Source organism: Mchenga conophoros, linkage group LG23 (assembly GCF_057382185.1).
Source record: "Mchenga conophoros isolate Kocher_MC1m ecotype Shallow Benthic linkage group LG23, M_conophoros_male_GT1.1, whole genome shotgun sequence".
Lineage (NCBI taxonomy): Eukaryota > Metazoa > Chordata > Actinopteri > Cichliformes > Cichlidae > Mchenga > Mchenga conophoros.
In genome coordinates this window covers 21,248,566-21,320,654 of record NC_140547.1, presented here as the reverse complement: position 1 = coordinate 21,320,654, position 72,089 = coordinate 21,248,566, and the positions used below count along the sequence as shown (strand labels likewise).

The 72,089-nt window shown below is 40.9% G+C and overlaps 3 protein-coding genes across 3 annotated transcripts in view; all 3 read right to left on the bottom strand.

The window, feature by feature from the left end:
• The window catches only part of LOC146547167 (NACHT, LRR and PYD domains-containing protein 3-like), a 21,297-nt gene extending 13,206 nt beyond the window's left edge, over positions 1-8,091 (bottom strand). The window contains exons 1-4 of the mRNA XM_085265850.1: positions 7,966-8,091; positions 1,812-1,949; positions 1,629-1,727; positions 602-700 (exon numbers count right to left, since the gene is read on the bottom strand). Of these exons, the coding sequence (XP_085121976.1) occupies positions 602-700; positions 1,629-1,727; positions 1,812-1,900 (287 nt within the window). The 5' untranslated portion in view covers positions 1,901-1,949; positions 7,966-8,091. The remainder of the gene's footprint in view (positions 1-601; positions 701-1,628; positions 1,728-1,811; positions 1,950-7,965) is intronic.
• Positions 8,092-13,102: 5,011 nt separating this feature from the next.
• Positions 13,103-40,841, bottom strand: LOC146547166 (NACHT, LRR and PYD domains-containing protein 3-like). The gene is made up of 12 exons (XM_085265866.1): positions 40,655-40,841; positions 25,670-25,807; positions 25,487-25,585; positions 25,291-25,401; positions 22,821-22,899; positions 21,739-21,967; positions 19,134-20,934; positions 18,864-19,037; positions 18,484-18,657; positions 18,048-18,203; positions 13,975-14,021; positions 13,103-13,799 (listed from the first exon to the last, which is right to left on the bottom strand). Exons 2-12 carry the CDS (start codon positions 25,756-25,758, stop codon positions 13,249-13,251), a joined length of 3,510 nt encoding a protein of 1,169 aa, XP_085121992.1. The 5' UTR covers positions 25,759-25,807; positions 40,655-40,841; the 3' UTR covers positions 13,103-13,248.
• Positions 40,842-41,539: 698 nt separating this feature from the next.
• LOC146547165 (uncharacterized) lies at positions 41,540-64,954 on the bottom strand. The gene is made up of 19 exons (XM_085264986.1): positions 64,906-64,954; positions 61,402-61,496; positions 61,209-61,276; positions 59,018-60,806; positions 57,578-57,751; positions 56,766-56,939; positions 55,894-55,940; positions 55,212-55,735; positions 52,802-52,870; positions 51,538-51,647; positions 51,357-51,455; positions 48,548-48,629; positions 48,162-48,381; positions 46,060-47,890; positions 44,968-45,141; positions 44,574-44,747; positions 43,067-43,222; positions 42,616-42,662; positions 41,540-42,453 (listed from the first exon to the last, which is right to left on the bottom strand). Exons 3-19 carry the CDS (start codon positions 61,267-61,269, stop codon positions 41,909-41,911), a joined length of 6,276 nt encoding a protein of 2,091 aa, XP_085121112.1. The 5' UTR covers positions 61,270-61,276; positions 61,402-61,496; positions 64,906-64,954; the 3' UTR covers positions 41,540-41,908.
• Positions 64,955-72,089: the final 7,135 nt, after the last annotated feature.

Sequence of the window (72,089 nt, the reverse complement as noted above, 5' to 3'; positions counted from 1 at the left end):
GACTAGGGGAGACAGAGCAACTAAGAAACACAGACAACACCAACAACAAAGAGACACAGAGGGCAGCTACTAAATACTCAGAGAACTAAACAGAATACAAGAAAACGAAACTAAGACACTACATTAAAGAATAAGCTGGGACAACAAAGAGAACTAAGAACATAATACAAAAAACTCAGAGGCGCAAGAAACTCAAAACACTGGGTCACTGACCCAGGACCGTGACAAAAATGCCGTCTCAATGTGGACAGGAGGCCAAAACGGAGAGAAAATGATGGACATAGCCTGAGAGGGAGAGAAAGAATGTGAATGTTTAGGTTTTATGACTCGGGTGGGGGTCGAGGCTATAAGAGTGTGTGTAACTGTCAGACACTTCAAGATCTGCAGGACCTCCTCCTCTGCACATCTCCCGTCCAGATGATTGTATTGCTCAAAGAGTTTGTATGGAATAAAGAGAATTGTATTGATTAAAGAGATTGTTGAGTGGGCATTAAAACACCGAGTGTTGTTCTTCCTTCAGCCCGAAGATCAAAGAATTGTTTTTTTTAACAGTGTTTGAAAGTTTACTGAAAAAATAAAAATATATACAGATATAGATTACCTTTCCACAGCAGAGTTTTGTCCTTTAAAATTAGCACCAATACTCTTTGACCAGTCACTCTTTAAGGAAACACAGCTGGGTTCAGGTCCAGGTTGGTTCCTGTGAATAATGATGGAGCAGTGATGTGAGTGCTGAGCTGTGACATGGAGAAGAGTCATGGACAGTTAGAGATTGTCATCTCACCTCTGAGCTTTGGTCTGGCTCTGTTCTCATAGCAAAGTGTAAAATGGACACAGTGCACACACAGCGTATCTATTACACACTTTGTCGTGATATTGGGTTGTATCATAAGTGAAGAAAAGTAATGCGAGGCCTCACTTATAAAGTGCTTTACAAACCAAACAACAAAGAACCACTTACTGCCAAAGAGACAGATATGAAAGTGGACAGTATATCCTTGATTTCTAAACATAAAACTGTTGTTGCAGCCAGGTCCAACTGATAATTTCTGATAGGTTTCTATTTGGCAGTATAAAAGGGATTTGTTTTAAAGCACTCATTAGATTCACTAATACTTTGCACAATAGGAAAGTTCAAAGAACTCAGTGAAGATCTAAGGAGAACTACAGATTTACACAAATAAATCCCAACAGTCATATGACCCCGTATAGGGAGGCCGTATATGGGGTGGCTGTAGCTCAGGTGGCAGAGCAGGTCGGCCACTAATCAGAAGGTTGGTGGTTCGATCCCAGGCTGCATCCTGGCTGCATGCCAAATATCCTTGGGCAAGATACTAACCCCTACTGGTGGTGGTCAGAGGGCCCGGTGGCGCCTGTGTCCGGCAGCCTCGCCTCTGTCAGTGCGCCCCAGGGCAGCTGTGGCTACAATGTAGCTTGCTATCGTGTGTGTGAATGGGTGAATGACTGAATGTAGTGTAAAGCGCTTTGGGGTCCTATGGACTAGAAAAGCGCTATACAAATGCAGGCCATTTACCATTACTTTGGCGACAATGAAACATCATCAAGTAGTTCATTTAAATCAGACACCAAATTGTTTGCTATCAGAGTTCACGTTACTATCAGCTTACCTCTCTGCAGCAAAGGGTTGTTCTTTAAAATTGCCACCAATACTCTTTGACCCGTCACTCTTTAAGGACACACAGCTGGGTTCAGCTCCAGATTGGTTCCTGTGAATAATGATGGAGCAGTGATGTGAGTGCTGAGCTTTGACATGGATTAGAGTCATGGACAGTTAGAGATGGTCATCTCACCTCTGAGCTTTGGTCTGGCTCTCATGTTCCCCACACAGAGTGGTTTTAGAGGGAGGGACTCCCTCCTCTCTGTCCTCACACTGATCCATGCTGCTGAATTCACATCCACAACAGCTCACACACACTTTCTACCTTCACCTGCAGAGGAAACACAAATCATTCGTGTGCACATCAACTGAAATCCTCCTGTCATGAAGCACAGCACACATGATACATTCAGCTTAACTGGAACCTCCAGTCCATTTTCAAACATTTCAGTTGATAACTGAAAGTATGTATCACTCTTTTTTTTTTCTTTTAAAGGACATGCTGCAAACCATGCTGAGTGAAAACCTTATATTATGTCATTTTATTTAATAGACTAAATTACAGAAATGAGAACAAATTGTCTCTTTATCTTAACAAAATACCCAAAAATACAATTTAAATTTAATTTAATTTAAACTGGTTCTTTGCCAAGTTGATCTAACCCAAGGGTTAGATGCCTTTTTATGCTTGAATGATTCGTACGTCAGTCTACAGTGGCTTAGCAAAAAAACGATAAAAAGAAATTCTTCTGAAGGCTCAGGTATAAGAACTGGACTGAAAATGAGTAAAAAGTAGCTAACGTGTAAAGAAGAGCTTTCAAAAGACCTTTGGAAAGCCTGGAGAGCTATTTCTCAAGAACACTTTAAAAAAGTTGATTCTGTTCATCTGGACGCAGCATTTTCAGTGGGAGAAACATTTAGTCACTCATCCAAGTGACTTCTTCAGACTCAGCTGACTGCAGGTTTCCCCAATCTCATAAACAATACATTTGCATAAGGACTGAAACCAGCCCACTGAATGAACAATCGGCTGTGAGGTCAAACCAACAAACACGAAAACACCAGACATTATAATACAGGCTTATAATTCGATGTTTTTTCGAAATTCTGTACATGAAAAGTGAGCGCGAGAGCCCTCGGTGCACCTGCTCGCTGCTGAAGTCAAAGTAAAACTTTATTGTCATCTCCGCTATATAAGTACAGTATATAGAGAGACGAGAGGACGAGGCTCCAGTTACAGCAGTGGAAGTAAACAAACAATATATCCTCCTGAGACCCAGGAAAAAAAAATATTTTGATTTTGATTTTTTTAATATAAATCAAGTATTGGCTTGGTAAAAAACACATTGCAAAAACAATTTTGTTTTTAACAGATTTTATTTAAATTTTACAACATGTGCACTCCAGTGCACAAGGGGAGTTCATTGATCCCGAATGTGAAACTAACAAAATTCAAGAGCTGATTAAAAAAATTAAATGCTGCACTGAAATCTTTGTAAGCAGGATTTTAAAACATATTTACATAAAAACATCACAAAACAGTAGATCATGGGTCAACTTAGAAGTCACTGACATTTCACTGGCTGTAGGCCATTCGTCTAGGAACAACTGATTGCACTGGGTTTTTTTTATTTATTTCACAAAAGTCCATTCATTTATGATATCTAAGAAAGCACTGTGATTTTTTGGGTACACAGAGGAACATTTGGCACTTCACACATCTCACATATGTTTTACTGTTGCACCCAAGCATTCTGCACCTGAAAGGCCTTGGGCTGTTAACCATTTCAGGCAAGTGGAGTGCACCATATTTTCTTACACTCTCATCTGGTTGGGGCTTCCTTTTCTTGATTTCTGGAGAGAACTCTTCATCACTGGTATTATTTAGGTCTTGTTCCCATGTTTGTCCCTTGTTTATCAGTTCTTCAGCCAAGAGGAGCTTGAACTCCAGGTACTGTGTATTCTTTTCAGCTTGTTGCATGGCCTCGCTGTCTTGTCGATATTGAAGCCATGAGTTGGTGATGGCCAGATCAATGAAATGAAGTATGGTGCGAACAGTCCACTTCTTGGTCCGGCTAGATATTCTGTAGAAGCTGAGCATGCGATCACATAGGTCAACCCCTCCCATGTTGATATTATATTCTGCAACCACTGCAGGTCTTGGGACTTGGATTTGTCTCTGTTCTTTCTTTGACCATCTGGAACAGGTATCCTGGGGCTCAATTCCATGAGCAGTTGATGCCATGACAACAGGCTTGTTGTCCATCCACTTGGTGACTGCCATTTCATGAGGTCTCCGTACAATCATTTCTGACGAACCTCTTGGTTTTGAGCTCAGGATGTTGTCAGCAGTGAAGTGGCACTCTTTTGGGATTCGATTCTTTTGAATTGTTCCTGTACCTAGAAGGCCCCTTTCTTTAAGAGCATCCAGAAGACTGATGGTGGTAAAATACCGGTCAAAGTAGACTAGTGATCCTCTAGGAAGTGTCTCTGTTAAACGCAAGACTGCATTTCCACTTATTCCCATCTGTTGGACTTGAGTGAAGGTGTTCTTTCCCATGTAGGTTTCAAAATCAAGCACTAAACCACCTTGTGACAAAGTGGGTGAGAAGACCATTTGTCTACATTCTTAGTTAACATTCTTGTTTTGATTTAACCATATTTCACATGTAATCTGCAATAGGCAAACATCTACTATCCCGGGTTTGTTTATGTTCTGCACTTTTACAGATTATATAATATAACATCTTGGTTTAAATCAATTCATGCAAGTTTGTTAAGTTAACATGTTATTTATTTCAACTGTTAATTTGTATTGTTTGAACTTACCTTTACCTACCTGTCTTCCAGAAGCAAAAGGAGGAAATGTAGTTCTACTTCCTGCTTTATACCTTCTGGGTTCATCTGAGGTCACAGGAAGAGACCAAGGGCAGGAGGGGAAGAATTCTTATAATTTAATAAAGTTGATTTTAAAGGGTTTATAAAGAAATAGATTTAATGTTGTGATATGTATTGATTACACCAGAGTTTATGTTGCCAGTCAAGAGGAGTAGTAGAGGATGAATATAATCATGTTCATCTCACCTACCTACTGAATGGAATAGTCCAGAGGAGAAAGTGTTTGATTAAGGGGACTATTTAAGCAGACGAACTCAGGTGTTTCAGAAGAAGGGTTCAGGTCAGTGTAGCTGTGTGCAGTTTGACCTTAATTTCCGTTGATTTAAGTTCAGTTATGTTTATTTGAATTGAGTTTATTATAGAGTTGAGTTTCTTATTTGTTTCTTTGTAAATATTCTTGGGCCACAGAATGGTGAATAAATCACTTGCTACACTGGACAGCATCAGTCTCCTGCACTTCTTTGACCGCTTAAGTCGAGTCCTACCACACACCTGGACTTGCAAGAACAAACACTTTTAATCCTGTTGGATTTGGCTTTCCAGGTACAAACTGACGAACTGGACATTGGCCAGTGAATGGAACGATCTGTTCATCAATACAGACCTTTGTTGGCCTGGGCAGATTGAGGCAACCTTGGAGGACCCTCTTTAGAACTGGTCTGACTTTCCACAGGGGATCCTTTTTCTTTTCGCTTTCTGGCACACTGAGATCGTCAACCATTTTCAGCGAGGACCTGATCTTGTAGAAACTATCACGTGTCATGGAATCAGCTATAATTGCGACTCTTGTTTTGGCAGCCCAGTACATTCTAATTCTCGGATATCCAAGGCATGCCATGTACACAGATTCCTAAAAAGGTATTGATCTCCTCTGGTGTTGTGTTTAAACTACACCCTGAATCCCGTACCATACGCTGGTTGGTGAAGAAGGACAAGTCCTGAATTAGTTTTTTATCAATGTACTGCTGGAAATACTGCTGTGGGCTCCAATCATTACGTGTCATTAGTGTGCCATCATCTCGAATTCTGCATTCTTCCAACACAGGCATGAACCTAAGATAAAGAAAAATTACTTAGCAAAACAAAAGTCAGAAAAATTATTTATACTCAAATATCCGATATAGTTCACTTAAAACACTTTTACACTATCTTTACAAGTTAAATTAATTTACTGTAAAACATTTCTGTATGTTACTGGTACTTTTGTACTCAAAATCAAAAATTCCAGATTCTCCTACATGTTGGTTTTGGACCAGATAGGACGACGGCAGATTTCAGCTGGCCCTGTGTCTTTCTCCATTACATCTGGCCCTGCATCTTGGTCATCTTCGTCTGGTCCCTCATCTGGGTTCTCACCCTCTCCTGTCTGGCTCACATGACTCTCATCTTCTGAAAGATCTATGTCTGAATCTCCCTCAATGATTCTGTTAAGAATTCTCTCTGCCTCTGTCAAAGAGCTGTCTACTAGAAAAATGTGAAATAAAAATAAGTACAAAGTCCTGACGTGCACTGGAGTACACATTAATAAATTAGTCATTTGCTCTGTGAAATTAAATAAGCTTAGTTCTGAAAACTTCCTCAAATTACTTACTAGATGTTTATTTTTGAAAATTTATCAAAATATGAGTTGCAAAAACACTTTAAATGTAAATATCATGCTTACCTTTCCTTCTTCCATAAAATGTGCTTGTAGGGATGCCAGCCATTTTGAAAAGGAGGGAAAAGGATAGTTGGCAAGGCCACACCCCACACATGTGACATCATTTTAAAGGTACACTTGTCCTCTCTAAGAAACAACAGGACTTAGCAGAGTAGCATGTAGAGTATGAGAGATACAAGCAAAAACTAAATGTGTACTACAGTGCACAAAAATGAACTGCTGGGTCTCAGGAGGATATATAAGAAGAGTAAGAAAATAAATATACACTTTAGGACTAGGGGTAAAGGGATCAATCACAATGTAAAATTTACAGTTTGATGATTTAAAGTCTCACACACAAGCCGTCGAAAGGACTGGAGGGGGCCCTGCTGCTTCCAAATAGAGTCCATTTCATTTATAATGTTGTAAATCCAAGTCCATTATGTATTCATGATTTGAATGAGGGATGGGTGTTCATACTGGAGTGCAAAATTAAAACCAATGGAAGATGGACAAGAAAAGTTCAAAGCCACCAGGTCCTCAGTTTAGAAAAAAAGAGAAAAGAAAAGGAGGAGAAACGAGCAAAAGATTACCCATATGGAAAAGATATATATAAATCTTATAAAGTTTGTATCTGTCTTGTGTGAAACTTGTATGAAAAGCATATAAGTGTGAAAACAGATATAAGATCCCTTGAAAAATTATATAATGAAACTTGTATGTTTTGGATACTTACTAAAACAATGTATGAAAGTAATGCGAAAGTGGCCACTTTCATGAGTAAATCATGTAAGCCTTATATGATTTACTCATGAAAGTGGCTACTTTCATGAGTAATCACATATAAGTTTTTACTATTTCTTTTCTGTATGGGTAGGGCTGCTTGATTATGGCAAAAATGATAATCACGATTATTTTCACTGAAATTGAGATCTCGATTATTTGACGATATTTATTTAACCCTTTAAGACCTACCATAGAACCAAGTCTGCCAGAGCTTATATTATTTTTTTACATGTTGTAGTGCCATTTGTGGGAGCATTTCAAGTTGCTATACATCAATACAACTGTTATAGCCCATATTTTAATAATATGTATGCATTAAGTCCATAGTAACTACATTAATGTTATGTTTTTATGTTAATGTACAATCCTTAATATGTTTTGTGTGTGTGTGTGTGTGTGGGGGGGGGGGGGGGGGGGGGGGGGCAGAGGGAGTGTTCGCCCAGGGCGCCAAACAGGCTAGGACCGCCACCACCTACTACATTTGTCAGTGACTGCAGGGAGGAGGGACTTGCCACTCTTCAGTTTCTACAGGACTTGAACGCATGATAAGGCAGGCTGGGACTTGCTGGGAGTCCCCTCCCTCCTTTTCAAATAAACTTTACTGAGACCCACAAAATGCGAAACATGCCCCATACAGATAAAAAACTACAGACACAGCACAGACATTTCTCCTGTTTGCTCACAGACAGACGCGGATACGTCGTTATGTTAAGGAGCGGCTGCAGGGATTTATTAATCAAATCTGTCTGCGTCAGCCTTGGCTTGTCCTTGTACTTCCTGTTCAGATCATAAGGATAAAATAAATAAAGAGACGTTAAGTCTTGTAAATCGTTATCATAACTACCGCGAGTTACAAACGCAGAAAAGGTTTTAAGCTTCCGAAGTTTTAATAAAAGCAGTCCGAGGTTCTCCAGCGGCCAGCCAGCTTCTTCCCGTCTTCCCAGTTGCAGCTTTCAGTCCGTTAACGCCAACTGCGCAAACTGACGTGAGCTATCGAGGAAATCACGAAAGACTGATCCCTTACCTCCTACAGGAGACACATTTCTGTTCAATGAGCTCCATCGAAATGAAAAGAACCAATCAAAGAGGCGTTTGGGGGCAAACCCCGAACCATTCACTCGATCAAAGCCGCGCGCCCTGTCCAGTACGGTAGCGCGCGCGTTGTCCGATGCAACCAACCGAGTGGGTGTGCTACGACGTCTCCCTTTAGATTTCACAATTAATTTTACAGACTGTAGCCTTTAAACTTTCACCTGTAGCATTCATATTTTTTTAAATCATCCAAACGTTTAAAGAAATACAGAGAAGATTGATATGTGTGCAATAGCTAGATAAAAATATATATTAACAAGATAATATGCAATGCAGAATTTGTTTTCTTCCAATCGGTACCAAAAAAAGAAAAAAAAACCCCCAGTACAGAATATGTTTATTTTAATATTTAACAGCATTCTCAATACCATTAATCATAAACAGAGTTCTTATCACTTTTCATAAAATTTACAATGAGCTGCCATGGTATAATGAATTAATAATGTTAATAACCAACCATAAACAGCTGGTATAACAGAGCTCACGTCCACAGTTTAGCTAACAGGTTTTGTAGAATTCTTATTGTATTAGCTTGTTATTTACTTTTGAACTTAGAATATCACCTGCTTTCATTTAAAGTAACCCAGCATTACAGATATATTAGGGCATTTTTTAACCACTAGATGAAAGCAGAGACAGGGAGCAGGTCGTTTAATCCTAAAACAACTACAACACTACACCTGTTTTAACATAACAGTCGAGTCAGTCATTGCTTCTCAAGCTATGTGAGGTGCACACATCATGCACACATTCATATCAGGTGGATCTGACTCACTTTGACAACAGAAGCTTCACATTAGATTAAACCTATATAGATTTCTTCTTACAGAGGTGGATGGTGGCTATTGACAGACAATAGTGACATACTTAAGTGCAATCTGATTTCTTTTGCTTGTAAACAATTTTAAATGGTAAATGGCCTGTATTTATATAGCGCTTTACTAGTTCCTAAGGACCCCAAAACGCTTTACACATCCAGTCATTCACACACACGTGATGGCAAGCTACATTGTAGCCACAGCCACCCTGGGGCGCACTGACAGAGGCGAGGCTGCCGGACACTGGCCCCACCGGGCCCTCTGACCACCACCAGCAGGCAACGGGTGAAGTGTCTTGCCCAAGGACACGACCGAGACTGCCCGAGCCGGGGCTTGAACCGGCAACCTTCCGGTTCACAAGGCGAACTCCCAACTCTTGAGCCACGATCGCCCCTTTTTATACTATTTTTACAGTGTTAGTAAAATAGCAGACAACTTTTTACATAAGTGACCAATGTTCCCTCTAATTTTTCATGTGTCTGAGCGAACACACAAACTCCCTGAGCGATCCCTTGGACCACTGTGAGCGACATCAGACGTGTGCACTGTGGTCACACCAGCATCAAATCCATCCAAGTTACATGGTTTATTAAAATAATCAAATTACATTAATTTTATATACTGTTTTGTTTGTTTGTTAATTAGTCTGTTTGTTTGCTTGTTTTAATCAATTTTAAATCATGCTTTTTTATTTGTTTTTGTTTCTAATGTCTCTGTAAAGCACTTTGAATCACCTTGTTGTTGAATTGTGCTATACAAATAAACTTGCCTTGCCTTGCCTTGCCTACAGCATTTACATTTATGTTAGACTATTTTTAATTAACTGTTTTAGCCCACTTACAATGAAAATTTAAAAAATCTTGTTCATGACCTGTGTAGTATGTTAACACTATTGGAAGTAAGAATAACTTGAACTCCAATTTTGAAAACACAACTTTTTTATTTATTTATTTTTATAAAGCTCTGACTTGTATTATGAGTATGAGTCTGTGGTCTGGGAGAGAGTCCTGTAACTCTGTCTGCAAAATACAGTATATAATGACCAATGTTGGGCAAATAATTATATAGTTACTTCTTCAAAAAAGTTTTGCAAACAAAGTTTTTGCAGCTGTTTACCTAAAAATGCAGCCAAGGCGTTTTTTTAAAATAAACATTTCAAACTATTTACAGAACAATCAGCTGTTCTGCATCACATTTGATGCCACACAAATTATTTGTGCCACTCCAAAAATAATTTCTGTCCACTATGAGATAAAGGAGAAAAACAGCCTGATACCTGCAGGCCTATGTTCTGTCTGATATTAGGCTGCTGTTGTGTTGCTTTGAACGTGTATTTTTTGGGGTTAAAAAAACGTGTTATATTTGTTTAATAAATAGTTTTGACCAGTAAACCCTCCTTGTTATGCTCCATGGTGTGGTCTTTCTTTGCTTGTGACTTCTTGATGTTGGTAAATACAATAATTGAAAAATACCACGTCACATATAACAAACATATAATAATGCACATTATAGAGTATGCTTCTGCTGTGAGGTCCTGCCTCCATGTACTTGTGCAATTAATCGCTAGACGGGTATATTTATAAATAATATTATATATGGGAAATTTTCCTATACATATTTTTGACCTGGGGGCAGAATTGATTGTGAAATGGAAAGGGAAAATGCTTATGAACTTGCAGATGCATTTAAGGTAACCCTTTTTCATTTTTATTTAAGAAGAGAATTTGTTCCACTGTACGAAGAGGATTGAGTGCAGAAAAAGTGGTAGAGATGCAGTTATACAGTCTACCTGGGCCCCACGAACTATCAGCTAAAGAGAATAAATAAATTAAATTGCTGCACATTTTGTAGACTAAAATTTTAAGATTATTTTAAAAATAAAATATATCTTTTTATAACATTAAATGTTACGAGTCAAATGGAAGTCTTTCTAAAGTTATTTAATGATATTTATATTATGAAAAGCAGATTTTTTGACATTTTAAGTTTTTCCCGTTTCCAGATAAAATGAACACGCACAAAACACAAGCAAACAGCCAGAACACAAAGCTGGAAAACCCACCCCATCGACCAAAATCAACTCAAAATACTCCCACACAACAGAACCTCCTCTATCCCTCGCTGGCTCCAAATCTCTCAGTGGAATGATCAGTGGTTCGCTATCTGTCACCATCAAAACACTCCACAAATCCCGCGAATGATTCACCTGCTTATAAACCGTTGAATCAGATACCGAAGCAGTTAGGTTCTAAATGAAGCTTCGGACGTCACTGATCACGTGACTCTGGCCAAACGAATCAAGCTTCGACACAGTGCTTCTGGAGCAGTGTGTTGATTTTTTTGACACACGCACCGGAGCTTCAGCTTCAAGCGGGCCATCACTATTCAGGAGGAAAACAAAACATTGCATATATTTTTTATCATAACTCTGGTTTTACTGAATCTGCGCTAGTATAGTCTATGTCACGAGTTAGGGAGGACTCAGGCGCAGATGGGATTACATCCAATAAAGCGGTTTATTTACAGGTCACCAAAGTGCAAGCTATATACAAGTGAAGAGGGAAACCTCAGGGTCCAAAAAGCCAATTGGGGAAGGGGAAATCCTCTCACACTCTCCCACACGCTGTCACACTTGTACTCCACACAGGAAAGGCAGTTGGTCCGGGGAAACTGTTCACAAAAAGGATTAATCACTAACGCGAAACTCTCAAATTGGAAATTAGCTCGTAAGACGAGAAGTAATACTGACTTGTCTCACTTAATGATCCAGTGAAGACCCGTTCGGCTTCCCAGCCTTAAATATCAGAGACTCCTCAGCTGAGTAATTGAGAACAGACAGACAAGGCTGGGACTTGCTGAAGGCTCTTCCCAGGCAGAGTGTCGAGAGAGGGAGAGAGAGACAGGCACAAAACAAAAACAACAACCAATGAAGCCCTGTGGGGCCAGCGAGGCAGACACAGGGACCATGACATCTTTCTCTCTCATGAAATTGATTGTTTTGGATTTCCATCTGCTTGTTGCCCTTTTGTTTCTGCCTGTTTGAGTTTCATAATTTCATCAAATACACCAGCCATTCCTGTTTCTGTGTCTGGTTATCGAAGGGTATCTTCACCTCTCATTATCAGTTCATCTTCAACATCAGGCTCACCTTCAACTACTTTTGGGCCATTCTACAATAACAAGATTTTGTCTCATCCATAATTTTTAAAAAAAATACAATTCAGCTCTCAGGAAGCACTCAAAGCTGAATTTTCACATGTCCGTACTTATTGAAAAAATAAGCTATCAATCCAATTTTTTGTTTTGATTTCATTAATATGAACTTCTAGTAATTGTGAAATAGCTCAACTGAATGGAAAAATGAACTGGATGTAGCTTTGTGAAATAGCTCAACATATTTTAGAGAACAGTAACCATGCACTGCAAGTTGTTCCCTACAAGATATGTACATCCCTGTTATTGAAACCTAATTAGCCTGGAAAATTAAAACAAAAGTGAGTGAAAAACAGAAAGGAGTGAGCGAGTCACATACTAACATGATGGGTTAACCATCATGTTAACCATAGCAGAGTGTCGAGAGAGGGAGAGAGAGACAGGCACAAAACAAAAACAAACCAATGAAGCCCTGTGGGGCCAGCGAGGCAGACACAGGGACCATGACTTACGTGCTAACACTGAGATATTTTTCAGACTAGACTGAGTGTGTCATTCTAATAATGCAACCCTGTTATCCATATTTCCAAAATAAAATAAAAAATAACGGCAAAGTACTTTTCCTTTCTCAATAGGAGTACATTTATTTTTTATTTTCACAGAAAATTATTTAACACATCTAGCATCTGTTTCTGAATAAACACTAATACTGATGTGCTACTATGTTACTTTTACTTACAGTCCTGTTGTCATACATATAAAACATTACAGACATATGAAATATTATTTAAATCACATTTCTTGTGTAAATCCCCTCTTGCTAGGAGCTAACTTCCTGTCTTGCTTCCATTAGAGCTGCCAAAAATGACTGAAACATCATATGGAGGGGAAAAGTACATTAAACACTTGAGAATTTAAAAAAACAACAACATTTCTTTGACCAAAAATAAAAAAAACCCCCAAACAAACCAACAAAAACAAACCAATGAAATAAACAGAAATAAAACATTTGGATTAATTTAATGAGCTCAGACTTGTTTGAGATGCAGATGAACTGGTTCAAAACTGAGCTCTGGTGAAACACAACATATTGATATCCACTGTGAAGCTTTAACAAGAAATATGCACAAAAATCTGGAATAATCGTTATAATGAACTTCAACTGATTGACCTGATGAATCTGAATACGTTTCTGAGTGATAGAGACAGAAATATACAGTGTTAATCTAACAGGAGGACACTCCTTAGGCTGAAGTACACAGACTTATTGAGGAACCAGAAAATAAAAGTCTAAATCCAGGATAAAGAGGTTCAGTGAATGTGGTGTTGAAGGTGTGGAGGTGGATCAGAGTGTCATCAGAGGAGACTCTGTAGAAGGACAGAGTGCCAGCAGGACAGTCCACATACACTGCTGCTCTGTTAGACACAGAGGAGGAGGAGATCGATGACAAGAGAGTGAGTTTTCTGTTATTGTGCCAGACATAACGAGGACCATCATCAAAGCAGCTCAGACTCCAGGATTGTTCATTCCTCCCAAACAAACAGTCGTTAATGTTTCCTCTTCTTGTGATTCCTCTGTAACTCACTGATATATGAGCTTCTCCACTCCACTCAACCTCCCAGTAACAGTGACCAGTCAGACCATCTCTACACAGCAGCTGAGGCCAGCGATCAAATCTGTCTGGATGATCAGGATATGGCTGATCCTCTTCCACATGTGTCACCTTCTTATTGTTATCAGAAAGTTTAAGTTCTCTGTGTACTGTGTTTGCGTCGATTGTGAGTTGACAAGAATCTGATGGAGAGAACAAACACAATCCAGCTGCAGTTATTGATCCGTCATCTGTTCATTGATTGACACTTTGATGACGACTCCTGACATCAGAGATGTGAATAAGTGATGTGACAGTTTGAAGATGGTTGAATGTGTGCTGCTTTGTTTTCATGAATCACATTAAAAACACACTTACACTTCCTCAGACCTGGTCTCAACCATCGGACTCCAGCAGGCTCCACCCTGAAAGGAGGAGGGGGGTCAGACCAGCACAGTCTCTTTCAGCATGCACACATGGACATTACATTACTCTCATACACATACTGTTAGACACTGATAAAGGAACAGTCAAACATTTTGACTCATTCAAAATGGGACAATATGCTTCAGTTTTAATGTTCCTGTATAAGACACTTTTTCATTGTTTATGTTGACCCCTGACTGCTTTGTTCTCTATCACATTTGTGGTACATTTATATTTTTTCATCTGTCATTTTTACCTGCATGCGTTATGAATTTATGTAGCGATGCTGATATTGCTGATATATATATATATATATATATATATATATATATATATATATATATATATATATATATATATATATATATATATATATATATATCTATCCATAGGTCCCTCATCCTCATCCTAGCCGGTTACCAAGATTACGTGAAGTACCCTCAGAAGGTCTGCTAGATGATGTTAATGCAGCACTACGGGCAATACCTACAACCACGATTACCGACACTAACAAGCTGATCTACAATACGGCAGCAGTGATCAGTGAGATGCTTGGCTACAAGTTGAACAGCCACAAGGGGCAGTACCCTCCATGGAGAAGGAGGCTAGAGGGCAAGATCAAAGTAGCACGGAGGGAAGTTAGCCAACTAACGGAGTTGCAGAAAGGTGCGACAAATAAGGTGCCTAAGAAATACAGCAAGCTGTCCATACCTGAGGCCTTGGAAACTGCCAAGCAAAGACTCACAGCCTTGGCCAGCCGCTTGAGGAGGTACACCAGAAAGATAGAAGGCAGGAGAATAAACCAGCTGTTCTCCACAGAACCAGCAAAGGTGTACTCTCAGTGGCAAGGGAACAATAAGAGAATAGCACCACCAAGGCTGGAGACGGAGCAATACTGGAAGAGCATATGGGAGAAGGATGCAACCCATAACGGCAATGCTCAGTGGCTAGAGGATCTGAGGGCAGACCACAGCGACCTCCCTGAACAGGGTCCAGTAACCATCACAGTGGCAGATATCCAAGAAAGGGTCTCCAGTATGAAGAGTTGGACAGCACCAGGGCCCGACATGGTTCACGCCTACTGGCTGAAGAAGCTGACTGCACTCCACGAGCGTCTGGCAGCACAAATGAACCAGCTACTAGTTAACGAAAGACACCCGGAATGGCTAACTGAAGGCCGGACGGTCCTGATCCCCAAGGACCCCAAGAAGGGACCGGTCCCCTCCAACTACCGACCAATAACCTGCCTCAGTACTACATGGAAGCTCCTGTCAGGCATCATATCGGCTAAGATGAACAGGCACATGGGTCAATACATGAGCGGGACACAGAAAGGAATTGGCAAGAATACCAGAGGCGCAAAACACCAGCTACTGGTAGACAGAACAATCAGCCGAGACTGCAAGACCAGACTGACCAACCTGTGCACTGCCTGGATTGATTACAAGAAGGCCTATGACTCAATGCCCCACAGCTGGATACTGGAATGCCTAGAATTGTACAAGATCAATGGGACCCTAAGAGCCTTCATCAGGAACTCAATGGGGATGTGGCGTACAACACTAGAGGCCAACTCCAAGCCCATAGCACAAGTTACCATCAAGTGCGGGATCTACCAAGGAGATGCTCTGTCCCCACTGCTGTTCTGCATAGGCCTGAACCCCCTCAGTGAGATCATTAACAAGACTGGCTACGGATACCGACTACGGAACGGAGCAGTTGTCAGCCACCTCCTGTACATGGATGACATCAAGCTGTATGCCAAGAGTGAACGAGACATCGATTCACTGATCCACACTACCAGGCTATACAGCAATGACATTGGAATGTCGTTCGGACTGGAGAAGTGTAGTCGGATGGTAACAAAGAGAGGGAAGGTAGTCAGAACTGAGGGGATTGAACTACCAGAAGGCAACATTGCAGACATAGAGGACAGTTACAAGTACCTGGGGATCCCGCAGGCAAATGGGAACCATGAAGAGGCCGCTAGAAAGGCTGCAACCACCAAGTACCTGCAGAGGGTCAGGCAAGTCCTGAGGAGTCAGCTGAATGGTAAGAACAAGATTCGGGCCATCAACACATACGCCCTGCCCGTGATCAGGTACCCTGCTGGGGTAATAAGCTGGCCAAAGGAGGAGATAGAAGCCACTGACATAAAGACAAGAAAGCTCCTTACCATGCATGGAGGGTTTCACCCCAAGTCCAGCACCCTGAGGCTGTACGCTAAGCGGAAGGAAGGGGGCCGGGGACTGGTGAGTGTCAGCACCACAGTCCAGGATGAGACAACGAACATCCAAGAATACATTGGGAAGATGGCCCCAACTGACCGAGTGCTCAGTGAATACCTCAGGCAGCAGAAACCCAAGAAAGAGGAGGGAGACGAGGAACCATCATGGAAGGACAGGCCCCTGCACGGTATGTACCACCGGCAGATAGAGGAGGTGGCTGATATCCAGAAATCCTACCAGTGGCTGGACAAAGCTGGACTGAAAGACAGCACAGAGGCACTAATCATGGCAGCACAAGAACAAGCTCTGAGTACAAGATCCATAGAGGCTGGGGTCTATCACACCAGGCAAGACCCCAGGTGCAGGCTGTGTAAAGATGCCCCAGAGACAATCCAGCACATAACAGCAGGGTGCAAGATGCTAGCAGGCAAGGCATACATGGAACGCCATAACCAAGTGGCTGGCATAGTGTACAGGAACATCTGTGCCGAGTATAACCTAGAAGTCCCGAGGTCAAAATGGGAGATGCCCCCAAGGGTGGTGGAGAATGACCGAGCTAAGATCCTGTGGGACTTCCAGATACAGACGGACAAAATGGTGGTGGCTAACCAACCGGACATAGTGGTGGTAGACAAACAGAAGAAGACGGCCGTAGTGATCGATGTAGCGGTTCCGAATGACAGCAATATCAGGAAGAAGGAACACGAGAAGCTGGAGAAATACCAAGGGCTCAGAGAAGAGCTCGAGAGGATGTGGAGGGTGAAGGTAACGGTGGTCCCCGTGGTAATCGGAGCACTAGGTGCGGTGACTCCCAAGCTAGGCGAGTGGCTCCAGCAGATCCCGGGAAAAACATCGGAGATCTCTGTCCAGAAGAGTGCAGTCCTGGGAACAGCTAAGATACTGCGCAGGACCCTCAAGCTCCCAGGCCTCTGGTAGAGGACCCGAGCTTGAAGGATAAACCGCCCGCAGGGGCGTGCTGGGTGTTTTTTTTTTTATATATATATATATATATATATATCGGTTTCAAGCATCCTGACCAGCTTCCTCAGGTAACCCCCTATGTTCATCCCTGGTGATATGCCCTATACTATACTATGTGGTGTTAGACTTTTTGTCATGATCCTGGATCTTTGATCAAGAGTTTTTAGAGGTTTTCGTTTTAAGAAAATTATTATTTTTTATTTAATGTTTTTTTGGCTTAATTATTGTTTTAGTTAATTCATGTATTTTGATTCGATTTATATTGTGGTTAGAGCTTATTTAGTATAAGTGCTTATGTTATTTTATGTTATTTTTTATTATATGCAAGCTTTTCCTAGTATTTGACTTCCTGTTTTATTTTGAAAGTTGTCTTCTTTGACTAGCACTCCCCTCCTCCTTGCAAAGAGGAAACTTAGGTCTGGAAATTCATCACTGTGGTAGACCTTAGCTGGCAATTCTCTCGACCTCTCTGCTTTTTTTTCTTCTGCTACTCTTTGGACGACCTCTGAAGAGGTCCTTCTTCTCTACTTTGACTACAGCAGGGTTTCTCCTCCAGTACTGGTTCCACATTCTGTCTCTGGAAAAGTCCCCCAGCACTGATCCACCTTATGGACTGTCATTGTCTTCTCTCTAGCCTCAGGCTACCTAGGCTATTTTCTTCTAAAATGTCACCTACAATCCTTCACTATTTGTGGTTTTCTTTTGGTAATTTTCAGTGTAATTTTTTTTTAATTTTTTTTTTTATTATAACTTCTCTTTATTAGCTACAATTGTTACTGGTTATTTAAAAAATTACTTAACAACACTTTTTCTGACCTGACAATTGTACAATTTGGATTCTTAAGCATCTTCACTCCAGAGTCCTCCAGGTTGTTGTTACTCAGATCCAGCTCTTTCAGAGTACAGGATTGGGAGCTGAGAACTGAGGACAGAGTTTCACAGCTTCTCTTTGAGAGGTTACAGCTACTCAGTCTGCGAAGACAATAATGGACAGAAAAATAAAATGTTAAAATATCTGGTCTGAACTCTTGAGGTCCAATATTTTCTATATAAAATATCTATACATAGTGAATTATTGTTGTTCTTTTCTAAATAAAAACACAAAAAAAAAACTTATTTATTTTCACTGCAAAAAGGCACTATGTGAATCTAAACTGTGAAAAAACAATTCTATATGGAATAGCTTTAATTCATAAGTTCACAAATTCAGGCAAACAGATCATACATCAAACTACAAAGAACATAATCCAACCTGAGTGTTTCCATTTTACAGTCTGGACTTTCCAGTCCAGTCAATAGTAGCTTCACTCCAGAGTCTTTCAGGTCATTGTCACTTAGGTCTAGCTCTCTCAGACTAGAAGACTGCGAAGTCAGGACTGATGAGAGAACTTCACAGCTTTTCTCTGAGAGGTTACAGACATTTAGTCTGAAAAAAAAAGAACAAGTACACAAGTAATACTGGTATTAAAACAAACAATTTGGGGTCACGACTAGATTTAGCAATATTTAATCTCATTTCAGGACTTGCTGGAATTTTAATGTAAATATTTTAAACAGATTCAGAGAAATATTTAATATAAATTAATGCATGTGGAAGATTTTTTATTTATTATTTATTTAACTTTATCTGACCTGAGAGTTTCCAGTGTACCGAGTGAACTCTCCAGTGCAGCAGATAGAAGCTTTATTCCAACATCAGTCAGGTTATTGTTACTCATGTCCAATACTCTCAGACTAGAGGGCTGGGAACTGAGCATGGAGGACAGAGTTTCACAACTTCTTTCTGACAGACTACAGTCACTTAGTCTAGAATGACAAATAACCAAGTGGAAAGAGATTAATGTTTTTCTTGAAAGATATCAGTGTATGATAAATGATATATACAACTTTCAGTATACTTACAGAACTTTGTTGGAAGCCTTGACCACAGGCAGCAGCCTCAGAAGAGCTTCCTCTGAAGCAGAGTATTTCTTCAGGTCAAACACATCCAGATCTTTTTCTGATGACAGTAAGATAAAGACCAGAGCTGACCATTGAGCAGGAGACAGTTTATCTGTAGAGAGACTTCCTGAACTCAGAGACTGTTGAATCTCCTCCACTAGAGAATGGTCATTCAGTTCATTCAGACAGTGGAACAGGCTAATGCTTTTCTCTGCAGACAGATTCTCACTGAGCTTCGTCTTGATGTACTGAACTGTTTCCTGATTTGTCTGTGAGCAGCTTCCTGTCTGTGTCAGCAGACCACGTAGGAGACTCTGATTTGTCTGTAGAGAAAAACCCAGCAGGAAACGAAGAAATAAGTCCAGGTGTCCGTTTGAACTCTGCAATGCCTTATCCACAGCACTCTGGTGGAGAAACTGTAGTTTAGGTTTATTAAATAATTTAGACCACTTGGAGATTGTATTTCGATCATCCAGCAGATTAACTCCAGAGTTAATAAATGTCAGGTGGACATGAAGAGCAGCCAGAAACTCCTGAACACTTAAATGGACAAAGCAGAACACATTGTCCTGGTACAGTCCTCTCTCCTCTTTAAAGATCTGTGTAAACACTCCTGAGTACACTGAGGCGGCTCTGATATCAATACCACATTCTGTCAGGTCTGATTCATAGAAGATCAGGTTTCCTTTCTGCAGCTGCTCAAAAGAAAGTCTTCCCAGAGACTCAACCATCTTCCTACTCTTTTTATTCCAGTGTGGATCTGTTTCAGTTCCTCCATCATACTTGACCTTCTTCACTTTGGCCTGAACCACCAAGAAGTGGATGTACATCTCAGTCAGGGTCTTGGGCAGCTCTCCTCCCTCTATGGTTTTCAGGACATCCTCCAGAACTGTAGCAGTGATCCAGCAGAAGACTGGGATGTGACACATGATGTGGAGGCTTCTTGATGTCTTTATGTGAGAGATGATCCTGCTGGCCTGCTCCTCATCTCTGAATCTCTTCCTAAAGTATTCCTCCTTCTGTGGGTCAGTGAACCCCCTCACCTCTGTCACCATGTCAACATACCTAGGAAGAATCTGATTGGCTGCTGCAGGTCGCGTGGTTATCCAGAGACGAGAGGAGGGAAGCAGGTTCCCTCTGATTAGATTCGTCAGTAACACATCCACAGAGGTGGACTCTGTAGGGTCAGTTAGGTTTTTAGTTTTGTGGAAGTCCAGAGAAGGTCGACACTCATCCAGACCATCAAAGATGAACATAACCTGGAAGTCTTCAAAGTTGCAGATTCCTGCTTCTTTAGTTTCAGTAAAGAAGTGATGAACGAGTTCCACCAAGCTCATCTTTTCATCTTTCAACACGTTCAGCTCCCTGAAACTGAATGGAAAAATGAACTGGATGTCCTGGTTGGTTTTGTCTTCAGCCCAGTCCAGAATAAACTTCTGTGTTAAGATTGTTTTCCCAATGCCAGCCACTCCCTTTGTCAACACTGTTCTGATTGGTTCATCTCTTCCAGGTGAGGCATTAAAGATGTCTTCTTGTCTGATTGTTGTTTCTGGTCTGTCTGATTTCCTGGATGCTGTTTCAATCTGCCTGACTTCATGTTCATCATTGAGCTCTGCAGTCCCTCCCTCTGTCATGTGGAGCTCTGTGTAGATCTGATTTAGAAGGGTTGGGTTTCCTGCTTTAGCGATCCCCTCAAATACACACTGGAACTTCTTCTTCAGTTGAGATTTAAGATTATGTTGACAAACTGGAGCAAACATGTCTGAAAAGACACAGTAAATAAGTTACATAAATCAGTATTAATTTATTTGAAATGTTAGATAAAACGTCTTATAACTTTTTATCTTTTAGGAGGCAGAGCCTTGGGCTTTCAGACCCCTCTTCTGTGGAACAAACTCCCAGTTTGGATTTGGGAGACAGACACTATTGAATTCTCTACTTTTAAGATTAGGTTTATAAAGCATATAGTTAGGGCTGGATCAGGTGACCCTGAATCCTCTCTTAGTTATGCTGCGATAAACCCACTGGCGTTTTTTCTTCACTCACCTTTCACTATGTTGTCATACCTCCCTTTGCATTTAATCATTAGTTTTTATTAATGCCCGGCCCCGTTGCACAGCTTGTCTTTTGTGCCGTCTTTTTCCCCTCACCCCTAAGCAGTCGTGGAAAATGGCTTTCTGTCTCTGAGCCTAGTTCTACCAAAGGTTTCTTCCTGTTAGAACTGATCTTTTTCCTTCCCTTGTTACCAAGTGCTCGCTCATTGGGCGGGGGGGGGGGTGTCTGACTGTTGGTGGTTTATCTGTATTATTGTAGGGTTTTTACCTTACTATATAAAGTGCCTTCAGGTGACTTTAGTTGTGATTTGACACTGTGTAAATAAAACTGAACTGAATTTAATTCAATCAAAATCACATTTCATCACTCAAAATGGTGAAATTGTGGATATTTGTTGGTCAGTTTCATTCATTTCATTCCCCTTAAAGAATACATGTTTGAATACATACTGTCTCATACACTGAGATAATAAATAATATAATTATCCTGCAGTTTAGAGATATCGCCTTACTGCTTTGAAGATGCTCAGCCAGCTCATCCTGCTTCATTCTCTTCAAGAAGTGAAGCGTGATCTTTACAAATGCCTCTGTGATGCTCCTCCTCTGCTCTTCATCATCACCCTCCAACATGTCCACAATGTCCCTCTGACCCTCTAAACATTCAAGGTCATGTGCACCAAGAACCCATAGGATCTTATTCAGCTCATTCTTCACAAATGTCAAAATGCTGTCTTCTAGCAACTGTAACAAAAGCAGAGGTGGGAAGTATGTGTTTTGTTATATATATTATATATATTATAATATATATATTATATATTTCTTCTCAGATTTGAAGACAAATATCTGAACTTTCAACTCCTTACAGGCTCTTTGCTTTAGATTTAAGACATTTGAGGGAAGTTATGTTATATCCTATGGTATTCGCTTGTATTGTTTCATTATGACATCAGTATGACATGAAGTCCAGTTTTGTTGGTTAAAAAAAATCCCTTGAGACCTACTTTACTTTTATATTTAAGTACATTTCACGTGGTGTTGATTTCACTCCTAAGAAACTTAATCAGTACTTCAATTGTTGGAGTCAAATTGTTAAATGTTGTCATTGTGTTACTTAAATTTGTAAGTCTTAGTTCAAGCAGCATGATCAAGGATATTCCTTTGTCTCTGACCACCTCTCCAGCCAGTTTCAATAAAAGGCGGCAAGCGGAGGCCTAAGGTGGGGTCAGTCTGCGGTTGGATTCAGAGCGCTTTTCTGAGACACCGACCGGGGCCTCCCTTGCTAGCAAGTAAAATCGATCGATCGCTGATTGTCCAGTTTCTTTCGTTAATGAGAATAAGTTTCTAAACCAGCGGGGCCTGTGGAAGCACAGACCCAACATCAACTTTCACCAAACACTATTTTAGTACCTGTCCTTCTACCTAAGTGATTGTGATTGAACAGAATACTATATGAATGACTCAGTTGGACTGAATTCATGGAGCCAAACATCATATCCATGTTGGACACTAAGACAATTCACTGGTCTACAATGTGTAACATGCAGATGGTTTTGAATAGAACAAATGTAAAAGGAGTTGTTGTACATGTACAGACCACAAATATGGATTTCAACTGTATTTTATGCTGCTGGGCAGACTGACCACGGGGAACCTCCAGGAACTCCTGGCCCACACTGTGGAGGAATCATGAAAAATCTGTTTACATAATCTCTCCATATTTATTAGCTTTTTCAAAAATATTTTTAGCACAGTTTTTTGTGAAGTCAGAAGTTAATCAAACGCAACATGGAATAAAAATAAAACATTTTTTTCTGACCGGGAATGCAAGTCAATAACTAATAAAATAATTTGTACATATTTTTTTTTTACTATCTTTTTGTTTTTAAGTTTTTTTTCTGCTTTTTTGCTAAACAGTAAATTTCAAAATTCATGGTTGACAAGAACAACTATATTTTAGCATGAAAAATATTTTGATAAAAGAACTTTATAGAACCATAAAACCATCATCAATTTAGGGCAGCTGTGGCAAAAACACTTACATTGGGTGGTGGTCCACTAAATTTGTTAGTCACTGTGCATCATTTGGTTCTGTTTCTCCAGGAAACTTATTTTAGGCAATAGAGAGATTGTTTTTTCTACAAATGGTACATGGTTTTTGTTTTCGCTACTATAAGATCAATGTTGGGGAGGAACGGAATACATGTACCGGTGTTCTGGGAATCTATCCTACCTCACAAACCATCCTACCTGTTGTTTCTGTGCAAACGCTGTGTATGGGCATAACACAAACCCCTAATTTACATAATTTTTTTTAACCCATTGTGAATATTTCTTATGGTTATGGTTAGGTTTATGGTTAGGATTAGAGGTTGGATTAGTCAGAAGTCGCCGGCAAATTATAATACGGGTAGGACAATTTGCCAAAGTAGGACTGTTTCTCAGAACACCGGTGTTACATATTTAAAATGCAAAATATGAGTAACTGTATTCCATTACATTTACCGGTTAAAAAAGGTGATATTCAGAATACAGTTACTTTGTTGAAATAAATAGATTACACGTCTTTTCCTGTTTCATATCTTATGCTATGCCCTCTCTAAGTTTTCGGTAATTCCACGCCAGTGGAAACCCAAACAAAACACACATTAACAGTCTCTAATGCCTGTGTCTCAATCTTGCGGTCCATAATGAGGTGAAGAAATATTTTTAAAAATTATTATTCAAAAATTATTTAATATGAAGGCAATAGGCAGAGTGTTACAGGCATAGCCCTAAAGAATGTGGCCTCATGGGCAGTGTAGTCTGTGCTGCAGCGAGAATGGACTGCCATACCCGTTATGTGTCTGTGAGCGTGAGGGAGGGAGAAAAAGGAGCATCGAAAAGTATGTGCTGTCACAGGCCAGAAATGGGAGATGGAGGCATGTACAATAATAATACACACTGCAGCCAAAAATAGTGCCTGCCTGTAATCTGTTGTGGAATACATTTTAAAAGTAACCTTCCCAACACTGAATAAGATATAACAACCACCGCTATCAGTCCTGGCGATGGGTTTTGCCAGGGCCTCTGCCCTTGACTGCTGCCCGCTATACATTGCACCAGACCTCTATGACACCTCCTGTGGGTGGTGGGCCTACTAGAGGTGTTGTAGGGATCCAGCCAAGTCCTACAGGGAGGAGGTCCTGAGGTAGACCCAGGACATGCTACAGAGATTATCTCTCTTAGCTGGCTGAGAGATATAATTCCTGATAAACTGGAGGAGGTGGCTGGGCAGTGTGATGTCTAGGTTTCTCAACTTAGGCTATTACCTTCATGACCTACCCCCAGGTAACTGAAGAAAATGGATGGATGGATATAACAATAATCCTCCCTAAAGACAAACTTCCCAAAAAGACATCAAAAAGTGCTCAGGAAATCATCATGGATGCACAGTGTTTGAACCAAAAGACAAAGGTGACATCCACTGGTCAAACCGGAGTCCCACTCCTACTCTTTCACTGCTGCATCTCTCCTCCAGGTGTCTAATTTCCTTGATTAAGGATTAACTAAATGCTGAGATATGCTGAGTTTTCAGCTCAAAGTTTTCTTGGGAATCACCTTGATTTGATTTGATTGAATCTTTATTTTGAACATGTTGAAAAAGTACAACATAATAGAATTAAAAGAGACAAATGAACACCTTGTTGGTGCAAAAGTAATATTTATGTCTGTCAAACTGTGTTATCAGTTGGTGCATTTACTACAGATTTGACAAAAGAAATGGAAATAAATGACATGTTTTTGCCACAGACTTTTTTTTTCTACTAAACTGTCTGCTATTTGTAGACAAAACACGGGTTCACTCTTAGATGCCTTTTTTATGCTTAAGTCATTTATAGGTCAGTTTTTAACTAAATTAACAAACTAAAAGGAAAAAGATCAGGTGAAAATTAACCCTGTACAAAGAGTCTGTAGAAATAACATATATTAAGAAATGAGGAGTGGCGTTCAAACTTTTGCACAGTGTTGTAGACGGGAAAAATAGTGTGCTGGATGCATCAGTTACATTTAGACAGACAGATTACCTCACTGCAGGAGAACGTTGTCCGTTAAAATGAACCTCAAAATCCTTTGAGCTGTTGCTCATTAAAGATGAACAGGTTGGTTCAGGTCCACATTTGATTTTCTGATGGATTCTGAAAAAATATTAAAACTTCTTCATTAAAAATGTCACTGCACATGAATGGATGATAAAACAATTTTGATAGTTATATTAATTACATTTTATCATTTGACTGTCTTTGTTTAAATTTTGTAATGAGACCCTTGGACCGGTCGCTCTTTAAGGATGGACAGCTGGGTTCAGGTCCAGGTTGGTTCCTGTGAATAATGATGGAGCAGTGATGTGAGTGCTGAGCTGTGACATGGAGAAGAGTCGTGGACAGTTAGAGATGGTCATCTCACCTCTGAGCTGTGGTCTGGCTCTCATGTTCCCCACACAGAGTGGTTTTAGAGGGGGGGACTCCCTCCTCTCTGTCCTCACACTGATCCATGCTGCTGAATTCACATCCACATCAGCTCACACACACTTTCTACCTTCACCTGCAGAGGAAACACAAATCATTCATGTGCACATCAACTGAAATCCTTTCCATCATGTGTGCTGTCCATTTATCAGCTGCTTCTTTTCTGCTTCATCTCAGTCTCAGCTGAATGCAGTCAGACAGCAGTGTGAGGCAGATTAAGCTGCCATCAGCGGCTCTACTTCTACTATCAGTCCGCTAGATGGAGGCATGAAACACACACAATGCATTCACTAACACATTCGCAGATGTGATTTGTTTTCAGTCCATTAATATTCAATTAAAGTTGTTCAAACACGGCTCGAATCACAGAAACAGATGGAGACACGGGGGAACATCATGTGACAGAGTTTAGTTTTCTTCTTCAAACAGGTTTAACAGGAGTTTTGAATGATTTGGGATGTTAAGTACTGCATAGTCATCAGCTATTGCAGACCTTCCCAAAGTGTGGGGCCCGCCCCTAGAGGGGGCGCAGAGCCATTGGGGGGGGGGGGGGGGGGGGGCTTATGAAAAGGGGAAAAAAAACAAACAAGCAAACAACGCTTGGACACTGCTAGCACGGGGCTCCCACACAAACTCAAAGCAGGAGATGAAGCATAGCTGAATATATTTCCAAACCAACTTCATTCTAAGCCAAAGACTAGAAAATATGGTGAAACATATCTTCCCTTTGGTTTCACCTGCACAAGTACCAAGGTAGGTCTCCCCTGCAGAATTGGTCTTTCCTTTGTTGGGAGCAGCACTGGGCTGTTGAAATCACGGACAAACAGTATCCCACATTCTTGATTTTTAGTTCACAAACACTTCTTGTAATGACTAACTACTCCTGACATTTTGGAGATGTTAGCTCTTTATACAGTAAAGTTACAGCGGGATACAAATAATATCAGACTGATCCGGCCATGATTTGTTCCCCCGGTTCAAATCCTGGACAAACAGTATCCCACAGTTGTTTATGTTTTTAAACCCATTTTGCACAGAGAGGCATTTCTGAAAAATGTATTGATAGCAATGTTGACTATTATTACACAGGAAAAAAACAACTACACATAAAATAATCACACCGTGATGCCTCTGCCTTTGTAAATAGAGGGACAGTAACTGCATGCGTATATGTAAGCATGTAAAACCTGCAGATAGTCAGATTAACAGTATTTTGTCTCTATCTGCCATTCTGCAATTCATCCATTCATTCATTGGTGTTGCGTGACGAACTCTGTATTCCTCGTCCACACGTAAACGCAAAAAAGGAGTTTTAAAAAATCTCCGTTTTCGGTGATTCGAAACGCCGTTTATGTGTGGACGAAACAGCTGCGTTTTCAAAAATACCCGTGTAGGTGCGGACCTAGCGTAAAAGAGTTAGTAGTTTATTTTCTTACTACCTGTAATTTATTGTAATTTATTGCAGATTACTTGTATTTGCTTAATTGTTTACTAAATGTTTGTGGTGTGAAATAAACCCCAAACGAGCAAAACATGGGTGTGTGTGGTTGGAGGATGTGTTTGTGCGTGCGTGTGCGCATGCTGTGGGGGGGGGGGGGGGGGTGCGAACATTTTTCTTGAAAAACAAAGGGGAGCCTAGCAAAAAAAGTTTGGGAACCACTGAGTAATTGCATTTTTTGGGTTGGATTACTATTATTTGCGTCATACCTTTTGAATTAAACATATATTTTGGAATAATTAATAATTTTTTCTGCATTGTTAGTTTGTTGTATAAGGTAGTTTTTTCATTGGTTTTCTTTTTTATACAGGGAATATAACACTACAATTTAATAACAGAACAACATTGGGAAAAACAAAAACAAACAACAAGATTATACAAAATCAGGCCTTCCATTTTGTATGTAGTTCAACCATTTCGACCAATGTTCTTTAAATAAGAGCACCTGTGACTTCAGTCTAAAAGTTATTCTTTCCATAACAAATATAATGTATATCAAATCAGTCCACTCATTTGTAGTAGTATCTTCACTAAAACAACGATTGGCTTTTAGAAGCCACCAACAGCACTCTGAGCAGATTTTTATCCGATTTACACAATTTAACCTCCTAGGACCTGGCGTCCACATATGTGGACATCACATTTTGGGTTGTCTAGACCAAAATACTCAATTTAGCTCCACAAGGGCCTGATATCCACTTATGAGGACATTATACTGCCTCGGTTTTATCAAAATTTAAAATGACTGTCTTCATATGTGGATCTCATTTTTCTTAGAAACAAAAATCAGGTAAAAAAAAATAATCTGGTGATTCTTTGTTTTTACATTCATGAGGTCCCAATCAGCCCAAATATCAAAGAGAAATTAAAAAATGCATGCCATGGAAGAGTTCGGGTCTTAGGAGGTTAAGACTCTCTAAGTTTCCTAAGTACAGTACAGTGAAATGAAATTTAAAAAAAAAAAAAAGACTGTGTCCAGGACCTTATTTATTTCCTTCCAAAATGGTGCCACATGAGGACAATCCCAAAAAATATGGAAGTGATTTGCTACTGCGTGCCCACACAGCCACCAGAAAGTTGTCTGTTGAGAATCTTTGGATTTCTGCGCTGGGGTACAAAAGTAACAAGTTACATTCTTCCAGCAGAATTCCCTCTATGAGGGGGAGCTTGTTACTGACAACTGCTGCATACAGATTTGATCCCATTCCTCTTTTGATAAGGTTAGATTGCTCTCTGTTTCCCATCTTGTTTTTACATTTTCTCTATCATGACCCTTTAGATTGGTCAGTGATGAATATAATTTTGAGAGAAGTTTTTGATAGGGTGCATCCTTATATGCATTCTCGAATATATGAATAATTTCTTCATTCCCCATCAGTAACTGGAAGATTTCATTTTTTATTCAGAAAATCCCTCAGTTGCAAATATAAAAAAAAAAAATCTTGATTTTTGCAACCCAAAATTATTCCTAAGGTCCTGGAAATTCATCACTTTTCCCTCTTTTAAGAAGGTACTGTATGTGGTGAGACCTTTATTACACAGGAGATGTCTGCTGACATCTCCTGGACAGACAACATCTCAGCAGTCGTCAAGAAGGCCCAACAGCGGCTGCACTTCCTGAGAGTCCTCAGGAAGTACAAGCTGAACTCCAACCTGCTGCTGACCTTCTACCGCTCGTCCATTGAGACCCTGCTAACCTACTGCATCATGGTACGACAGCTGCACCATGGCGGATAGAGTGAGGCTTCAGAGTGTAGTCAAGACAGCACAGAAGATCATCAGCTGCCCTCTCCCTTCCCTGATGGACATGTATTCCTCCCGCTGCCTCAGCAGAGCAGCAAACATTATCAAGGACAGCTCCCACCCTGGTTTCAACATGTTCAGCCTGCTTCCCTCAGGGAAGCGCTAAAGGTGCATCAGCACAAAAACCCACAGACTCAAAAACAGTTTCTTCCCCAAAGCCATAACCACCCTGAACTCACACATGCACCGATAACACAGCCCCCCCCCAATTTTTTTCTTCCCACTTCCTCTATGGACCACCACTGTGCAATACCAATTCTATGTGCAATAACTCAACTGTATATATACAACACTATTTATTACTAGGGATGGGTACCGGTGTCCGGTGCCATGATGGCACCGGTTCTGACATAAACGGTAGTAACCAGACCGAAAAGCAGCGCACATTTCGGTGCTTTATTTCGGTGCTTTTTTTTCCTGAGCTGTGATACACTTCTAGCCAATCATTTTACGTTTCCGAGGATAGTAGGCGGGGCCAGGTACGTACGTTCTGTTAGAGCAGAGCTCCAGATTAAAAATGTCCAAGGCGAAGCGGTCAAAAGTCTGGCTGTACTTCACAGCAAAATATGCAAACTCAGCAGCCTGCAACAAGTGCTTTAAGGTGATATTGTGATACTGTCAAAGGAGGTAACACCAAGAATCCGATTAAACAGCTGGCGACGCATAGCGTTTTTTTTTAAAAGCTGAGAAATGCGCCGTATTTGATAGCTTGCTGCGAGACCTCACACTGTGCACGTTGGGTGGGTTGCCAGTTATCGGACCCGGAGCAACATCCCCCAAAAACCCGAAGAATAGAGTCCTGGCCCCTAGCCCTGCCAGTGTAGCAGAAATGATGAGGATGATGATGCAGCAGCAGCCGTTCTTCTCTGCGTGAGTAGCTTAATGTTGTTCATGTGTAATTTACGTTGAGTAGGCTAAACACGTTATTACATTAATGCAGGTAAGGTGAACTAGCAAACATCATCATAGCTACATGCGGCTGTCTTCTTGTTTGATGGCAGATACTCCCTTCACCCTGGCCAAAAAGGCTAAAATGACCAAAGAAAAAGTGGGAAACAGTTAAACATGAGAGGTTTTTGGACAAAGTTTGTGTTCTCCATTCTTTAAGCACCGGTTCGAGCACCGTTTAAGCACCGGCACCGTTTCAAAAGTACCGATTTGGCACCGGTATCGGATAAAACCTAAACGATACCCATCCCTATTTATTACATATTACTTAAAAAAAACAAAAAACGGCTTGTATATTTGTACATTATATATATATATATATATATATATATATATATATATATATATATATATATATATATATATATATATACGTCTTTTTCCCTATGTTAATACTGTCCATATGTATATAGCGCTGCAGAACTGTACCCCCCAAGATGTTTACACTGAGTAGGAGATGCTCTGTATCTCACTGTACAACTGTATAGTGACAATAAAGGCATTCTATTCTATTCTATTCTATTCTATTCTATTCTATTATTAGCCCATGTTTTAAATGTCGAGTCAGTCTTACTAAGCAAAAACTTGTATGTGACCCACCTAGGGGGTCCAGCCCCCTGTTTTAATTGATACTTTTTAAGTAATCCATTCCATGTCTTCATCAAGCTTATTATCCAAGGGTTACCTGGGTCTCTCAAACAACTTGACATTGAGGGGTCTCCTATCAGTGCCCTAACAGGAAGGTTACCGCCCATATAAATCTGGAGAAGATTTGATTCCTTCCTGCAAAGTATTGATCCGGGTTTTCTATAGGAACACACTGGAACAAGTGTAACATCTTTGGGAGTGTATTCATTTTTATGCTATCCACTCTAGAAGAGATGTTTATGTCATGGTCCTGGGTCGTGCGACCCAGTGTTTTGTGTTTAGTCTATTTTGATGTTTATTGATTGTTTAGGTTCTTTAAGGTAGTCCAGTCCTTTTGTAGTTATGTTACCCTTGTATCAAGCCTCCCTTGCCCTTCGTGTGTTTATGTCTGTGTGTCTTGTATTGTCAAGTTCATGCTGTCGCGTCTGTCACCTCCCCCTGTACTACGTCTCCCCGGTTCATGTCCCATGTTTCCTGTTTTACTTTGAAGGCCTGCATTCACTGTCAGTGTATTCAGTTTCAATCCTCCTGTCCTGTCGTTAAGTTCATGTATATCAGCTGCGTTCCCATGTGTGGCCACTTCCCCTGATCATCCCTCATGTGTATTTAGTCTCTGTGTTTCTTACAGTCTGTGTCGCGTCGTCTGTGTTCCCACCCTCCATGTTTCCATGCCCGGTCTGTTGTATTCTAAGTCATAGCCTTACCTTAGTTCATTCCCAGTTTAGGTTTCTGTTTAGTTATTGCTTTTGAGCTGCCCTTATTCTTGTTTGTTTCTCTTGCGTTACCAGCCACAATAAAAGGCTCGCTTTTGTTTAAAGTTTACTCCCGTGTCACTCGTGTCTGCACCTGAGTCCTCCACGCACTCTCCACACGGTCTGTCACAGCGGACCGTGACAGTACGACGCGACCATGTCGGACTCAGCGGACATTTCAGAGGAGGTAGACTCAATCCCAACAGTTAACGCTGCCGCGCTCGCGGCCGCTCCGAGGAGGAAGCGGCGTCGGCGTCGCTCTACACGGCACTCAGAGGTTAGTGATAACGTTCTGTTGCCACTGAAACGCCCTGGATGTAGTGAGGGCGAGGGCTTTGGAAAGACAATTAAGGTCTCGGAGATGGAGACACAATTTACCTGTACTGTTAACTCTGTCACCCCCCCATGCACCTCATCACGGTCTGTTTTCTCGGGGGCCAGTGAAGAAGCTGCCTTTTCCATGCCTCTGACTGCTAATGTTGAAGGTGTTAATCCTGTGCCCACGTTGTGTTTTGACAACAAAGCTAAACTTTCTGGTGTTGGGCACGCTATTCTTGGGGAAGACACACTGCCATCACCGAACTGTGAAACCGACACTGCCAAACCGACCATAGACTCTTCAGTCCTGAGGATTAAACCAAGTGATGTACTGTTAAACCCTGGTATTACGTATGAGCAGGATGAGGGGGACATTAGCGAAAAAGGATGTACTAATGATTCTGCACACCCAGAACCTCCATCTTCCACTGAGAGGGCTTCTTTTAAGACCGCTAGGGCATTTGGGGCCTTATTTAAGACCGTGTCTCAGCCCCTGCTGTCTGTTAACCGCAAATCAAGTGAGAAAGCTTCTGATCTGACCAGTAGTAAGACTGTATTGCCTTTGGCTAGCACCCCCCTTTCCGAGTCAGTTTTCCTTGTTCCCGAGTCAAATAACAAATGTTCTGTTTATATAACTAGACCAGCGAAAGAAGAAATGTCCAGTGTTGATCATAAAAATGTCTGTTATGATCCTGTGCTGATCGGTCCCCATGTTCCTCACTCTGCTGATGGTTTGACCAGAGGGAGTGCTTTGGAGCCCGACATCAGCGACTGCTTTTCTACACCAGTCCATCGGGCCGGGACGATTATTATGGGTCTGCCAGGTTCCCCTATGTCTGTGAATGACATTGCAATTTCCGTTAATATAACACTGAAGGATTGTTTAAGTTATGCTCCCGCATTATCCAATGACAAGGCTGAATTTCATGTTTCAAAGGCTGTCGGGGGGGAGCGCCATGCTAGCCATTACAACCCAGCTAGCCCTTTAACTGCACCCCTGGGCCAGGACCTTTTGACAGCAGTTAATGAACTGGCCGATCTAAAGACAATTCAGCCGGATGGCTCAGAGCCAGTCCACTATGTTTTCTGTGCAAAGCCAGGTCCATGTGCATTCCACTCACTAGCCTTCCACAGCCGATTAGTGTGTGTGGCTGAACCCCCCCTTAACTCAGTCTCGCCTACGGGGGGCTTAGACTCCAATAAGCGTAGTTATTTCCTATGTGACTGCCAAATTATTATGTTAAAATCATCTGCACATAGTCCTGGTTGTTTTATGTGGGTTCATGAATCATGTCTTGGCCTTAAGAATCATGCTTCCTGGGACAGTATAACTATCACTTGTGTCACTGAGCCAACTTATTTCAGGTCTGAAATGTTGTTTGAATCATGCTCCAAGACAGAAGATGTGTTTAGCTCCCCAAGAAGGGCAACTAAGGACAATTTGGACTATGTTAAGGGCTTAGAGACTTTAAGGTCTTTGTCTTTTGTTGCTCCTCTGCTTGCACCTGACAAAGTCAATATCTGGAACTTTGTGCTCACTCCCAGGGTGGCTGTGGCGTTGCCTGACCTCTCACCTGCGTCTGATCTCCAGGTAGAGGCAGGGGTCACCCAGCCAGCACCTGAGCTAGTTCTCACCACTGGGGTCAGGGCAGCCGTAGGTCAGCCATATCCTGCACCTGCATCTGCACCTCAGGTGGGAATGGCTGCCGTCCGGTTTGTTTCTACACCCAGGTTGGTTCCCAAGGTTATGCCAGTCAGTACACAGCTGAGCTCCGCACCCAGCCTAGGCACTCGGGTGGGAGCGGTTGACGCTCTGCAGGCGCCTGCACCAACTGATGCTTCCATTATAGGCCCCAGGGTCTCATCACCGCCGCAATGGCCTCATGCCTCGTCCGCTGGAGGGCCCGAGGAGCCCGTCCAGCCTCACGCTTCGTCAGCTGGAGGGCCCGAGGAGCCCGTCCAGCCTCACGCTTCGTCAGCTGGAGGGCCCGAGGAGCCCGTCCGGCCTCACGCTTCGTCAGCTGGAGGGCCCGAGGAGCCCGTCCGGCCTCATGCCTCGTCAGCTGGAGGGCCCGAGGAGCCCGTCCGGCCTCATGCCTCGTCAGCTGGAGGGCCCGAGGAGCCCATCCGGCCTCATGCCTCGTCAGCTGGAGGGCCCGAGCCGCCCGTCCAGCACCATGCCACGTCTGCTGGGGGGCCCGAGCCGCCCATCCAGCCACCTTCTGCTTCTGCTACGCCTGGTCCAGCCTCTGCCTCAGCTCCTGCTTCGCCGTCGCCTGTGGCTGCCACGCCACCGCCTGGTCCTGCCTCGACTGGTCCTGTGCCCACCGGGCCTCGGCCAGTACGCCTGACACTGGAGGGCCACCGCTGCCTTCCGCGCGGCTGGCCCCCTGAGCTGTTCCGCTGTCCCCTTCGCCGCCGCCGTTGCCTTCCGCACGGCTGGCCTCCTGACCGGCTCTGTCACCTGTGGCGCCCGCCTGGTCGGCCCCCCGACCGTATGACCCTTGAACTCTTGTGCCCGCGGGCTCCGGGTCGGCCTCCCGAACTGCACCACCACTGCCTCTCACATGGACGGCCTCCTGATGGGAGATGGCGTGGCCTGTTGGGTTGCCAACCCCCGGGTCGGCCGCCTGAACTCATAAACTGTGGGCTGGTATGTTGCCGCCCTCCGGGCCGACCCCCTGAATTATGTCTGGACTATGTCACGTGCTCCAGTGTTTTCTGTTGGCTGTTTTTTTTCTTGTTCTGGTCCCTCCGTCCTGGTCCCCCGCCGCCCGCCCGGGCTCGGTGGTCCGTTTCTTTTGGTTTGGGGCTGTCTGGAGCCAGCCCTTGGTGGGGGGGTGGTGTCATGGTCCTGGGTCGTGCGACCCAGTGTTTTGTGTTTAGTCTATTTTGTTGTTTATTGATTGTTTAGGTTCTTTAAGGTAGTCCAGTCCTTTTGTAGTTATGTTACCCTTGTATCAAGCCTTCCTTGCCCTTCGTGTGTTTATGTCTGTGTGTCTTGTATTGTCAAGTTCATGCTGTCGCGTCTGTCACCTCCCCCTGTACTACGTCTCCCCGGTTCATGTCCGATGTTTCCTGTTTTACTTTGAAGGCCTGCATTCACTGTCAGTGTATTCAGTTTCACTCCTCCTGTCCTGTCGTTAAGTTCATGTATATCAGCTGCGTTCCCATGTGTGGCCACTTCCCCTGATCATCCCTCATGTGTATTTAGTCTCTGTGTTTCTTACAGTCTGTGTCGCGTCGTCTGTGTTCCCACCCTCCATGTTTCCATGCCCGGTCTGTTGTATTCTAAGTCATAGCCTTACCTTAGTTCATTTCCAGTTTAGGTTTCTGTTTAGTTATTGCTTTTGAGCTGCCCTTATTCTTGTTTGTTTCTCTTGCGTTACCAGCCACAATAAAAGGCTCGCTTTTGTTTAAAGTTTACTCCCGTGTCACTCGTGTCTGCACCTGAGTCCTCCACGCACTCTCCACACGGTCTGTCACAGCGGACCGTGACAGTTTAGATAAGAAATTAATGTCCATCTACTAATATCTACAATAATATCTTTTTAAAGTGGAGAGTAGTTAATTTCTTCCAAACTAATTAGATCCATTGATAAATTAATGCCCAAATATTTAATAGTTTTTTTGTCCAAACCTATTTTGTATTTGCTACGCACATTTTGGGGGGGATTGTAATGACTATTGAGAACTTTGGAAATTTGGTCTATATCCCAAGCAGGACCCGTAATTCCTTGGAACTGACATAAGCTCCGTAAATGATTTGGTAGAGTTTGATAAATAAACCAAAACATCATCTGCAAACAACGGCAATTTCTGCTCACTTCCAGCTATATTAATCCCTTTTATTGTGTCAATCTGCCTAATCCATTGAGCCAACGGCTCTATAAAAATAGCGAATAAAAGTGGATTCAATGGGCATCCCTATTTTGTTGACCTTTCAAGCTTGAAAACATCTGAAAGTTCACAACTGATCTTCAATTTTGCGGTTGATCTGGTGTATAAAGCCCACAATATTGTAATAATCGACCCACTAAACCCAAATTTAAGCATTACTCTGAATAGAAATTCCCATCTCACGGAGTAAAAAGCTTTTCCAGCATCTAGACTCAGTAATATTGCCGGTATTTTATTTAAATTAATGTGTCAAGTAATTTGCAAAGTTCTCCTAATAATATCGTGGGTTTGGTGCAACCTAACAAAACCAGTTTGATTTAAATGTATTATTTTTGGCATGATTTCTTTAAGTCTTTGTGCTATGTTTGATGTAAATAACTGATGTAAATAATCTACATTTAATACACTTACTGGTCTATATTGGGGCTCTCTAATTTGTCTTTACCATCTTTAGGTATACTAGAAATTATAACTTGTTTCCATGAGAGGGAAGCTTCTCCCTTGTAAGGACCCAATTAAATGTTTTAAGTAACATCAGTGTCAGAGCGTCTCTCACTTTCTTATATCACTCTGCAGTAAAGCCATCTGTACCTGGAGCCTTATTTGCCTTGAGTTTACCAATCACCAAGTGAAGTTCTTCCCTTGTAATTTGCTTCACTAAAGATTTATTTTTTTCTTCTGTAGGTTTTGGGATGTCTAACATGTCAAACAAACTCTTCATTTTTCCATTATTATTCGTGAGTGGTTTGAATATAGTTTTTCGTAATATTTCTTAAAGTAGTGCTTAATTTCCTCTATATACTGCATTTCCATTTTGGTTTCCGGGTCTCTTATCCTGTACACTGTTCTATCTGCTTGTTGCTTCCTTATATGCCAATTGTTTCATATATTTAGTTTCCCGCTCATAATATCTTTGTTTGGTCAACATTAGTTTCGTTTGGACGTCTTGAGCGTATATCTCATCAATTTGATTTCAATTTTTTGCAATTTTTAATTTTGTCTTAGTATCCATAGTATTTTTGTATGTAGCCTCTAAGTGTAATAGTTCCGACTGCAGCATCGGAAGTTTTGCAACTTTGGATTTTTTGCTAGAAGGTGTGGGGGGGCCACAGCCCCGTCCTCCAGGGCATGAAGCAGGTATGGAGGAGATCAAAACTCCAGACATCCAGAGGCCCCCAGAACACAAGAGACCAAGGAAGACCAACAGAGGGGCAGCCGCGCCACTGTCCCAGAAAGAACTGAGGAGAGTCCCAGATGAGGGCTCACTCAGCAGCCGCGGAGCAGAAGCCAGGGGGAGTTGCAGTGACGCGCCCGTGAGCTCCGCCGGCAGCCAGCTGTGCCTGAGTGACCGAGCCCCAGGCCGAGAGGCCGGGGGCACCCCACCTCCGAAGTGGCTGGAGTGAGCCCCAGGCTCCAGGCCCCGATAAGCGGCCGCCAAGGAGTGAGATGGTGTGTACCTGGACGCCCATCCCCAGACACAAAGAACCACCAACGCACCAATGTCTGAGGGAGTCTGCCACCGGCAGGGGAAGTGGTGGTAGGGGGAGATAGGCCTCCAAACCTTGGAGGGCCTGAGATGTCCCCAGAGAGGTGGCGTCTGATACCCAACCTGACATATAGACACAGACATACAGGCACACACAGATACAAACATCCATTCCCACCCTCATGCTCTCATATGCACTCACTCCACACTCAACCAACGTGGAGACAGACATAAAGAGACGCTGTACACACGATCACACTCCCCAAGCGTACTCTACGAACCGGGTCTAGGTACCCTTGCCCCTGGAGGGGGGAACTGCACCCAGACCCAGGTGGTGTTACCCTTTTCCCTGCGGTGGGGAGAGGCAGACCGCCCCGACTCCGCAGCAGCAGGGAGGCCCCACACTCCAGACCGCAGTCGGACGGCCAACTCTTCCTAGCCCCCCCGCTCCAGCAGGCCGCAGAGAACGGGGGTGAGAGAAGACTCCAAACCTCCCTCCACCCGCTCATTGTAGTGTTGATGCATGTGTTCTAAGGTGCATTTAAAACCCAGGAGGGCATGGAGCTACCTGCCAGAGAGCAGCAGGTAAGCGCATAGTCCCTCCTGCTAGCCCTCAATGTCTACGTGTATTTAAAATTGAGAGGTGGGCAACGACGCCAGGGGTGAGGTGTACACCCTGATGGTAATTTGGATTCCATGTATCGTGCCCAGATCATTACATGAAGGAACCTTTTAAAAAAACAAGCGCGTCCATGCTCAGAGATGTACACACGGGTGCTCACACACACAAACTACACCCTTTTTGGCTCCTACCTCAAAGCACACTGTGTTCTGTTGATCTTATGTGCTGCACAATAATGTTTAATATTTAGTATTTACTGTCATATTCCCATATATCATTGTGATGTTGTTTATTCTATTACTCTTGTTCTCTTCTGCTTGTTTTCTTTTTTCTTTCTCAACAGGTGATCCAGGTGATCGATATATGCATTTTCTTTTTCTTTTTTTCTTTTTCTGCCCATTCTGTTGGTTTTTGTTTTTTGCCCTTCTCCCCCGTCCCTCTTCTCAGCTGTTTCTCTTTCCCTCTTTCTTTCTCCCCTTCTTTCCCCCAGTCAAGTCTGTCCCGTATTCAGCAAGTGAAAATAAAATAAACAATAAAAGGTGAATCAAATGGACCATTATGGCAAGGCTGGGATGGTCAATTTGGTAAAGTAAATCCGTTGGGCATCTTTCTTTGCCTTTAGACAATAATTCTGATGGCAAAAGAGCCAAACGGGACAGGCAAAAAAACAAACAAAAAAAAACAAAAAACAAAACTTTGGATTTTTTAATACTAGAGCGGTGATGAGAGGAAGATATCCCCACAATATCAGTGGGGATATCTTATCTCTATCACTGAATTCCAGGTACTCGGTAATGTCTTTTGTTAACTGTTCACATGTCTGTTTATTCAATATACTAGAATTTAATTTCCTGTTAGTAATTCTTCTCCTTTGAGAAAGTTTTAAAGCTAAATACAGAAAGTACTTAAAAAAAAAATCTAAACATGTACAGGACGTCAGGACCTTTAGACTAAGCAGGTCCAAACTTGTAAACCCACATAGTAGAAAGGTTATTCTCTTCTTTCTTCTCAGCTCAATGGTCATTTTTACCTGTACATTTGACACTTGATAAATTTTTTATTTTCATTTCTAAACTTTCAAGTGTAAGACAATTGGTAGTTGGTTGGTGTTGAAAACATCCCCTTTCCTTGTGTTTTTGTTAGAATGTTTTTCTGCAGTTCCAACAGGGACAGTATTTTCTTATCTGTTAGGAGAAGCTGATGAGCGTTGTATTTATTTTCATGGGTTTGACTGCTTTGTGTCGGTGGCTTAAATTGCTAATTATTCTACTGAAGTTGCATATAGAAGAGCACAGATTCAGTTGTAGACAGATACAGGTCATTACTTTGGAGTATGTTTGAAATAAAGTCAAGTGTGCACAGACATGCACTGTATTCGAAGTTCAGTCAGTTTTTACTCATGTGATCTGGATCCTCAGTACAGCTGTAAGATGTCTATACGACTTGTGAGACCAACTTAACACTTAATACTTCTCATATTTAATGTCATCAGTGGCTTCTGCCAAGAATTTCCTTGTAATAAGTGCCCACAACAATTTTGAAGTACAGATCTATTTAGGATGTATAATTAGCCTATCTGGGATTAATCAGTTGATGAGTTATTCTTAAGTAACATTTCAGAGAGCAGAGAAGACATTTTCTTAGCATTTACACAACACCCACAGTAATTTAATTATACTGTCCTTCCTTCTCTATCACAAGAAATCCTCATATTTAACATCCATTAGTGTCAATATTAATTCAACATTAACATAATTTAGAACACAAAACTTGCTTATTGCAAACTCAATAAAACTGCAGCATAAGTTTGCTTTCTTGCATTATTTGTGCTTGGAGGAGCAAAGCAAAAGAACCAACAGACAGGCATGTAATGCACCTACAGCACTTTTCTAGTCTTAATGAACACTCAAAGCGCTACTAGGTACAAGTCCCACTTTATCCAGACATTCTTGCAACACTTTATCTCCGTCACTTCAAGGAAAATTTTTTAGAATAGCCAGTTAACCTGACATGTATGCTGGAGAGATTCAAACATGCAACCTAAACCCAGAAAGGTCCCAGACAGAATTTAAACCACAGACCTCGTTGCTGTGAGGCAGCTTTTCTAATCAGTCCACAAACACTGAGTGCTTTACCACAGAGCACCACCATGTCATCCTGTTTCAGATCTCGTGTCTGTGTCAAGACACTCTCAAGGCACCATGTGACTTTTGCATGAACTCTGCTCCTCATGTGCGCTGCATGTGATCACTCCTACTCTGTTTTACTATTCCACTGTTTGGAGATTTCCCCATGATCTTTCAAAGATCAGCAGTGGTGCAAACACCAACAATATGAGTGAAAGTGTTAAGGGACCTCTGGAGGTCTGTTAACATTGTCTCATAAAAGAATAAAATGCACACAGACATGGCATGTAGAGTTTAAAGACCCCCTAAACACACCATTGTGGTGACAGCATAAAATTTTAGAATATTTTCATTTTGTTTGTTTTTGAATCAGGTTTGGACAAAGACATTTTTCTGCAGCCAAAACAGGTCGAATTATCACGAGCAGTATGGAAGGGTTAAAGTGTCTTCCACTTTTGTTTTCCCCCTGTAAAAGCGTCATTGTTCTGACATGTTTTTATTGTGCAACAGCTTTAACTTTTAGTTTTTTTGGCTTCGTTTTGGACCAAAAACTATGAACTTCTAATGTCATCATAACAGCAAGATTTCAGAATATTGGAGCACATAAATAAGTAAGTCGTACTTTTGTAACTGGTTGAAGTAAAAACTGTCAAAGCACAAAAAGAGAAATATTCAAAAAAAGGCATAAATACTTTAAGAGAACAGTGAAGAACAGGAATTGAGTAGATGTTAAGTCATAGAAGCAGACCAGACATTTCTAAATAGAGCAAAAACTGCCTCGAACATTTTGATGGAAATGTGAATCATTCTCTTTAAACTCACACAAGATGTCAGACGAGCTGCTTAAAGGTTGCCTCCTTCTCGGGTCCAGCTGTGAGTCAGTCAGCGTGATGTATGGAGTGGCAGATTTCTTTTGTTTCTGCTGGAATTAATCTGAACAAAGCTGGTGTTAACAAGAAGAACAACTATTACCATCACATGGAGCTTCACATGGAGAGGATCATCTGACAGCAAGTCCAGGAAAGTGAAGTGAAACTTTACAAAGAAAGAAAACACAGTGAAGAGCTTAGGGAGAAATTGTGAAAGAGGAAAATCAGGAACTGATCAGTTTGAAATGTTTGAGGTTTTACAGAAATCTGCATTTCTGTACTGTTATTGTTTGTACTGAACACATCCTCCAGAAATGTTCTATTTAAATTGTGGTGTGACAGGATACATGATGTTTGCCATTTGACAAAAAAATTTGCCATGTTTTTTTTATTCTTTATGTTTTGGTGTCTGACTGTGATATTTTTACCTGCAGTTCGTCTCTGTGACCACACGAAGAAAATAAACACAGTTTTTCCCTGCTGACGTCAGTATTTCTATCAGTTTAATATCTGCGTTTACGTACTGCAACATTACCCCACTGAAGAACACTAGTGTTGAAACACTGCAGTAAATGTGTCATAAAGACAGTATATTGTATTTGAGTTGTAGTTACTGACAATGACCAGTGGAGGGCAGTGAATGGTCCATTTCAACCTCATAAATATGAGGCTGTTGGTATCAGTGTTGTTGATGAGCCATCAGTACAATTATAACACAATATTAATATAAAATAATTTGATAATTTAAACACCCATGAAATAATGAGTAAAGCAACATCATGTAGTTTGTTCATTTATTCATTTGTTTAGTTTTAATAACACAAAGAAAGCTCCCTGACAAAATGGGAACATGTAAACAAAAAGACAGAACAACAACATGTAGGTCCTGGAATAATCGTAGCTTCCATCTTTAAAGGACTGAAGGGGAAGATGTTTACAAGGAAAGGAAAGAGCAGTTTATTAATCTTTTATCGGTGGAGTACCCTCCAGGTCATTGTGAAAATTAAATCCTGTTGAATTGTACTGTATTTCTTTTACTTGACAGCCAGTTATTAACTATACACAGACTTTGATCTAACTGTTGTGCTACATTAAAATATATTGCACTAAATTATAATGAATGTGGAATTTTATGATATTCTGGACTTTTCTTGCTGTATTTTCTCTTGCTGGATGTTTAATTTGAATTGAATACCCCTACCTCATCCTAAACTGTACACAAATTCACTGAGGAAGTAGGAAACAAGACTGTAAATCCAGGATAAAGAGGTTCAGTGAATGTGGTGTTGAAGGTGTGGAGGTGGATCAGAGTGTCAGAGGAGACTCTGTAGAAGGACAGAGTGCCAGCAGGACAGTCCACATACACTGCTACTCTGTTAGAGACAGAGGAGGAGGAGGTGGAGGAGGAGATGGATGTTTTTTTATTATTGTGCCAGACAAAATAACAACCATCATCTGAACAGCTCAGACTCCAGGACTGATCATTCTCTCCAAACACACAGTGTTCTCTGTCTCCTCTCCTGTTGATTGCTCTGTAACTTACTGATATGTTAACTCCTCCTCTACACTCAACCTCCCAGTAACAACGACCAGTCAGACCATCTCTGCACAGTAGCTGAGGCCAATAATCAAATCTGTCAGGATGATCAGGATATGGCTGACCTTCCACCACACGTGTCACCTTCCTGTTGTCTTCAGACAGTTTGAGGTTTGTGTGCACTGTGTTTGTGTCGATTTCGAGTTGACAGGAATCTGACGGCGAGAACAAACACATCCAGCTGCAGTTATTGATCTGTCATGTGTTCATTGACACTTTGATGATGACTCCTGACATTAGAGATGTCATGTGAGAGTTTGAACATGGTTGAATGTGTGCCGCTTTGTTTTCATGAATCACATTAAAAACACACTTACACTTCCTCAGACCCGGTCTCAACCATCGGACTCCAGCAGGCTCCACCCTGAAAGGAGGAGGGGGTTCAGACCAGCACAGTCTCTTTCAGCATGCACACATGGACATTACATTGCTCTCATACACATATTGTTAAGTTTTTATTTTAAATTTTTAAAGTGCATTATTTAGTTCATTTAAATCAAACTGAGGTTCATTTTCTCCTTTGGAACAGTCAAACATTTTGACACATTTAAAGAAAATGTGTCTAAAGTCCCTTCCTGTGGTTGTCATGTAAGTATCTTCAATCAGACCGTTATGTTTTTTTTTTTTTGCTTTTATTACTTTTAAAAAATATATATAACCTAGTCAAATAAGTTTAGATATTGCATAAGTAATCATAAGTAATCATTTCAACCTGACATTTTGGTATATTTTATTACTGATTAAATGAATCAAGAGGCCTCTCCCTACCTGAGAATTTCCAGTCTTAGCTGCTCTAATAGTTTTACTCCTGCCTCTTCTGGATGATTGTAAGTCAAGTCAAGCTCTCTCAGATGGGAGTTGTTGGCCTTCACAGCTGATACCAGAGAGGTACAACCATATTTTGTGATCAGGCATCCTGTCAGCCTGAAAAAACAACATGTGACAGATACTGTTAGAAAACAGCATGGCAGCTAAATACAAAGTGTATTCTTTATATGGCACTGTTAGGAGAAACAAAGTCGCTTTGATCTAAAATCGAACGCCACCAAGAGCCAGATCATTTGATGGTCACGAAAATGATCAATCTAAGGAGAACTGAATTCCAAGAAAACCCCAAAAATCTACTAAAAAAAAGCAACATGCTAGTCCATTTTGTTGAAATTTCACTGCAGTAACTCAAAATGGTACTCTGTAGTGTGCGTTTGAGAGCATGTCTGACAATATCAGGTTTTAGATATTTGTTCAGGGGGATCTCCTCCCAGATCTGGACAAGGGTGTCACTGAGCTCCTGGTCAGTTTGAGGTGTAACCTAGTGACGTCGGAGGACCAAAACATAATTTCCCAGAGGTGGTTTATTGGATTTAGACCATACACCAAGAGAACCTAGTGTAGTGTCTGACAGTGGGTCCAAGTGGGTTCATTCTGATACCCAGTGCAAGTCATGGTGTCTTGCTTGTAGAGGTCCTTGGATCCCTCAGTGAGATATCACTGACACACCACCAAAATGATCATGCTGAATGATGTTACATGCATAATGTTCTCTGTCATTTCTACAGACCCCTTTCATGTATTTTACACTTGCATAGGGAGAACTTGCCCAATCTACAAATACCAATCGGGCTTCTCATGCACACTTTGTAGGTTCCAATTTGTTAAGCTCATTTATAGCAAAGCAGCTGAAATTGATTAACAACCCCCTCTGCTACTTAACTGACCTGGATTCTGCTGTACTCGAGCAGTGAGTTGCTATGAGCCAGAGAACTGATCAGTATTAACTAGTTCATTTAGTAGGTCTGAAAGCAAATGGTACTTAGATAAAAGAGGTCAGTTTGATTTGGTGAGAAGGCAGTTTCCAGAATATTTAGGACACTTCTCAGTGTGCAAGGGACAAGCTACAAACCAGAACAGCTCTTCAGTCTCTCTTCCTATCCTCAAGAAGTACTGACTGAACTCAGGGGAATTGAATCCAGAGAACAATCCAACAGGAGTTGGTAAGAGTGGGTTCGGCTGGCTTAGAGTTGGTTCCAGTTGATTCAGAGTAGTCTAAACAGTTTAAGTACGGAGCTAATCTGTAGATAGGAGAAAAGTGTCTGCCAGAGGACTCCAGGAAACATGCCTGCCACTGAAAAACATTGGTTGATACCACTCATATTCACACTCACACAGGCAGGGTAGAGAAAAGTTAGAGCAATAAGGAAGAGAGAGAAAGAGAGGAGGGGGCTGTACCTGGAGGACAGGGTAACCATGAGAAGTTGTACATTTTAAAATCGCTGACCTGAGTGTTTCCAGTTTACAGTGTGGATTATCCAGTCCAGAAGACAATATGGTCATTCCAGAGTCCTTAAGGTCATTGTCACTCAGGTCCAGCTCTCTCAGAATAGAGTATGAAGCGCTGAGAACTGAGGACAGAATTTCACAGCTTCTCTTTGAGAGGTTACAGTTGCTCAATCTGATTGGAGAGTAATGAAAAAGAAAACAAACATAAACCGTCTTACCTGAATTCTTGAAAATACATAATCTATGGACATTATCATCCCTCTTGCATGCACATGTAAAAAACAAAATATGTGAATCTAAATATGCCATTGTAAAATCGAAATTATTATTTATGGAAGGGAAATTCAAACATTTGGCTGATAGGCACATAGATCTGACAAATATGATCTGACCTGAGTGTTTCCAGTTTACAGTATGGAATTTCCAATCCAGCCAACAGCAGCTTCAATCCTGAATCCTGCAGTTTATTGTTACCCATGTCTAGAGATCTCAGTCCACAGTCTTCTAATTTTAGAGAAGAGGATAGAGCTTCACAGCTTCTATGTGACAGATTGCAGCTACTGAGCCTGAAGAGACAACAATAATAAAATAGACCAAGTCATTGCAGTTCAATTCAGCTTTATTTATATAACAGCAAATCACAACAGCAATTGCTACTTTTATATTATAAGGCGAAGACCCTACAATAACACGGATAAAACAGAGAAAACCCCAACAATCATATGACTGTCTGATGCTTTCTCGTTAAAATGCTCATTTTAACGAGAGTGGTAAGGAAAAACTTCCTCTTTTCTATGTTTTTTTTTAAAAGGAAAAAATCCCTTTTAACAGGAAGAAACCTCAGGGAGAACCAGCTAGAGATTGATAATAACAAATTATTAAATGCAGAGTGGTGTATAAACACATGGTACGTGAAAAGGGTTGAAAGAAGGAGAAACACTCAGTGCATCATGGGAATCCCCTGCCAGCCTAGACCTATTGCAGTGTAACTAAGGGAGGACTCAGGGTCACGTGATCCAGCCCTAATTATATCCTTTGTCAAAAAGGAAAGTCTTAAACCTTAAACCTTAAACCAAACTGTTAGCTGGTTCCACAGAAGAGGGGCCTGAAATCTAAAGGCTCTGCCTCCCATTTTACTTTTAAACACTTTTTACACAAGTAAGCCTGCAGTCTGAGAGCAAAGAGCTCTAATGGGGTGATATGGTACTATTAAGAGATGGGCCTTAATTATACAAGACCTTGTATGTGATTATAAAGATTTTAAATTTGATTCTGGATTCACCAGAGAGCCAATGAAGAGACTCCAATATCGGAGAAACATGCTCTCTCTTTCTAGTCCCTGTTAGTACCCCTACTGCATTTTGGATCAACTGAAGGCTTTTCAGGGAATTTATAAGCAAACCTGATAATAACAAATACAATTTTGTGTTCTGTTAAAGACAGGCATGTGTTTAAAAATAATTGATGATTTCATGATAACTTACAGAGCGTTTTTGGAGGCTTTGACCACTGGCAGCAGCTGCAGAAGAGCCTCCTCTGAATCAGAGTATTTCTTCAGGTCAAACACATCCATATCTTTTTTGGATGACAGTAAGATGAAAACCAGAGCTGACCACTGAGCAGGAGACAGTTTATCAGTGGAGATACTTCCTGAACTCAGGGACTGTTTGATTTCCTCCACTAGAGAACGATCATTCAGTTCATTAAGACAGTGGAACAGGTTGATGCTTTTCTCTGTAGATAGATTCTCATTGAGTTTTTTCTTGATATATGTTTTCTGGTTGAACTGTGAACTACTTCTAAGCCGTGTAAGCAGGGATGCTAGTAGAGTCTGATTGGTCTGTGAACTTCTTTCGGTCGTTGTCAGCAGGCCTCGTAGGAGGGTCTGATTGGTCGGCATTGAAAGACCCAAAAGGAATCGGAGGAACAAGTCCAGGTGTCCATTTGGACTCTCTAAGGCCTTATCCACAGCACTCTGGTAGAAATGTGTTTTATCAGACCTACTGGAGATTGTTTGTGCTTCTTCCAGCAAATTGACATCAGAGTTGATGAAGGTCAGACTGACATGAAGAGCAGCCAGAAACTCCTGAACACTCAGATGGACAAAGCAGAACACCTTGTCCTGGTACAGCCCTCTCTCCTCTCTAAAGATCTGTGTGAACACTCCTGAGTACACTGAGGCTGCTCTGATATCGATGCCACACTCTGTCAGGTCTGATTCATAGAAGATCAGGTTTCCTTTCTGCAGCTGATGAAAAGCCAGTTTTCCCAGAGACTCAACCATCTTCCTGCTCTCTGGACTCCAGTGTGGATCTGTCTCAGCTCCTTCATCATACTTGACCTTCTTCACTTTGGCCTGAACCACCAGGAAGTGGATGTACATCTCAGTCAGGGTGTTGGGTAGCTTTCTCACCTCTGTGGTTCTCAACATTTCCTCCAGTACTGTAGCAGTGATCCAGCAGAAGACTGGGATGTGGCACATGATGTGGAGGCTTCGTGATGTCTTGATGTGAGAGATGATCCTGCTTCCCTGCTTCTCATCTCTGAATCTCTTCCTGAAGTACTCCTCCTTCTGTGGGTCAGTGAACCCTCTGATCTCTGTCACCATGTCAACACACTGAGGAGGGATCTGATTGGCTGCTGCAGGTCGTGTTGTTATCCAGAGATGAGCAGAGGGAAGCAGGTTCCCTCTGATGAGATTTGTGAGCAGGACATCCACTGATGTGGACACTGCAACATCAGTCAGAATCATATTGTTGTTGAAATCCAGAGGAAGTCGACACTCATCCAGACCATCAAGAATGAACATAACCTGGAAGTCTTCAAATCTGCAGATTCCTGAGTCTTTAGTTGTGGTTATAAAGTGATGAACAAGTTCCACCAAGCTGAATTTTTTATCTTTCAACACATTCAGCTCTCTGAAAGTGAATGGAAATATAAACTGGATGTCCTGGTTCGCTTTGTCTTCAGTCCAGTCCAGAATGATTTTCTGAGTTAAAATTGTTTTCCCAATGCCAGCCACTCCCTTTGTCAGCACTATTCTGTTTGTTTGATCTCTTCCACTTGAGGCATTAAAGAATTCTCCATGTTTGATTGTTCTTTCTGGTCTGTCTGGTTTCCTGGATGCTGTTTCAATCTGTCTAACCTCATGTTCATCATTGACCTCTGCGGTCCCTCCCTCTGTGATGTAGAGCTCTGTGTAGATCTGATTTAGACGGGTTGGGTTTCCTGCTTTAGTGATCCCCTCAAATACACACTGGAACTTCTTCTTCAGCAAAGTTTTAAGATCATGTGTACAAATTGGAGCAGACATTTCTGAAAACACATAAGAAATAACTTAAGTTATTGTACAGCAAAGAGGAAGTGATGAATATACTAGCCATCAAACACCTGGGTAGTAGACAGATGTGTCATTACTGAACTTATGCACAAGCTTCATTTGTGTCTTCAGCTTCCAGAATCCAACCTGCAACCTTTCACTTACTAAGTAAATGTATAAAACACTACACTAGGGAATTATTCTCTTGAACTATTAGAAAATTTCTAATTTTTCCAGCAGATAAGATCTTTAGAGAAATACTCTTACTGCTCTGCAGTTGGTCAGCCAGCTCTTCCTGCTTCATTGTCCTCAGGAAGTGTAGTGCGATCTTTAGGAAGGGTTCTCTGCTTCTCTGCTGTTCATTCACTCCAAACACGTTCTCATCCTTTTTCTGACGCTCAAATGGTTCCATGTAGTCTGGAACCAGAACTCTTTGGATCGTCTTCAGCTCATTCTTCACAAAAGTGATAATGTTTTCCTCCAGTAGCTGGAACAGAATACTCTATGATTCACCTGATCATACTGAAATCCCGGAGCCAAAAATTGGATCAATGTTAGACACACTGTCCTTACACTAGTCTAAAAGGTGCAGCATAGAGATCACTGTGAACAAAATAGAAAATAGCAAAAGTAGTTTTTGCACATGTACTGACCATAAATATTGAGTTAAGTTTTATGTGGTGATGCTGCTGGCCAGACTGATCAGTGGAAACCTTTGAGCTCTCCTTGTTCACCCTGTGGAGAAATCATGAAGACTTGGCTCATGTTATGGCTCTCCACAAAAAAAAACAGGAATAAATTAAAACTACAAGAAGCGATGAAACTGACTGTGCCCATTAGATTGTGTATAAGAAAACCAACTACATCTTATTTTGCTGTGTATTGTCTGGATCCAAAATTTTAAATTTCATATGTGATTTTATCAGTTAATATTGATTTCCCGGTGCCTGGAAGTAACATTAAGCATTAGCTGATATTGGCTTGTAGATGTCTCTGGAAACAGAATACCATCTTATATGTTAAATTTGGGATAGACTGGACAAAGTACATTTAAAATATGACAGTTTAATCTCCCCTGGCAAATGATCAAAGTTTGACAATCCGTTGTGGACGGATTCTTTGAAAACTCAAAAGCTTTACAATTTAGCATCACCAAAGCCTTTAGATTAGGCTTGTTTATTCATTCCAATTTTGAGGAGAAGTTTGATAAATACAAGACCAGAAAATGGCAAAAATTGAACCAAAACTTGCATCTTAGATTGAAAATGACTGACTTCCTGTTATGTTTAGAATAGCTGTGAATAGATTAACTAATTAAAATTAACTAATTAATCTCACAATTTTCTGTAATTAATTGCGATTAATCACAATTACTTGATCAATAGCCTGGCTGCAATTACACTTTTTCAACTTTATATTTAAGCTTGTAACTGACATTTATGCAATATAAAGAAGTAAATGGAGAATAAACACAAAGAATGTATGCTGCAATTCAAAGAGAATTTAAACAGTTTTCTTCTGTCTTTTAGCACAGTTTCTCTCCTGTGAAATACAACTTTTTAAAAAACCTATATAGTAATAGTATACACTAATATATAATATATATTATATATTATATATATATATATAATATATATAATATATATTAGTGCTCTCAAACAATCACAGTTTTTAATCAGATTTATCACAGGGTTACTGTGGATTAATTTTGATTAATCACAATTAAATCTCATTCATTTTTAATCTATATTAATTGCATTTCATTTTCCATGAGCAAAAAAAGCACCATCCCCAGCTAAGGTATGCTTCGCGTCAATGGGATATTTTAAGCTGGAAGTGCTTCGGTGAAAAGATAATTCCTTCCAGCACTATGTGCATAATACTTTATGTTGTTCGTCTCTTCCGTCTGGTTATTTTTTTAATACTCAAATTTCCCATCGAGAGGGCCAGTGTGTGTTTATCATCTTCCATATTGAGTTGATTGGTTCAGCTGCCCGTCACTACCAGATCAACTGCCCATTTGCACATGTACAAAGGTAACTCTACGCGGGCAAACTGTCTGAAATGCGTTGACAGAAAAATTACAGGGATTTTAAGGCATTCTACACTCCAGATGCGTTAATAGCATTAAATTTTTTTATCGCGTTAATCGTGATGACAGCTTAATCTGCGTTAATGCGTTAATTTTGACTGCACTAGTTTAGAGTATTGATCAAAAAGGGTTTTTTTTTCTTGAGCTATTACATCAGGCTATCAAATTTCATATATGCAGATGAAACAGTTTCGTAGATGCCTCATTGAGATTCTGTAGGTGGTGCTGTAAACCCAATTTAGCATCTCCACCATTAGGACCAACTATCACAAAAGCTTCATCATGACAGAGGTTTTAAGTTATGATTTTTTAAAGCTTTCTTAACTTCTTAACAAAAACTTCCTGTTTCATTAGGGAGTCATTATGCCACCAGAGCAATGAAAAGTTTTAACTTTCATCATTAATTTATTTAGACCACTATTGGGGTGGTTGTGATCAACTTGTGACAACCTCCCCTAAATATTCCTAGCACTCTAACTATCGATCAGTATTGGCCAGTGTTGGGGAGTAACGGAATACATGCACCGCCGCTACGTATTTAAAATACAAAATATGAGTAATTGTATTCTGTTACAGTTACCGTTACTTTGTTGAAATAAATGGATTACACGGCGGTCTTTTCCTGTTTCATATATTAGGCTATGCTCTCTCTATTTTTGGTAATTCCACCCTGGTGGAAACCTAAACAAAATGCGCATTAAGAGGCTCTAATGCCTGTGTCCCTATTTCGCGGCCCATGTTACCTCTACTTGCAGCCTGCATAGTGACGTGAAGAAATACTAAAAATACTACTAATAAACGGAGCACATGCAGTGTGACCTTTGCAATGTCAGTGCTTGGGCCTTGATGACACATAAGTATCCTGTTTATCTTGCTATCATGTCAAAATGTGAGGCTGCTTTGGGGCTTGATGTCTATTTCTTCTCTAGTTCTTGTGTTGACACTTTTAGAAGATGAACCAGGTAAGAAAATACACACTTTATGTATTTAAAAAAATGTGATAAGGACAGCTCACATTAAATCTGCCCACACAGAGACTTGAGCCAAAGGTCCATGAAGTGATGTGTGGAAATGAGCACTGAGTCATATCATTGTGGTAGTAAAGGTTTAGTTGTCCTGATGATGCCATTGAGAACCACCAACAGAGTCTAGAGCTGTTTGAAGACTTCATCTCAGTTTGGTTTATTGACAAATACCTCATACATCATAAAGCTTTCACATGCTTCCCATGCCATGTTTCTGGAAAAAAAAACCCTCACTCAAGACTTCATACTACATTTGATTATAGATACGTGAAAAGCTGATCTGGCATTAACCCTTTTTTTGAAAGTTTACTGAAAAAAATAAACATATATACAGATATAGATTACCTTTCCACAGCAGAGCATTGTCCTTTAAAATCAGCACCAATACTCTTTGACCAGTCACTCTTTAAGGACACACAGCTGGGTTCAGGTCCAGGTTGGTTCCTGTGAATAATGATGAAGAGTGATGTGAGCGCTGAGCTGTGACATGGAAAAAGTCATGGACAGTTAGAGATGGTTATCTCACCTCTGAGCTTTGGTCTGGCTCTCATGTTCCCCACACAGAGTGGTTTTAGAGGGAGGGACTCCCTCCTCTCTGTCCTCACACTGATCCATGCTGCTGAATTCACATCCACATCAGCTCACACACACTTTCTACCTTCACCTGCAGAGGAAACACTAATCATTCATGTGCACATCAACTGAAATTCTCCCTCTGCATTGTATGTTGTCCAAACACTGAGATGAACCAGAAAACCAGCAGTGTCAGCTGAATGCAGTCAGACAGCAGTGTGAGGCAGAGGAAGCTGCCATCAGCTGCTCTACTTCTACTATCAGTCCACTAGATGGCGCCATGAAGCACACGCGATGCTTTCACTGACACACAGATTCACTGTGACTGGAAGTTTTATTCAATTAATGTTCAGTTAAAAACAGAAACAAACAAACACATGACCTCAGATCTCTGCCTCAGATTCTCTTCTTAATAAGAAAAATGACTTTTCACTCACTAAAACTCAACTAACAAAAGAAAAGCAACCTGTTGTTTTAGTTTGTTTTGTGAACCTTTAATTTTTGTTTCCAGAGATATTTCATCAAAAGGAAACATACACCGAACATAGCTTGATGATGCACATTAACTATAGAGGGAAATAATCCTCATAGAGGTCACAAATTTGTATCATATGATTTACAAGCCTGAACTATTCAAAAATTCATACACAGATTTTTTTGTGATTTTAACACAACATGTCCATGCACACTGCAATTTCAACATTAGATACTGAAGGCTACATTAAGAACTGGACTCAGTACTGCTAATACACACACACACACACACACACACACACACACACACACACACACACACACACACACACACACACACAGACACATTTTTAAGGTTAACCTATCTGATATCTGATAATTTTGATAATATCTGATTATTTTCACTTTCAAAAAGATTCTCAAACCTATAATGTTAGCAAGGAAAACATTACAGGCTTCCGTTACCTTAACACAGAGCTTCACATGAAGAAAATCATCTGGGACACCAAGTTCAGGAACGTGAAGTGAAACTTTTAAAAGGAAGGAAATGCTTTCTGTAAAGTTCTAAATGAGCAACATCCGAAGCCCACTCACATGCCCTCTGTACTGGAATCAGAATCTGGAGATGAGGAGGATGACCCACTGACGTACTTTACCAACTATCCAGTTATTCAGCCAGTGCGATGGATTCACTCTTAAGGCTGTCCTAGTGTAAATGCCTGTACGATGCCTATAGGACATACCGGACACACTAGGAGAGCTGACAGGGTGGTAGAAGGGCATTTACCCAGCTGCAGGATTGGTACTTGGACCTTTGTGCAAAGAGGAACAGAAGTTACACTCTGAGATCCTTCAAAATGACCTCCAGCAGGCTGTTTATGTTTCTGACCAAACTGTTAAAAACAGAGTCCATGAGGGTAAAACGAGCACGAAAAATGTTATTACATAAGTGCCAATGAATATCTGTACCCATTACATTTTTCTTCAAGCATGTGAGTCTTGACATAAATATAATGTCATACCACTGTCTCTCCACCTCATATCAGTCCATCATCCAGCTTCCTGCCAGGCTCATGCTGACTGATTTTCATCATTTATATACCTGTCAGACAATTTTTCCACTCAATTTCAATGGTTTCTGTGTGTTTGTGTGTTTGTAGCAAAGAAACTTAACAGGCACAAAGGGTAGAGGCAGGGCTAGAATTAAACATGTCTTTATTAAAGTCAAAAACTAAAAATCAACCTTTAACTTTAAGTAATTACACAATGAAACACAATGTACACAGTGAAACACACAGCTCCAAACATAAACTACTTCATATGTCTGTGAAGGTTCTCAGTCATCCAGGTCATCGTAGTCAAAGGAGCTTGCAAAGAAAAGCGTCTGGACTTCTTTAAGTTACTTGAAGACGTTTCACCTCTCATCCGAGAGTCTTCAGTTCTAAGGTCAAATGCAACAACAACAACAACATAGTCATCCCCTATGTAGCCGGTGTATCAGAAAAACTCAGGAGAGTTTTCTCCAAGCATGACATCCCAGTGCATTTCAGACCCAGCAACACGGTCAGACAAAAACTGGTTCACCCGAAAGACAAAACGCCAAAACACAGACTTAACAATGTGGTGTATGCTGTACAGTGCAGCGAGGAATGCCCAGACCTCTACATTGGAGAGACCAAACAGCCACTTCACAAGCGCATGGCACAACACAGAAGAGCCACCTCCACAGGACAAGACTCAGCAGTCCATCTGCATCTTAAGGATAAAGGACACTCTTCCGAGGATGCCAATGTTCACATTTTGGACAGAGAGGACAGATGGGTTGAAAGAGGAGTGAAAGAAGCCATCTATGGCCACTGTGAGCGACCATCTTTAAACAGAGGTGGTGGTTTACGACACCAACTCTCTGCCATCTATAATCCAGTTTTGAGTTCCCTCCCCAGACGCCTTAACGCCCACTCACATCCTGGGCCATCTGACCTCAGGAATTCGCATGATAAGGTGGGGCCAGGTTTCACAATGAACTCACCCGAAACTCTGGCTGATTGGGACCCACACCCAGTGTCACACCTTGGCTCAGGCGATTAGAGGATCATCAGGGGGTCCTTTTGTCCCTCTGTGGGGGGATACTCCCACTAGGTTTAAATCTGGGACTCCCCACCATTTGACCTTAGAACTGAAGAAGCTTCTCGAATGAGAGGTGAAACGTCTTCAAGTAACTTAAAGAACTCCAGACGCTTTTCTTTATAAACTACTTCACTTCTTTACATATTTAGGTAGCTGATAACAATTTAATTTAACTCCCAGAAATGTTTAATATCTACTAATACAGACTTTAGCAGGATAATATTGTGACTTCAAGGAATCACTGTTAGTATCAGTATCAGTGCAATTACAAAAAGTAGAATGAAAAACAGTTCTGTCATCTGCGTTCATTAAACTGACTTCATGTAATTCATCTTCCCACTAACAGAGTGCAAGAAATGATCATCAATAAAGAGTTAAATGAGATGTTAGTTACATCAGACCTTTTCACATTTATCTGATTAATATTAGAAGTTATTGTTTCTTTCATTAGATTATTTTTAAAAGCAGTAATTTTCATAGAATGGCAGAGACATGAGTGATCATGAGTGCTGAATATCTTCAATTCAGATAGAATTGTTGAATGTCCGTTTATTTAGTCATGGAACATCCACACAGGCTGGTTGTCATTATTTGGGAGAAAATAAAAACAAAACCCAAAATGTCCTCTTATTGTGAAAATCTCCCTTAATTCCTGTCCTGCTTCAATAACAGTAATAATATGTGGAGAAGTTGAAAATGAATTTTTTTTAAAAAGAAATAGCAAACAACAACGACAACAACAACAACAATGAATGAGCTCAGGCTTGTCTAAGATGCAGAGGAGCTGGTTCTTGACTCAGATTCATAAAAAACGCTACATAATAATATTCACTGTGAAGGTTTGAGTGAAAAAAGGACAAAACAAAATCTGCTTCATGAAATAATCCCAGCTTCCATCTTAAAAGGACTAAAGACAAAGAAGTTGACAAAGAGTCATTGTTTAAAACTTAATTTATCCATGTGTCTGAAAACATGTTTCTGATTGATATACTACACCAATCAGATGAATATCCAGGTGTGCTAAACTTCACAAAGACTGACTGAGGAACCAGGAGACCAGAGTGTAAATCCAGGATAAAGAGGTTCAGTGAATGTGGTGTTGAAGGTGTGGAGGTGGATCAGAGTGTCAGAGGAGACTCTGTAGAAGGACAGAGTGCCAGCAGGACAGTCCACATACACTGCTACAGTGTTAGAGACGGAGGAGGAGGAGATGGACATTTCTTTTTTACTGTGACATACAGAACGAGGAGCATCATCAGAGAAGAGCAGACTCCAGGACTGGTCATTAACTCCAAAAACATATTCAAAATCATCTTGTATCCTTCCAGCTTTGTAAATCACTGCTACATTAACGGTTCCTCTACACTTGACCTCCCAGTAACAACGACCAGTCAGATCATTTCTACAGAGCAGCTGATGATAGAAGTAAAATCTGTCTGGATGATCAGGATATGATTGAACCTCCTCCACATGTGCCACCTTCCTGTTGTTGTCAGACAGTTTGAGGTTTGTGTGTACTGTGTTTGTGTCAATTGTGAGTTGACAGGAATCTGATGGAGAGAACAAACACAATCCAGCTGCAGTTATTGATCCATCATCTGTTCATTGATTGACACTTGGATAACTACTAACATCAGAGAAATGAATGACTGATGAAAATGTTTCAGTGTTTTTTGTGTTCATTAATCATATTAAAAAACACACTTACACTTCCTCAGACCTGGTCTCAACCATTGGACTCCAGCAGGCTCCACCCTGAAAGGAAGAGGGGGGTCAGACAAGCACAGTCTATGTGCATGCTGAACATGCATTTAGTGTGTGTATGAAGAATGTATGTTCATACACACAAGGACATTACATTGTTCTAATATGCATACTAGTCCCTGTTAGCTCACAGTAGAGGATTTCTGGACTGACTTAGCAAGAAAACAGTAAGACTGGAAGGTTCATCCAGGAGAATGAACTTCTGTTGGACTCCCTGGCTGCAGAGGGCTCTTGCAATCTGGACAACCCTATGCTTCCATATCTTGGTGCCCCAGCAAACACAGATCGGGAGTCAATTATGGTTACCTCCATTCACGAGGAGGATCAATTAACCAAGCTTGAACCCAGGCCAAAGTGAGCTGAAAACCATCAGCTATGTGTCTCACCAGTTAATGTCCTGGGTATTTCACCAATAGGTTGAGAAGCAAAGAGTCAACAAGATTTTGCCCATAGGAGGTGACAACTCTCCCCACTGGTGACTGATTTGGTCCCCCACATGTTGTCCATCGGAACGAGCTGCCCAATGGCTTGAGGTCTATTACAAATATCTCAAAACCCTTTTTAATCTCACAGGCTTACAATTAATACGTGTGTGTATCTAAACTACAGTTTAAAAGGTCATAGTTTTTTTTTTAATTCTATGGCAAGCACCTTAATTTAAAATTCATTTAAGTGTGAAATATAAATCAAACTCACATTGACATTTGTTGTTATTGCTAAACTTGACAAGTTTCAATGAATAGTCATAACACACACACGCATGAAACAGGAAATAAGTGAAGCACTTTCTGCTCTATTAGACATTCTTCCCCATACCTGAGAGCTTCCAGCCTCCACTGTGGATCATTCTGTAATGCTGAAAGCATCCTCGTGCCAGAGTCACCTGGATGATTGTAGCTTAGGTTCAGCTCTTTCAAACGGGAGGGATTGGAGCTCAGAGCTGAGGCCAGATAAGTACAGCCTTGCTCTGTGATCAGGCAGCCCGACAGACTATAGACACAAAACAACAATCTATCTGTGAATACTTCACTCAAGATTTGCTTTCATTGGTTTGCGTTTGTTTTTCACATACAATGTCATACATCCTTTCAATCTCCAATTCAATTTAGCTTGATTTAGAACATGACAATCCTCATAGATGACAACAGTTCTCAAGTAAGGCCTAACAATATTAGAAAGTTAACTCCAGCAACTGGATGAGCCCCAGAGAAAAGCTCTTGGTGATGGTGGGGAGAAGGAATTCTCTTTAACATGCCAGTGTCTCTGGGCCAGCTGTCCAATTTCAAACTACATACTTTGAAGCAGACCTTTAGAAATGCCGTTTCAAACAAGAGATATACAGGCATTGTACAAATAAAATCTATGTGGTACTTTGGACTGAAAGTAACTAACAATAATTTGTCCTAAAGTGTTATACTAAGGAACCTTCAGGTTTAGATACCTTTAACAAATCATATCTTAATATGCTTCTTTTGGCTGCTCTCTCAAGTGGTCACCACAGCAGATGAACCTACATATTTATTTTGGCAAAGATTTTTTTATAATGGAGTTCTAAATGAGTTTGCAGTTTATCCACTGATAAAACTCAGCTTTTAAATTGTTGTGGGTGAAAAAGTCTAAAGCCTGACCTGAGAGTTTCTAGTTTACAGTGTGGATTTTTCACTCCAACAGACAGCAGCTTCACTCCTGAATCCTTCAGGTCATTGTTGCTCAGGTCCAGCTCTCTCACACTGTTGGACTGGGAGCTGAAAACTAAAGACAGAGCTTCACAGCTTTTCTCTGAGAGCTGACAGTCATTCAGTCTGAAAAAAAAAAAATCTAATTAAATCACCTTTAATGTTGAATCTGCACAATTAAATGGAAAAACAAAACAATAAATACTGAGGACAAATGTGAAACACTTCAAATTTTCTTAGCAAAAACGAATGAAAACCAATGCGGAACTGGTAGATTTAATTGTACTAGGTTGACCAGTATCCAACTAGACAGGTCTGTAGTGCCATTTGTGACTTTCCAAATTTTAGTATGTATGATGTATGGAGGTAATCGTACACTGAAGTAGCTCAGACAAGCAACAATGCACCTATTCATTTAGTGATTCATTTAGGAGCTTTTGCAGAAGTGACGGTAGGAGCAATGTTTAGCAATCATTGTGTGAGCTGAATGAAAATGTTGTGCTGAAAGTTTGCTGTGTTTTAAATGTTTGGTAACTTAAAAATTAGTATAACAATCAGCATGTGCAGGAAGCACATGGGGCAGGACTGAAAGAAGATGAGTGGAGGAAGGATGATAGCAGACGACATGGCAAATAAGAGAGATAATGTGTAAGTAATTTTTCCAGGGAGACTACAGCCTATACACTCAAAGGATATTCAACTGTAACTGCAGCATAAACAGGGAAGGAGGGGATGAATGGACTTGAGAAAAATATAGCATGCCGGTGAAATTTATAGTTCTCACAAAATAGAAAACCTGTCAGATAAGAAGAAATAGAGGAAAAAGTGAAACAGCGATGCTGGAGGCAGTCATGAATCATTGAGTGAGATGTTACTCAGATCTCACATGGAATGACCAAAGGAGTATGATTCAGTTTGATGGCAGCTGCAAAGGATGTTCAGCCATGGGTGGGGCACTTCTGTATGGAGATGGAATGTTTCTTTGGTTCTTGCTTCCTCTGGAAGCTCCAGCTTACATCAAAGAAGTGAACGTTGCCTAACTGCACCTAAACTCTCAAAACAGTTTAAATTTCTGGTTTAACAGTTTTCTTTTTGTTTTCTATTTTCTCTCTCTCTCTCTCTCTCTCTCTCTCTCGCTCTGTGTGTGTGTGTGTGTGTGTGTGTGTGTGTTTATCACAATAGTATCAAATAAATGCTGAAACCTAACCTCTGCAGTGTTACGGTTTACTGTCGTAGAACAGTTAACAAATTAACTTTAATTATTTAACTTCTGAATACAAATTGTGCCAAAGATAGAAAGTGATGCCAACACCAGTGATGCACCAGTGAAAAAAATAAATCACTGACTCAAATTTATTTTAAAACTTAAGGTATGAACACACACTCACTTACATGACTTTTTTGGAGGCTTTGACCACAGGCAGCAGCCTCAGAAGAGCTTCCTCTGAAGCAGAGTATTTCTTCAGGTCAAAAACATCCAGATAATTTTCTGATGACAGTAAGATGAAGACTAGAGCTGACCACTGAGCAGGAGACAGTTCATCTGTAGAGAGACTTCCTGAACTCAGGGACTGCTGGATCTCAACCACTAGAGAACAATCATTCAGTTCATTCAAACAGTGAAACAGGTTGAGGCTTTTCTCTGTGGACAGGTTCTCATTGAGCTTCTTCTTGATGTACTGAACTGTTTCCTGATTGGTCTGTGAGCTACTTCCTGTCTGTGTCAGCAGGCCTCGTAGGAGAGTCTGATTTGTCTGAAGTGAAAGACCCAGGAGGAAACGAAGAAACAAGTCCAGGTGTCCATTTGGACTCTGTAAGGCCTTGTCTACAGCACACTGGTAGAAGACTTTTTGCTTGTGTTTAATTCCAAACAGTTTAAATGACCAAGATTTCTTTTCTTCCAGCAGATTTACTCCGGAGTTGATGAAGGTCAGATGGACATGAAGAGCAGCCAGAAACTCCTGAACACTCAGATGGACAAAGCAGAACACCTTGTCCTGGTACAGTCCTCTCTCCTCTTTAAAGATGTGTGTGAACACTCCTGAGTACACTGAGGCTGCACTGATATCGATGCCACACTCTGTCAGGTCTGATTCATAGAAGATCAGATTTCTTTTCTGTAGCTGATCAAAAGCCAGTTTTCCCAGAGCCTCAACTGTCCTGCTGTCTGGACTCCAGGGTGGATCTGTCTCCGATCCTTCATCCTTGACCTTCTTCAATTGGACTTGCACCATCATGAAGTGGATGTACAGCTCTGTGAGGCTTTTAGGCAGATCACTGCTCTCATTATTTATTGTAAGAGAATCCAGAACTGTAGCAGTGATCCAGCAGAAAACTGGGATGCGGCACATGATGTGGAGGTTTTCTGATAACAAGATGTGGGAAATTATAATACTGGCCTGCTCCTCATCTCTGAATCTCTTCCAGAAATATTCATCCTTCTGTCGGTCATTGAACCCCCTGATCTCTGTCACTATGTCAACAAACTGAGCAGGGATCTGATTGGCTGCTGCAGGTCGTGTGGTTATCCAGACATGGGCAGAGGGAAGTAAATGGCCCTTAACTAGGTTTATCAGCAGCAAATGAACTGAGGTGGCCTCTCTAGGGTCAGTCAGGATCTTGGTGTTGTTGAAGTCCAGAGGAAGTCGACACTCATCCAGACCATCAAAGATGAACACAACCTGGAAGTCTTCAAAGCTGCAGATTCCTGATTCTTTGGTTTCAGTAAAGAAGTGATGAACAAGTTCCACCAAGCTGAAAGTTTTCTCTTTCAAAAGATTCAGCTCTCTGAAAGTGAACAGAAATATGAACTGGATGTCCTGGTTGGCTTTGTCTTCAGCCCAGTCAAGAGTGTATTTTTGTGTTAAGACTGTTTTCCCAATGCCAGCCACTCCCTTTGTCAGCACTGTTCTGATTGGTTCTTCTCTTCCAGGTGAGCCTTTAAAGATCTTGTCTTGTCTGACTGTTTTTTCTTGCCTGTCTGATTTCCTGGATGCCATTTCAATCTGTCTGAGCTCATGTTCATCAGTGACCTCTGCAGTCCCTCCCTCTATGATGTACAGATCTGTGTATATCAGATTCAGAATGGTTGGGCTTTCTCCTTTGGTGCTCGCCTCAAACGCACACCGGAGCTCCCTCTTTAGTTTAGATTTGAGTTCTGACTCACACTTTAGAGGACCATCTGAATGACAAAACAACATTATAAGATTATTTGACAACTTGTAGTCAATTGTTGACCTTCCAAAACATTTCTTTAATTCACTGGGAATCTGTGAGTCAATTAAGAAAGTATTCAGATCTCTTGTTTTTATGCCGTAAATTCATTTTAAATGAATTAAAAAACATCGACACACAGAAACAGTGTCTCATCAGATCCAAGAACCCTTTTCCTCTCTGAAGTATTACTGCTGGTTAACAACCTGAAGCGTATCTGACTAAAAGGAGTTTAAAAGATTCATTGGTAGAAATTGTGAGGTGGCCCTTCCAGCAAGTTCTCTTTGAAAACAACAAGAGCTCTCATCGATCAGTGTATACATGTTTCCGTGTTAATGACAACTCCTCAGACAAACTATTGATATCCTACCTGTTGGTGAAGCCTCTTGAGTTGAACTGTCCATCTGTTTATATTCAGTAGGTTTCTCCATTCTTAATCTATAAAAAAAAGAGAGAAAACATGAAGCACATTAAGTACTGGAGATGTTTTGGCATAGTTACATATTTGAAAAAGCCTACACACAGCATATCAGCACAAAAAGCTAATACCAACTATCACTCACAGTGGTGGAGGGGTGATGGTGTGTGCTTGTTTTGGCCACCTTGAAGTCACTGAATCAAAGTCAAAGTCCAATTCTCAACCTGACCGAGAAGAGAGCTGTGCACAAACAAGTGTCCACAAACATCAATAAACTGAATAAACACTGTAAAGAAGAATTGGCAGAAAATACATAAAATATTTACTTTAAGTTATTACTGCTTAACGTTTTTCTATAAGTTGAAGCATAGGATGTAGTTTTTCACACACTGTGTCTGCATTTTGCCTTATATGACATAACATGTCATTTGATTTTTATCTCCAGTTGTTTTTATCTGGCAGATTTCATAACAAGGTTATTATTTTATTTCATGTGAAGAATAATGACCAACATTATGAAATAAATACCTATGTCATGCAGAATTACTGCATAAATACATGTCATACCAGAGTAATAAACACAATAGTATCATCAAAATACTATGCACACCAAGAAAAGAAGTCAAATTTAATATTTTAGAAATATGTCAACATCTGATTTCAACTTAGATAATCAAAGTATGATTATATTTAAAATATATTAATTTTAAGTATTATAATTAATTATCTTAAAATGGTTTGGATAATTTTAGACAGAGGTTAAAAATATCCACTTTTGGTTGGTCAAACCCAGTTTGGCTGTGTAACAAATGCACCACATGTTGCAACAACCGCTCCAAGTATTGGCACAAACTGTTAAAATTACTTCCTCTTGGAGGAGAGCCAACAGTATTTATTTCGAGTAAGAGGCCTGCATATTGAAACTATATCTGCAGGAGATAACAAATGATCATTTACAAAGCTCAACCTGTCCTCCATCTACCTTTTGCTCTGTGTTTCTACAACAGGCTGACTGATTCAGTCATCCATTCAGATCCAACACAGCTTAAGAATTATAGGCCTATCTCTAAACTCCCATTACTGTCAAAAATTCTGGACAAAGCAGTTGCTGATCAACTTACTGCTTTTTTAGAAAAACGTGACATTTATGACAAATTTCAGTCTGGTTTCCGTAAGTGTCACTCAACAGAAACCGCATTAATTAAGGTCTCTAGTGACATTATGATGTCGGCTGACCCCGGAGCATCCACAGTCATGGTTTTGCTGGACTTAACATTTGCCTTTGACACTGTTGACCATACCATCCTGATTAACAGGCTCCGGGACATAGTCACTGTCAGTGTGTCCGGTCTTGCGCTGGAGTGGTTTCAGTCATACCTTTCCAACAGATCTTTTAGTGTCTTTGCAAATCAGTTTATGTCACACTCTAAGGACCTGACATGAAGGGTCCCACAGGGTTCAGTTCTGGGACCAATTCTTTTTCTCCTGTACATGTTACTCCTAGGACTTATAATTAGGCAGTTCCCTAATTTGTCTTATCACTTTTATGCTGATGATATTCAGCTCTACTGTTCTTTTAAGCCGATGGAAGTCCATAAAATGTCCTTTTTTCATAAAATGTTTAGCTTCCATTAAACAGTATCTTGGAGAAAACTACTTGCAGTTGAACTCTAAGAAGTTAGAAACATTAATTATTGCCCCTGAAAGCCAGATAGCTATAATCAAAAAGCATCTTGGTTCTCTTGGATCATCTGTTCACCCGAGCCTCAGGTATCTCATGTTGTTTTTGATTCTGCCATGTCTCTAGAGCAACACTCTAGATTAATTAGTAACTGTATTTTTCAGCTATGAAATATTTCCAAACTGTGAACTTTTTTTTGTCTAAATCAGAGTTAGAAATGATTACCCATGCTTTTATTTCTTCTCACTTAGATTATTGTAAAAGTCTTTTTCTTTGTTTGAGCAAAAGAAATCTTGACCGTCTCCAGTTAGTCCAGAATGCTGCTGCAAGGCTTTTAACTAAGACACGAAAAAGAGAGCACATTACACCAGTGTTACGCTCATTACACTGGCTTCCAGTACATTTTAGAATTCATTTTAAAATCTTAGTCCTGACTTTTAAAGCTTTGAATCATGACGCTCCTGCCTATATTTCTGATCTTTTAGAACCTCACACTCCCTCTCGCAGCCTGAGATCATCTAATCAAAGGCTGTTGGTAGTTCCCTGAACATGTTTTAAAACCAGAGGTGATAGATCTTTTAGAGCGGTGGCCCTCAGGTTGTGGAATTCTCTCCCTCCATCTCTACGCTGCCTGGATTGTATTTATTCTTTTAAACATCATCTTAAGACTCACTTATTTAGACTAGCTTTTAATTAGATTTGCGCTGTATGTTTGATTGTACCGTATTATGTTTATCTGTTTTATATTATTGTGAAGCACTTTGTGTTTTTTATCCTGTGAAGAGTGCTCTATATAATCAATAAAGTAAAGTAAAGTAAAGTAAAGTAAAGTAAAGTAAAGTAAAGTCATCAGTAAGTGGATCTGCAGCAACAATGACTGAGTAACACTTCTGCTGCTCTGATTCTTGGATTGTACACACACACACACACACACACACACACACACACACACACACACACACACACACACACACACACACACTGAGTGAGGACACCACCTTGAGAAAGGGTAGGATGGGGAGCTCTAGAGTTTCATAATCAGATAACTCTGTTCTTGCAATAACTGAAAGTTACTGTGACGGTCTGTGGTTGTGCAACTTTGTGCTTTTACAAATGTTACGCAACTTAGTCTATTTTTTTCTGATCTGAGCTGGTGATCTGAAATAGATCAACAGCTTTAAAAGTTATGTAACACCATGTATTGTTTTATAACTTCTAAAGTTACAATAGTGTTTTAGGACAAACCTTAAACTTCATTTTCATTTTCAAATCCAGCTGTAACATAACATTGTACAAAAAGTAGCCCGTGAGATTCCCTTAACTCTCTTATTACCCAGCAACTAAGCATCTTTTCAAGTACAGGTATACCTACACTGACAAACAGCACAAAATAGATCCAGAATTGAATAAGTGAGCAAAGAACAGTCCCGATACATTAAAAAATAAGCAGGAGTAATCAAACATGCAGCAAATCAATCAATAGGATAATGAAGCGCAGGTGAAGACAATCAGACAGAGCAGACACAAAAGAAAGCAGTAAAACAAAGGTTTTCAGTAAAACATGAAATAACTAAAAGACAGGTAACACAGGATAATAACAGGAAAGGGACAAACATTCAGAAAAAAATTAAGAAGGTAAGAAAACAGAACAGAAGCATAAAAAAACAAGAACAATTATAAAACAGAGAAAATATGAAAACTGTGAAAAGTTGTAGAGTAGAAAAAAGGAACTATTCAAATAAAACAGAAGAATTTCAAGAGAGTAGAAATTCTCAGGTCTTTAGATCGAAGCTTAAAGGCAGTGACAACAAACAACAATGGACTCCTCACACATTGGTGAAAACTAAACACACACTGAAGTGGATGTAAATGTCAGTCGCCTTCAGCCCACATTCACAGGTCCAGCTCTGACTCCCTTAACATGAACTACAGAGCTGTTAATGAGAAAAACAAAACTGTCTTCATTACCGTCACATGGAGCTTCCCCCGGAGACCATCATCTGTAACACCGAGTTCTGGCAAGGGAGGGAGGCTAAACGTTATAATAAGGAAACACCCAAAGAGGCATTTTTGGGGGAAGTTTTGCAAAATCAGTCCATTTAAAATCTTGAAATCACTGTTTTGTTACTGAAGGTAGTTTAGTTTGAGTTGTTTTTGGCTGAGCTGTGCCCTGATGTGCAGGAAGCAGGATACACCACTCAAGATTTCGGTAAATCTTGGTTTATTTTCCACAAATCAACCAATCAATAAAAAAAAATAAAAAAATGTTAAAACCCACAGGAAACACAAAGAAGCAGAAAACACTGTAAATATAGATGATTTTTAGACTGTAATTCTGTTTTGTTTTCAAGTTTAATTGACTTGGAAAAAAGTCCAAATGTAACACACTTCATCTCTTCCAATTACAGGTATGTAGGAATATTTACAAGAATACCAAAGTTGAGAGTAACATGGGAACATTACTGTTATCCACCAAATCAATTCAACATCATAGGAAATAAATGAAAGTGTCTAAATATGTAAGGAAAGCCAGTAATGAATCTTAGAGTGTAGTTTTACAAGAACAGAGAGACCAACCATCAACTTCGAATCAGACACATTTACAATTAAAGAAGATGTTTGTTAAAATTATTTTCAATCACATGGTGGAGAGAGGCAGCACGGTGGCACGGTGGTTAGCACTGTTGCTGCACAGCAAGAAGGTCCTGAGTTCAATTCCACCATCAGGCCGGGGTCTTTCTGTGTGGAGTTTGCATGTTTCCCCCGTGTCTGTGTGGGTTCCCTCCGGGTACTCCGGCTTCCTCCCACCGTCCAAAGACATGCAGCTTGTGGGGATAGGTTAATTGGATAATCTAAATTGCCCCTAGGTGTGAATGTGTGAGTGTGAACGGTTGTCTGTCTTGTGTGTTAGCCCTGCGACAGACTGGCAACCTGTCCAGGGTGTACCCCGCCTCTTGCCCTATGACAGCTGGGATTGGCTCCAGCGACCCTGAGAGAGATTTTCTTTGTTCTTAAAACAGGAGAGTCTCGCCGTAATGTGCCTTGTAGTCAGGCTCAGGTTTTTTTTATGTGGACACTGAAGAATGAAACTAAAAAACTGGCCCTGCTGCTGCATTCCTGCTACATTTACTGACTGACTTTAAACACACTCATATTTAATAAATACACCGCATGAAAGTTTTTAGCTATTTCCCCCAAATTGATAACATTCACAAACACTAATGTTGCATGGTTTGGTAAACCATTCCAGATGATAATAGTCACATGCTTAAAATGCCCTGTCTTTGGATTTGGAGTATTGCTAAGCTTTGTACAGGGTGGGCCATTTATATGGATACACCGTAATAAAATGGGACTGGTTGGTGATATTAAAGTCCATTAGTATATGTGAGGGGGCAAACTCCTCAAGATGGTTGGTGACCATGGTGGCCATTTAGAAGTCGGCCATCTTGGATACAACTTTTGTTTTTTCAATAGGAAGAGGGCCATGTGACACATCAAACTTATTGGTAATGTCACAAGAAAAACAATGGTGTGCTTGGTTTCAACGTAACTTTATTCTTTCAGGAGTTATTTACAAGTTTCTCTTTGTTTACAGCCATTGACATGTCGAAGAGGTTAACACGTAATGAGCAGATCGAAATTGTGTTGATATCTGGTGAACGCAGTAACTGGGTCATTGCAGCAGATTTCAATGCAAGACACCCTATGAGACCACCCATCTCCCATTCTACAGTTAGCAAACTACTTGCTAAGTTTCGTGAAACTGGTTCAGTGTTGGATTTGCCAAAATGTGGACGCAAGAAAACTGTCACTAATGAAGGAACATCAGTGGCTTCATTCAGCAAGAGCCCACAGCGTAGCACTCGCCGCATGTCACTGGAGAGTGGCATTAGTCAAACATCCCTTCGGCGGATATTAGCTACTCACAAATGGCACCCTTACAAACTCCAGCTACTGCAGCATCTCAACGAGGATGACCCAGATCGGCGCACAGAATTTGCAGAATGGGCAAAACAAAAATTGGAACAGGACCCTCAGTTCACGCAGAAGATTTTGTTCAGTGATGAGGCAAACTTTTATGTGAATGGTGAAGTTAACAAACAAAACCACCGCTATTGGTCTGACACTAACCCACATTGGATGGATCCCTCCAAGACTGTTAGAACAACAAAAGTGATGGATTGGTGTGGTATATGGGGTACAACAATAGTGGGTCCATTCTTCATCAATGGAAACCTCAAGGCCACTGGATATTTGAAATTGCTACATGATGATGTGTTTCCCTCTTTATGCACTGAAGCTGGCACGTTCCCTGAGTTTTTCCAGCAAGATGGTGCACCACCACATTATGGGTGCCAGGTCCGAGCATTCCTAGATGAACAGTTTCCTGGAAAGTGGATTGGTCGTCGTGGGCCAGTTGAATGGCCCCCAAAGTCTCCCGATCTGACCCCCTTAGACTTTTATCTTTGGGGTCATCTGAAGGCAATTGTCTATGGTGTGAAGATACGAGATGTGCAGCACCTGAAACTATGGATACTGGATGCCTGTGCTGGCATTTCTCCTGCGGTGTTGCTATCAGTGTGTGAAGAGTGGGAGAAGAGGGTTGCATTGACAATCCAACACAATGGGCAGCACATTGAACACATTTTATAAATGGTCAGAAACTTGTAAATAAATGGTAAATGGCCTGTATTTGTATAGCGCTTTACTAGTCCCTAAGGACCCCAAAGCACTTTACACATCCAGTCATCCACCCATTCACACACACATTCACACACTGGTTATGGCAAGCTACATGTAGCCACAGCCACCCTGGGGCGCACTGACAGAGGCTCATGAAAGAATAAAGTTACGTTGAAACCAAGCACACCATTGTTTTTCTTGTGACATTACCAATAAGTTTGATGTGTCACATGGCCCTCTTAGTGTAAGTTTTGAAATTTAAGCTTAAAAGTGTGGATTTGGTGCTTTATCCAAATGCAGCTGAGAATAGGTGAGTCTTCAACCTGGATTTAAATAAACTGAGTGTTTCAGCTGATCTGAGGCTTTCTGGGAGTTTGTTCCAGATATAAGGAGCATAAAAGCTGAATGCAGCTTCTCCGTGTCTGGTTCTGACTCTAGGAACTGATAAAAGACCGGATCCAGATGACCTGAGGGATCTGGAAGGTTCATACTGGGTCAGGAGGTCACTGATGTATTTTGGTCCTAAACCATTCAGAGCTTTATAGACCAGCATCAGAACTTTAAAGTCTATCCTCTGACGGACAGGCAGCCAGTGTAAAGACCTCAGAGCTGGACTGATGTGGTCCACTTTTTTGGTCTTAGTGAGGACTCGAGCAGCAGAGTTCTGAATGAGCTGTAGTTGTCTGACTGATTTTTTAGGTAGACCTGTAAAGATGCTGTTACAGTAATCAAGCCTACTAAAAATGAATGCATGGACTAGTTTTACCAGGTCCTGTTGAGACATCAGATCTTTTATCCTTGAAATATTCTTGAGGTGATAGTAAGCTGACTTTGTTATTGTCTTAATGTGTTTTTCTAAGTTTAGGTCTGCATCCATCACTACACCCAAATTTCTCGCCTGGTTTGTGGTTTTTAGATGTATAGATTGAAGTTCTCTGGTGACCTGTAATCGTTTTTCTTTGGCGCCAAAGACTATTACCTCAGTTTTGTTTTTGTTTAGCTGGAGAAAATTGTGGCACAACCAGTCATTAATTTCCTCAATGCATTTACCAAGAGCCTGTACAGGGCCTCGGTCTCCTGGTGACATTGTGATATATATTTGTGTGTCATCTGCATAGCTGTGGTAGTTTATTTTGTTGTTCTTTATAATCTGTGCCAGTGGGAGCATGTAAATGTTAAACAGAGGGGGTCCCAAGATGGAACCTTGGGGAACTCCACATGCGATACTTGTCTGCTCAGATGTGAAGTTACCTATTGATACAAAGTATTTCCTGTTTTCTAAGTATGTTTTGAACCAGTTTAGTACAGTTCCTGAAAGACCTGCCCAGTTCTCCAGTCGTTTGAGTAATATGTTGTGGTCAACTGTATCAAATGCTGCACTGAGATCCAGTAAAACTAGGACTGACATTTTTCCACTGTCTGTGTTCAGACATATGTCATTAAACACTTTTGTCAGAGCAGTTTCAGTGCTGTGGTTGTGTCTAAAACCTGACTGGAAGGCATCGTAGCAGTTATTCTGTTTTAAGAAGTAATTGAGCTGTTGAGAAACTGCTTTTTCAATGATCTTACTTAAAAATGGGAGATTTGAGATCGGCCTGTAGTTTTTCATTTGTGTCTTGTCAAGATTGTCCTTTTTCAGTATAGGTTTTATTACAGCAGTTTTTAGTGGTTCTGGAAACACACCTGACATTAAAGAAAAGTTGACGATCTGTAACAGGTCTGACTCTAAAGTCTTTGAGACCTTTTTGAAAAAACTTGTTGGCAGGACATCTAAACAGCAGGAGGAGGAGTTCAGTTGACCTAAGATGTCCTCCAGGTCTTTGCTGTTAATCGGGTGAAACTGTTTGATGGTGTTTAAACTGTTTTTCGGTGGACACAGTACATATCCTGGATCTGCTGTTGATGTACCAATTGCTTGTCTAATCTTCTGGATTTTTTCTGTGAAGAATTTGGCAAAGTCATTGCAGGCCATGGTTGAATGAAGTTCAGCTGGCACTGGCACAGGAGGGTTTGTTAGCCTGTCAACTGTAGAAAATAAAACCCGAGCATTATGGCTGTTTTTAGTGATGATGTCAGAGAAGTAGGACCTTCTTGCACTCCTCAGTTGTAAATTATAATTGTGAAGTTTCTCTTTATAGATGTCATAGTGAACCTGGAGGTTTGTTTTTCTCCATCTGCGCTCAGCTTTCCTACACTCTCTTTTTTCATTTTTCACTAGTGTGGAGTTTCTCCAGGGAGACTTTTTCCTTCCAGAGATAACCTTCACCTTAATGGGAGCAATAGTGTCCATTACATTTAACATTTTTAAATTGAAACTATTGACGAGCTCATTGACTGAACCTCTGGACAGGTCAGGTGTTAATGGGAAGACCTGGTTAAAGATCTCACTACTGTCTTCAGTTATACACCGTTTTGTGATCACTGCTGTTGATATATTTGTGTGGGCTGAGATTTTACTTTCAAAGAAAACACAGTAATGATCAGACAGGCCCACATCAGACACAGTAAGGTTTGAAATGCTCAGGCTCTTGGAGATCAGTAGGTCGAGAGTGTGTCCTCTATTATGTGTGGCCTCTGTTACATGCTGAGTCAGCCCAAAGTTGCCCAGAGTGTTACTCAGGTCTTTAGTCCCTTTGTCCTGAGGGTTGTCCACATGGATGTTAAAATCCCCAACAATAATTACACAGTCGAAATCAACACAGATCACAGACAGCAGTTCACTGAGGTCATTAAAAAAGTCTGTGCAGTATTTGGGAGGCCTGTAAACATTGGATGGGGCCTTCAGCTGTAAATCCACATATTCAAAAGACTGAAAACTTCTAGGAGATAGCTGCTTACATTGAAATAAGATAAGATAAGATAAGATAAGATAAGATAGAACTTTATTAATCCCTCGGGTGGGTTCCTCTGGGAAATTCGACTTCCAAAAAGCACAGCAACGACCGAATGATTCATTAAATAGGACAGCAACCCCTCCTCCTCTCCTGCTCACCCTGGCCTCACTGATAAAACTGTAGTTAGGAGGGGTCGTCTCGATGAGAACAGCTCCACTGTTACTTTGGTCCAACCAAGTTTCAGTTAAAAACATAAAATCAAGGCTGTGCTCAGTGATTAAATCATTAATTAAAAATGTTTTCCCAGCTAAAGATCTAACGTTTAATAAAGCCAACTTAAGTGTTTTAGAGGCATTACTTGTCCCCTCGTGTTTGGGAGCAGTCTGTGGCACACAAGGTATGTTTACTATATTTAAAGATCTTTTAGAGTGCAGCTCTCTGTGTTTTGACCAGGCCACATGTCTCCTTCTGTCACCTAAAAGTACAGAAATTTTAAAACCTTCTAGTAAACAGGGTCCCAGCTTCTCCTGGGAAAAGTCACCACTGCCATAATCCTCGCAGCCCGGACCCTCCACACATCACACATCAGACTTCGGAGACAGAGCATGAAGGTGGTAAGGAGAAACTAAGGGGGGCGAGGCTGGGCAATGTGACTTCGATTGCTCTGTTGAGGGTGGGGCTCGGTGGCGAACCTTTGGCTGCTTTGGTGGGGGGTTTATGGGGGACAAAGAGGGATTGGGCCAGGGGGTAGATCTGAGCCCAGCATTGACCCGCTCCATCATCTCTTCAGTGAATTTCAGGTGTGGGGAGGAGGGAGAAAGGGAGGGGGAGGAGGGTGATGGGGGTGATGGCCTGTCAGGGGTTTGGTGGACTGGGGAAGATCCTGGTCCTGGTCGTTCGTGTTGTTGAGAGAGTTGGAGGCAAATAGGGACCCCTCTTCTTGCCTCTTCTTGCCTCAGATGTCTCTCCTTTCTGAGGCTCTTCCCGGGTGGGGGCAGATGGAGCTCCTCCTCAAGGTTTCTGCTGGGCTTTGTCTGTTCTTGGAGTACTGTTTGTTCCTCTTTATGAGATAACTCCTCGTTTATCTCAGCCTTGGCTCCAAGCACAGATGGATGACGTTTTGAATAAATCAAGTTGGAGGTGAACAGTTTCACCCCTGACTTGTTAAAATTAAATCCATTTGCTTTAAACAGATGCCTGCGTTCCCAAAAAATATTAAAGTTGTTGATAAAATGCACTGAGTGGTCAGCACATGCTGATATAAGCCATTTATTTAGCAAAAAGGAGCTGGATTTCACAGAGGGGCCTGAAAACTAGGGCTGGGTATCGTCACTGATTTCTAGAATCGACTCAGATTCACAAGGTCCCGAATTGATTCGATCCACGATTCGATTCGATTCAATTAGATTTGAATCTGGGAAATTTTGCCTCAGACAGTCAGAAATATTATAATTCAGATCAGTACATTTACATATTTTTGAATCTATAAAAAGGAAGCTGACACTCGCAAGACTTTATCAAAGGTGTAAGCGTCACAGCAGATGCCTTTGTGTCAAAGTAGCTGAAGATAAAACACAGAAAAACAGGAAGGTACAGAGGTTTTATTAGAGCCACGGCTAAGCGTTTTGCATT

Coding starts and splice junctions, on each gene's coding strand:
- LOC146547166 (XM_085265866.1), bottom strand. CDS start 25,758: ATGGATCAGTGTGAGGACAGAGAGGAGGGAGTCCCCCCCTCTAAAACC. Junction 25,402..25,486: donor AGACAGTCAAATGATAAAAT/GTAATTAATATA, acceptor ATATTTTTTCAG/AATCCATCAGAAAATCAAAT. Junction 13,800..13,974: donor GAGACCAGGTCTGAGGAAGT/GTAAGTGTGTTT, acceptor TCTCTCCATCAG/ATTCTTGTCAACTCACAATC.
- LOC146547165 (XM_085264986.1), bottom strand. CDS start 61,269: ATGGAGAAACCTACTGAATATAAACAGATGGACAGTTCAACTCAAGAG. Junction 60,807..61,208: donor TCAAGAGGCTTCACCAACAG/GTAGGATATCAA, acceptor TTTGTCATTCAG/ATGGTCCTCTAAAGTGTGAG. Junction 51,648..52,801: donor CAGCTCTCCTAGTGTGTCCG/GTATGTCCTATA, acceptor TGTGTGAGCTGA/TGTGGATGTGAATTCAGCAG.